The following is a 72,089-nucleotide window of genomic DNA, read 5'->3' on the forward strand; positions in this document are numbered from 1 at the left end:
TTTCTTTACAGAGAAAACTGTCAGGTTGTTGTTGGCATAAAATACAACCCTTCCTGGATTGTGGTTTGCTTGTTTGCTACAGAATGTCACCTGGGCACATGACATGTTTTGTTTTGCTCACAGCTGCTCTGTACTTAAGATATTCAAATGGTGTGGGGAGGAAGGCCAGCTCTGTGCTCAGGTCAGTCCTCTTCGCCATTACAGGCCCTCCACTTCCTACAGCAGAGAGGCCTGCAGGGGAGAGGACTCAGCCCACGGAGCCACTCCCTTGTTGAGGTGGGATGATTCTGCAAATACATGTCTACCTATTCGTGTGCTCTTTAAAAAACCTCTAGAACAAAGATAGGCAATCACTGAGCACTGCTGGTCATACTCTTTTAAAAGAAATAGAGAATAAAATGTGAATAACTTAAAAATACCACCACCACCCACCCGTAGGGTTGGCCAAGCCCGGCTGTGATTCCTGAAAGGGGACAGATTGCTCAGGTCACCTGGTCACCCGGGGAACATCACCCTACAACACATCAGTATAATCTTGGCCGTTAACCTTAATCTCCCATCCTGGATAATACTTATTTGTAAATTCCTTTTTTTTTCTTTTTTCCATTCCTGGGTATTTTTCTTAGAAGCCCACGGCAGGATTTATACTTAATAAATAGTGAGTGATTTAGGTGACATGAGAAAAAAGCTTGAGGAAATATAGTATCCATGTTATTTTTTTTCGTTTTGCTCCTTTGAAGACCTAAAATAAGAAAAATATGTCCGTATCAAGTCTTAGGTCTTGACAGACGGAGGTGCAGAGATTTAAATAATGTCTTTTTTTCTGTTGTGCATTTAACACAAGAAAGAAATGCAAAGGAAAAAAAAGCCAGCTAAAAAAGGGATACTGCAAAATTCAGTGGAATATCTAAAAGTGGTGTTGTCGATAAACAGAATTCCCCTCGAGGAGTTTCTCCGCAGCCCTAGAAGGCACTAAACTGTTCGGTTAAAGAAGCAAGTGAAATCCTCTCCTCGGGATGACAAACGCAAGCAACATCAAGCCCCAGCGACTCTCTGGTTTCCCAGTACTTTTGCAGTAGAGGTTGGAGTCAAGTGAAAACTAGAAATCAAACAATAGCACAACCACAGGGAGGCTTTGTCCCTCAGCCGTATCATCTGGGAGTGTTTCAGGCCACCGTGAAAAATACAATCTCATCTTGAGCTGACAACCTGGTTATTTAGCCCTTAGAATGCAGATTTAAGGATGGCGGCGAAAGCAGAGCACCAGACAGCACTGGCGGCAAAGGTGTTTTGTTTATTTTTAATGGTTTGTATGATTTGAAAAATCTGTTGTGCAAACCAAGAAGATTCCTTAATTGCCACCAAGCACACCCCTGTCTGCTGGGAATGCAGCTGGAAAGCTCTGTGACTCTGCGGTTAGGGCAGAATTCGAGAATTTCTTCCACTCTTTGTGCCAAATGCACTCCGAGAGTGAAAAATACAGACCCTGCTCTCATGCCTTGCCCAGGAAGAGGACACTAATTTCTTGCATTCATACACACACACATTGCAGCTCTGGACACTGGCCCTTCAAGATCCTGCCTCTGGAGTTTGAAAGCTGGCCCTTTCTGCCAGATTTCCATCAAATGCAAATCAGAAAGTACAAGGAAATATGACCTTAGTTTATTAGGACTTGCATTCAGTTTTTTTGTTCTTGATTTTTTTTTTTTTTAGTTTTGCCTTTCTTTTCCTCCATTGTTGCCCCAATAAAACTGCTTTATGCTACAGCTGCACAGTTTGGCCGGAGGTTGGCTGTACCCTTGGAAGACAAAACCCCTGACAAACGGTACGGAAAACAGTACCTATGACCTTCAGCCGGACTGCAGCAACATTGCCTGGCTCAATGTCATTAGGACCGTTCAGTTTGCGACTTCTTACTTCCAGTCATAAGAGAACAGTCGGGTAACTCCTTCCTGGCATCTGCTCATGGCCTGCCGGGTACTTTAAGAGGTTCTCTTTATGGCGATCGCCTGGAGGATATGGAGTACAAAATCCACTGCAGACACCTGACATAGGGCAAGGCATTTGCCACCCGACACAGATATTATTTCAAGAATGGATTCCATATTTAATCTCTTTTCTGAAGTCAGAAGTGATTTTAACAGGAAAGCTAAAAAAAAAAAAAAAAGAAACTGTATGCACAGATTCCTCTTAAAATGTAGAGCGTTTTCTGTATTTCATTTGGAATCGAACTGTGGACAGCCATTGGCAGCTTCATATAAAAAGATTCATGTTTTGTCCTCTTGGACGGTATCTTTGGTCAGTGGTGCTCAGAGCACAAGAACAGCTGCTGAGGGTCCTGCCCAGAAGATGTTTTTCATAAGGACAAATATACACATTAACCCAATTAGGTGTTTTCACTTAAAAATAGGAGCAATCCTTCCCTTTTGCATTAGAGCCACCTGAATATTTGTAATCCGGAGCAAGGGCAGTGTTTCATAGTTGTTTATATTATGCTCAGTTGGCTGTTCTGCTCACGTAACTCACTTCATACTTGAAAAAAAAGAATTGCAGGAAAAAATTAACATCTTTTTTTTTTCCCTTGAACGTTTTAAGGCAAACCCCTACCTTCTAATGGTAGAACTATTTTCTTCCTTATAGTAATATATAGTACTGAAATTCCAAAGGTTTCTGGTGCATTTCAGCTGTCACCTCAAGTCAAAACCATAGAGTTCAGCTATAAAAGAATATAATAAATTTAACCTGACCTAACTGGGGATTTTTAAGCAGCCTTTTTTTTTAATTGTCTATCTGTGAGCTCCCTATGCCCGCATATAAACGGTCTTTTTTTTTGGCTCGTTCTTTCTTGAGTTCAAACTTGTGTACCTTTGTGACATTAGCTCTGCTTACATGAAAGTGCTTTCAAAGATTTTAAGGGGAGATGCCATTTTGGAAGAAAATGCAATTCTAAAAGAAACTTTGAAAGGACTATTTTAACCTAGCCTCCAATCTCCTGAATTTTCGGTGGCATCCTGTCCTGGGCAACTATTGTAGGAGCCCGCCACGGGGCATCTCCCTCTCCAAGAAAAGTCTGCTGAATGCGCCCGGGGGAACACCAGACACCCTGGCCCCCAGCCCAGCCTGCTCGCTATTTAGCGCTCACGGGGCTGATATTTCATACACCGAAGTAAACTTCCGCGCTCCAGTTCATATGTAATCACTGTTTTGTTTTTGCAGCCTTTGTAGATTGAGTCTTTGTTAGGCGAGCACGTCTTGTTTCCCCAGCACCCGAGGAAATCCTCGGCATCAGAGTGCCCCCCAAAGGCGGCCCGGGAAATGAGCAGGGGCGCGCTGACCTTTAGCGAGACAGCTAAGGTTATGCACATAACATTTGCTTGTTTACTTTGCAAAATAAGCAACGAGTTGGAAACTCCGAGCATCGCCGGCGCCTCCGCGCACTTAAAAAACAACTGCAACCGAGGCAGCCGGTCTTCCTTGCTCCAGCGCGGAAGCCCGGCTCTGCTTTGCTCTGTATCTATCGTGATGCAACTTTAATAACGTTAGCCAAGGCTGCTCACAAAATCACAGCTGTAGCTGGAGGCAAAGGGGGGGGTGGGGAAAAGAGGAAAAACAAACGCCAAAACGAGGTGCTGCTTCCCAGCCTCACCTAGGAGCCCGGTGGCGCGGGGCGGTCGGAGAGGCAGGGGCCACCGGATCGATGTCTGCAGCAGGCTGATGGCCACTGGTCGTTTTGATGGATATGACTGTAAAAAAAAGGTCCAGATTGGTTCACCGTGGACCTCAAACCGTGTCAGCTAAAACCAAAGAGACAAAAAAGTGACAGCTGTGGAGAGTGCACTGCAGGCCGGCAACGGCGCCCGTGATTTATTGTTCCATCTGCCTCGCCGCTGTGAGGACAAGTTCCCCCTGATTTGGTTAAAATGAAAAGGACCTCAGAGAGCGCAACGTGGGTTTTGAAAATGTGCAGAAACTTTTTTTTTTTATTCCCTGATTTATGTCCCTTTCCCCCTCCAGAAAGTCTGCACCACCCCCTGGTCGGGCAGCTCAGCTGCCAGGAGGGTTCGCGCGCCCCCGACCCCCAGGGCGCAGGATTTTGGGGTCGGGGCCCAGCGCCCCGATCGATCCCGGCCCGGTGTGCTGCGCCGGGGTCGCAGGGGCCGCCAGGGACTCGCGGGGTGGGGGGCGGGAGGAACCCCGAAAGACTGGGCAGGGGCCGTGGAGCACCCCGTCCTGGCTGCGCCCTCGCCAAACCATCATTCCCTGGAAATTCAGCCTGCCTGTCCTCGGATTCTAATAAAAGTTTTATGCCGGTCAGCACATTTTCAGCCAATTTCCCATGAAGAGGCCAGTTGGTTTCGATGGTGCATGGAAAGTCCTGCTCCCGTCCCCCTGCCTTGGCCAGGGCCTCTGGAGCCCTGACCCAGTGGCTAGCACTTCCTGGCTGGAGGTTTCAGGCCTCACAGGTCCAACCTGGTGTCAGAAGCTGGCCTGTCTTCTGTCTCAGGATGTTGGTTTTACCTCTCAAGTGTTTCCTGAATTTGTGAAAATTCTGTTTCTAGCCGCTTGTCCATGGTGACTTCCTGCTCCAAAAAATATTTACCTTTTTTTTTTTTCTTTTTCTTTTTTGAGGGAGAGAAAGAAAAGAGGATGGAGGTGGGGCAGGGGACTGAGAAAGTGGCAGAAAGAGGGAGAAAGAAAGAGAGAGGAGGATTGGCAGCTACCGTGGAGCAGGGGCGGCCCCCAGGGGGCCAGTTCTACTTTGGGAACATGTTTCTGTCAGGCAGGGGTCAACGTCTTTTACCTCTTTTTTCCATTATTCAAAATAAGTATTGATGTTATGTTTTAGCTATTTAAAAGCCAGCTGTCTTGCTCATTTCAGATGCTTTTCCTGGTATGATTGTATGTGGTAATAGCTGGTCTGCGTATCGTCTTTCACAAAATCTAGGCTTTCAGAGCCTCGGTCTTCAAATGATATCAATCAAAATTTATGCAATTCAAAATCCATATGTATAGAGTCTCAGTTCACCTCATTTCATGACAATAGTAAACCACATGTTGTATCCATGTCTAAAACACTTTTCTCGTTCTTGACTGTGTTAACCCTAGAGGCACCCTGTTCTGTACGGCTAGCCCGTCGGAGCGGCATAAAACACTGATTAATGCCTGGCAACGACGACGGAAACCTTGAATAATAAAATGGTGAACAAGGTGAATGCAAACTCATGAAACACGGGGAGTGTCAATAATATTTGAAGATGTTTGTTAACATAAACAACCGAGGAAGACCTAAGGGGCGGTGGAAGCCAGTTAATCCTCACGTACAGGATCGTCTCTTACGAACTGTTCTTAAGGGCGATCTTCCTTCAAAATACATGTGGTGACCTGTGGAAAATAAGCCGTTTGGTCCTGCCAGGTCCTTTCCTGAGTTCCGGGGAGGAGACCTCTGCCCCTCATCCCAGCCTGGGCAGCTCTGAACTTGGGCCTGTTGCTTCTGCACTTGCGTGTGGAGCAGAGGGTGGGGAAGAAAGGGTAGGAACACCATGAAACTAGTCCATCGTTATACTACCTTAATCCTAGGTGGGGAAAATTAAAGTGGGATTTTTGAGAGTTCATTTGCATTCGCTTTGACACCTGGTCAACATAATACTTGAGGTTTTTTTTTTTTTTTTTTTGAAGAACTAGCTGATAAGTAGGTGGTTCAAAGAGATGTCATTAATTCACTGTACCTGGGTGGAACATTTTATAGGCGTGCTGGATTCCTGCGCAGACTACACGGATGTATGTGTTCTTTAAATGACACAATCCTTCATCTGATCTATTTTCATCAAAGGCAAAATTGGTAACTGTGACACAATAGCATTTGCCTCTGACAGGATGCATTATTTACTTCAGGTTTAATACACATTACAAATAAGACTTGCTTTCATGGAAGAGCATTAAAACATTTGGCAAGGGGAGAGCGGAACATCTTCCTTCATTTGTTTTGGCAACTCTGAGAAATAGAGGTCATTACCCACACTCCTCCATGCCAGAGACATAACAAGGAACAAATATTTTAAGAAAATCGAGATATAATTAAAAATACCGCCATGTCTTCGGAACCGAGGAGGCAGGAGGTGGTGAATGTAACTGACGCTGCGGTGTGATCCGGGGGCCCACGGAGTGGATTTCACAAGGAACGGAAAATTAGAGATGAAGACTGAAAGCATTTCTTTTGGAAATCCTTTCAAACACACAACATCATGTCAATTATTCAGCATCAAACTAAATCGGTTTCATTTTCCCCCCCTGAAAACAAGCCTTCTTGAAGCACCTACATGTCTATTCACATCTCTGTCCTGTGATATCAGATGTTTATATGAAAATTAATACTGAAAAATTAAGCCCGCCCTTGGTTTGACTGACTGCAGTCGGTTTCTCAAACCATGCGCTGCAAGAGCCGGGAAGGCTGCAAATGTGCCTTCCTTCTCTGCCCTCCAAACGAGTCAAGCCGGAGCAGGAAAGCTGTTGACAAATTAATACTTTAAGAAAATAAACTCTGGTCATGTTCAACCCAGAGCAACTTTATCCTGATTAATTTGTGTTGGAGGTTCTCCAGCCCCCATTGACAAAGCCCCGCAGTTTGTACAAATGTAATTTCCTAATATTTACATGAGGAAAGCCTCAGCAGTTAAGCTCTGCCTCCAGTGTGACTTTTGTGGTTTGTGAAAAGACAATAAAAATACAGAGAGGTAATTGTAAGCACATTTGAAAAAGAAAGGGGAAAGAAAAGAAAGGATTTTTTCCCTCCTCCTCCCGTAGTCCTACAAAAATGGGCTGTGTGTACAGATGCTTAGAAAGGGAAGCCGGCGTTCAGCCAGCGCAGTTTTAAGTAACACAACACCTAGTCCTAATCGTCTGCCTACGGCTAATGAGCTCCTACAGAACCCCCACCATCTTTCTTAACATGGATCTCTTGCATCCTGACATAATTCATCTTCGTCCATCTACATGGATGGTCTTGTCATTTTATGCCTTTACTTATATCGAACGTTAGACACTTGCATGACTGATTCAATAAAGAGGAAAAAAGAAAAATGCGGTGGTAATGTGTTGCTTTGTTCTGAGAATACTAAAAAACTAACCTTTCGTTTTAATGAGATTTTCCCCATCCGTTTACACAATTTTCCAGATGCAAAATGAGCTCTGGGCTGTAAACTATTTTATCACATTGTCTTACACGATAAAGATTAGATGTTGTCTCTCTCTCAACTGCACTGCAATTATTTTTTAGTGTTTGCAAATCATAATATCATTTAAAAACCATATTTTATACCTTATCTAAAATACTTTTAGAGCAGTAGGATGAAAAAAATAACATCTATCTAACATCTATAAGCGGCTGTTATGTGCTCTCGGATAATTTCCCAGGAAAAGGCAGAGCTAAAAAGCTTAGCTTTCCTTGAAAACATAGCTCTCTCAAGCAACATCTTTGCAAAAATCCCCAGAATTTAATTCCCCTGACTGGAAAGCCCAGAGTGCCTGAATGTAAAAATAGTAGCCCTGTCATTTCACATTCATTAAGTGTGAAACTCAGAAATTAATAATGTAAAAATATGCTTTTTAATTAGTCTTACATTCTGCCCAATGTACTTAAATGGGATCAGCGGCTCCCTAATGATTTTTTTCTTAATAAAGTGTTAGCCTGTGATGCACCGAGGTTGACAGGTATGATAAACTGGAAAGTTCTTTTGGAGGCGGATGAATGATACCAAAATAGTACTCGCCCATTTAAATGTAATTAACATCAGGGAGCAATATTACAGGAAGAGAAGCCTACACGATTTTTATTTCGGGTTTCTTTTTTTCATTTCTTATTTTATGAGTAGTTTGATGATTGCAGCAGTGATTTTATAATTTAATTACCTTTGCTGAAAGCTAAGCTTTCACTAATAGCAGGTCAACAGGACCACGAAGCAGTCTTCAAAAATGTTAAAAAGAAAGTCAATCCCTTTCGATGGGCTCTCCAAGTGTCATCTATGGGCATTACTTATTTATTTATTTATATGTGTATGTGCACATATATATGTGTTTGTACCCACATATATCTATATACAGAGAGATATACGGATATACAGATGTAGGCATAAGGTATGTCTGCTCGGGAAATATTTCTCTTGCGGTGATAAGGACCATTGGGAAGAAAATGCAGTTGTTTGTCCTCTGAAGAGAATTGATGACAGAAATTCTTAAACACCTCAGTTTGGGAAAAGGCAAGAGAAGATACCCCCCAAAATGTGGATTTGATCAACAGATAAATATTAAAAGTCACTGCGGAATAAGAGAGTCAGTCGATCGTCACCTGATTATCCTCTGGTGTGCAGCGTCCAAAACACAGCAGCGACTTTGCATGGTGCTACTATTTTAAGTCACCAGTAATAAATGAGAAATAGATTTCTGAACATATCATCATGCTGGCCGTCAGCGTTGTTTACTCAGAGACTTCCGCTCAGATCCCCGAGTTTCCAAGCTCCAAATGATGGTCCCTTTCAACTCGGTAAACAAGAAAAGAGTGACACGGCATGCAAGATATGACAAAATCCAAAAAGTCTTGAGTGTACCCTCTTAGAAAGAGGGTGGCCAAGACCAGGTTTCACGCCTATTTTGGGAGGACTCCTGGGTGCCCATGGGAGTCTGGGACCTTATGCGATAAGTGCCTGATGGACATTCATGGGTGACCATAGACCCGACACAGCGACTGAAAATCCGGGTAATACTTATGACATGAAGCCTGTCTGCCTGTGGAGCTGAGATAGCCCCAGCAGTTCCTTTTTTAAATTAACCTCCAGAACAAAACGATGAAACCTGGCATGCTGATAACCTCTGTTGAGCCCCGATAGCATCTATATTTTCATTTCTTCCAGAAACAAAATGGAGTATGAAGAATGCAAGGTCAGACCTTTGGCCAACTTTTATACAAACTCTATGAGAAAGACCTATTTTCTAATAAGGCAGGTGCAGTCCGGTTACTCTGAGTTTGCATTGAATTTTACTCATTGATACATTCCTTCCCATCCACTGATCTTCACACCAGCTTTCAATACCTAGTGGAAACCCTTAAAGAGAAGCCTTGTTGGGGAGATTGAATCCTTGATGATGGGATGTGATTTCTGTACTTTACACAACTTTATTATCAATCATTTCTCTATCGTATTTTTAGAAGGAATAAGGGGGGGTTTGTATAAAGTGCACAATTTTCATACTTCTTTAACATTCAGGGGAAGAAATTTTCAACCTGAAGCTCCACGAGGGCGGGTTAGGTGTTTTCGTGCTCACTTTGGGATTCCCAGCACCTGGCATTGTGCCAGTCCACGGCACGTGGAGAGCAAATGCTGGGGGAGTGAAGGATGCCAGGGATGCAGCCTCCTCTGTGTGCGGGGAGCCTCAGTGTCACCTCAGATCCAGTCCACACCTTGATTGGTGTTGTCTCCTTGGAGCTTTTCTAACATAAAATGGAAATGCATTTTTCTGCACAAAGTACTAAAGTGTCCCTGCCAAGATAAAACTGCAGAATTAGAAGATGAATAAGTCCCAGAGATCTAACACACAGCGCAGTGATTACAGTTGACAGCACTGTAATATATACCTCAAAGTTGTGAAGATAGATCTTAAATTGTCTCACCACCCTGGCACACACACACACAGACAAATATAATTATGTGAGGTGATAAAAGGGTTGCCAACGGTAAGGTGCTAATCGTATTGATTGAAATACACAAATGTATGAAATCAACACATTGTACACCTTACGTAATGTATATGTCAATCGCATCTCAATAAAAAAGAAAATTGCAAAAAGCCAAGTGTTTGAGGTATCATGGGATTAGAACCGTTTTTTTTTTTTTTAATCATTTTATTTTTTGGCCACACTGCACAGCAGGCAGGATTTTAGTTCCTCCACCAGGGATCAAACCCACGCCCCCTGCAGTGGAAGCACAGAGTGTTAACCACTGGACCCCCAGGGAAGCCCCTAGAACTGGTCTTTATAGCCCTTAACCACTCAGGTGTCATTGGTTCGTAAACCAGCCAGTGGAAATTCAGTCTTCATTTCTGATACTGTCTGCTGGGTGTTTCCTCATCAAGATGTTTATGAGGATTGGCAATAAATTTACCTAAAAATATGAATTATAACTAATACCACAGATTTCTTTTGCTGTAAACAAATTTTTTTTCTCTTGCTATGTTAGAGATTTTTGTCCTTGCTGTTGATTCATTCTACCTTGTTGGAGAAACCTCGAAATGTTAATTAACTTTTTGACCAGTGATACTTTTAATTAAGTTCATTGTTTCATAAAAAATTATGCCAAAATGAATTCATGCATTTATTTATATGCTCTTGAATCAGTCGCATAGAAAAAAATCATTAAAATTATTTTAATAATCTGGGACTTTTCTAGAATCTCACTGCACTTCAGTTTGTTTGGAAATTATTAGGAATGCCATATTATTTTAAGGCTTCTTAACAGCATCTCATACAAAAATAAAACCAATTAAAACTAAGTGAAGGGACTTCCCTGGTGGGATAGTGGTTAAGAATCTACCTGCCAATGCAGGGGACATGGGTTGGAGCCCTGATCCAAGAAGATTCCACATGCCATGGACCAAATAAGCCCGTGAGCCACAACTACTGAGACCCGCTCACCTTAGAGCCCATGCTCTGCAACAAGAGAAGCCACCGCAATGAGAAGCCTGTGCACTGCAACGAAGAGTAGCCCCCGCTCACCACAACTAGAGAAAGCCCGCGCGCAGTAAGGAAGACCCAACACGGCCAAAAATAAATTAAAAAAAAAAAAGAAAAAACTAAGTGAAAACCACCTGTGAACAAACCAGGGTAATATTTAAGAGCAGATCATCAATACATGTTGATGGCCAGCCAAATAGATTATATTTATTGAGCAGTTTTGTACGGTATCATTTGCAGATTAAAAAAACTGAAGTCTAGAGAGTTCAGTGACTTACCCAAGGCAAATCCTCATCTAGAGGATGCTCAGAAAAGGCAAAATCAAGAGGCTGTCAGAGCACAAGGGACCTGCTAAGTAGCCTCACAAAGGATGCTGGAGGTGGCCCAGGTACTAGGGGCCTTCACCTGGAAGAGTGCTGATAGCACACGTTTGGTACTGACTATCTGGGTCCCCCAATACAGAAACCATTGAGTGTTACGATTTGAGAAATATATGTAGCTGCCCCCTTTGCATCAAGTGTATTTCGATACCCTCACACATGAGGACTGTGTAATTTAGACAACGGAAGTCATGTCAAGTTCACCCCAGCTTGTTCTTATTAACTTAATTGCAAATTTAATTAAGGCACGAATCTAAAACATAGTGGCTATTACTAAAAATGGTGTGCACGTTTATTATATATAATATATACAATATTTATATATAAGTTATAATGTATTATATATAAAATTATTAATTAGCTCTAGTGAGTTTAGTTCATTTCGTCTCCCTATTTCCCACTTTCTTTCCTCCTCCCTCTCTTCCTTTTTTCCTCCCTTCCTTCCTTCTTTCTCTCTTTCTTTCCCTCCTTCTTTCCACCTTTCCTTCCTTTCTAATTCTCAAAGCCAGCTGTGAGGTAGATCTAGCTTTCCTTCTATCTGACTTCATTCTTCTCGGAAAACACAGTTTGGAAAATACAGGACCAGACAACAGTTTTCTGGAAACTTTAGTGTCAAGTTTGTGGTCAACCAGGGTCATGCAGGGCCAGACAGTCCACGCGTCACGGAGGCTGCTGAGTCGTCCATCTCCCCCCATGAGAGGCCCAGGAGGCCATGGGTCCCCTGCTCGCAGACCCACTAGGACAACAGCTCCAGGCAGACAGGACCTGCCCATCACCAGCCTGGCCTTGCCTTCAAGGCCGCTCCAGTTATCAAAGTGTGACAGTCCCAAAGCGTACCCCCTTCTTTTTGTGGATCCACCAAGGAGTCCGATTTGCTTGAGTGTGAAATGAAATCAGAGGCATTAATGGAGACTGAAAGCCAAATCATTGAACACAGTGGATGAAGCTGTAACACACACCACTAAAATCAAAAGGCCTGCTTCTCAGGGACAGGAGAGTCCCAACTCTGGGGCAGGGGAGCAGGGCACAACATCCTGGGGATGTGTTCCCTTCCCGGAAGGAGCGGTGACAGCTCCCATAACAGGCTCTCTTAATGGCCAATCCATGCACTGGCATTTGTGCAGGAGCCGGAGGGACTGCTTGTTTACCGACCGGATGAAAGAACATGCTGCAGGGTTAGGAACACAGGACCGAAAGAGACCTGGGAAATCTGATGGACACGAGGAAAATACAAACCACTGCAAACGGTCCGGGCACATGAATTCTAAGTATCCAATTACCCCAAAGTTTTTCTGCCATCTCAAGAGAACTGCAGAGACACAGGATAAAGACACAGCCCGGCTGCCTTGGGTCTTTATCCAGAGTTGCTCTTGGCTCCGGCCAGAGGGAGTCCCCAGCAGACCCACCATCAACACCTACCCCTGCACTCTCCCGGTCCGCCCCACCCTAGACAAGATGAGGGAGAAGTGTTCCTTGGCCCCAAACTTAGAAACAAACCTGAATTTCAAATGGAATGTCGGTCTGGATATGCAAGGTGGCATTTAGTTAAGAAAACAAATTCATTGTTAGGTTTCATAACTGTCCAAACAGTGCAGGAAGGATTGGGAGTTATACAGTTGGTTCATTCAGGGCGTATCTAGGAAGTCTTAATAAATATACACTTTTATCTGTGTGTGAAGTTTAAGTGTATCATTCTTTAACAATCAGTTGACACAGATGAAATGAAATAATTCCTCCCAGAGCTGTGTTTTGGCGATGAGCATTTCTAGTCCTGGACCCCCTCTCCAAAAGAGACCTCCACTCCAAGCCTAGAGTATGGCTTTAAGAATCCTTCTTAAGGCATGAGACTCAGGGCAGGCAGAGTTTCAGCTAAGGTTTTTTTCAGAACTGGCATTAGTCCTTACAATAGTGGTGCATATTGGACAAGAAAAGAGCAAATTGAGTGCTGGGTTTTCTCTTCATGACAGAGACCCAATGTTTATGTATATATTGAAGGATATATCAACTGCCTTCCAGCTCAGGAATTGCTATTACGCTCCAATTGATTTTAAAAAGCGGGGGTCACAGCTCTGCAGTATGAACACAAAATGACCAAGTTCTACGATGTCCAAGGAAGGTCATCTGCTTGGTAAAGTGCAACTCAGTGGTGAGAACAGCACAAGATGGGTTGGTAACATGAGGGCCAGAGGAAGGCTGTCCAAAGGATGTCGACCTAAACCTCAGTCTATTAAAATATTGCCAGAGGAAGAGACACTTGGCAATTCAGGCTGAATCATCTTGACTCAGGTGTTGGCCAAACTGGGGCACTGCATTCTTTGTTCAGAGGCCTGACGGGCCGGGCAATTCATGACGCTCTTGGAAGAACTCCTACACGACAACAGCAGGTGGTGATGAAAGGGTGCCAGGGGATGGAGCTCTGAGGCATTCTGGGGTTCCCCTTGGGAGCTCCCCACTCAGGAGGAGGGTCCAAATACTCAACTGAGAGCCTGATTCCCTCTGGGAGGGCACTGAGGCAAGCCTGCCAAAGCCTACCTTTGCATGGGGGAGGCAAGCATCGTTTTCTATCCAAATGAACTCTAAGATTAACCTAGAATCAGGACATCTTCGTGGGCTCAGGATTCATTCTGATGTCATAGCCTCTGGGAAAAAGAATTGTCTGCCCCTGGATCCATCGCCTGAAACCAAGAAGGGCTCTAATTCTTGTTGAGTGATACCAAATATGTGGCAGGCTTGGGTGACATCGAAGTTTCTCCTTCTTAAAAGCAGTTCTCTCATCCTATTTGCCATCATAGTTGCATATTTTTGAATAGTCATCAAAACACATAGTCACTGATTTCTCTAGGTCTGAATTTCTGCGGAATAAATCCAAAATGCTACTGGAATAAAGGAAGAAAAAATGTCAGGCTTTTCATAATCCTTAACAATTCCACTGATGAACAGCAGATGGGGCTACAAAAGTCACCCGATTAAAGACATGGGGGAAAAAAGAACCTTTTAACCTAAAAAACAATTCACTCAGAACCATGTCAAAATATACAAAGGGCTCTTCTTTGTGATTTAAAATGTCAGTGAGTCTGTGTCACACTGGAACTTTTGCAGAGCGGCCCAGATAGCCTCATGAGTTACAATTAACTTACTTTTTTAACGTCATAGATTTTGAACTCTTCCTCCCGGCTTCCCTTCATCCTGTTACAATGCAATTTGCTAGAAGACAAAATAATTATCTATAATTCATTTAATCACAGCAACGCCAGCACCCCCCAATATCTCAGAACCGGGGTAAAACATGTATTTGTATGTTCATGCATACCGCAGGCGGGCACACATTCACACATGCAAATTCTTTAAATACTCATTTTTCATTAGATTTCGTAGCCTGTGCCACCACTGGCGGAAGAAATTCACGTGTCAAGCTGCAGGCCATTCACAAACGTGAAATGTGAAAACAAAGGCAAAGATACAAAGGCTAGAGTGGAACCGGTCAAGTGCCCTGTTGGAAAATAGCACCAACCAAACCAGGAAATCAAGTTCTCCCACTTGACTCAGCAAGTCAAGCAAAAGGAGCCTCGGATTTCCTCGTGGAAACAGGAGAGAAGCGTCCTGGGCTGTGACAGCAGCGGGGGCCCTACTGCCCGAGGCTCACCTGGTTTCAAGACGTTCTCTCCGCCGCCAGCCAAGTCCATCTGGGGAGAGAGATGAGCAAAGAGCAGATGGACAGATGCCACTTCTGGACTAATTCTGTCCACAAGTATGTCATTGGATTGAAAGCGGCCAGATAGGGCTGTGCACTGGGGTCCACTCTTCACCAAGAGAAAGACTGAAAGGGCCACTTCCCCTGGCCAGGAGGAGCCGGCTGCCAAGTGAAAGCTGCAATTTTATGCTTGTGATATAGATTGGAGCAATTAACAAGTATAAGTTGTTTCAAAATCAGCTTAAATCTGCATTTTATGTGTGCAAGTTTCCAGCTGTAATGGGATTATGATGTCAGCAGAGGGAGGGGGGCACAGCTGCAGCAGGCTTCAGAGGTAGCAGGCAGCTGTTAAAATAGAGAACTAATTGTGATTAATTCTTACGATGTGTTTGAAGATTTCACGAAGAGTTCAAGACCCAGCCCTTCCCACGGGGGATGAAGTGAAGGAGGAGTATTCCTGGAAAAAGAGACTCCGCGGAGAGCTCTCTGTGCTCCCTGCCTGTCCGGGACTGTCACATTCTCCCACCCACTCATTTCATTGTTCGGTTTTTAATTCGATTGAGTGTTTTTACCAGCTCAGGTGCTCCGCGTGTCTGCTAGGTCACACTTAAATAAGTTGTATAGAGTAATTTTTTTGCTCTGTCTCCCACTGTGGCCAAGCTGGGCGTTCATCACATCCCCTCTTTGGGAAGCGTTGGCATCACTTCTGGAATGTAAGGCACCCTCCCAGGAGATGATAGCCCAGGCTGGGCTGGCCCAGCAGCCTGGAGCATTTCACCATTTCCTGGTAGGTAGCAGCTCTGTGCGTGGAAGCCAACATCTCTAATAGGCCCTTAGGAAACTCTTTCAGAAAAACGGTTTTAACTTTTATCTCCAACTATGAGTATATCTGGGGTCAGGTATCAGGATGGTTAGATGCTCATTCATTTCTGACATTTTACGTAACTTGGATTTCTATAAAAGGTGGCCTGCCTTCCCTGTGTTGAATACAAAATTATATGCCATATTCTCAAGGGGGGAAACAAAACAAAAACAAATAGGATGCTACAAAAAAAGAAAATTATATAAAACATAGCTAAAATAATATTTAAAGTAACAAGATAATTTTACCATAAAAACAATGAAAATAAGAAAAAAAAATCTTCCAGACTTTCTGCAAAGTATCTCTCGCAAAGCATTAGTCTTAAAGATATAAACTGAAGTTTAGGAGTAAGTAGCCCAGAAGTGAGAACAGTTGGTACTTCTGCACCTGGCGATTAACTAGCTGGAAGGTACTGGAAAAGTCAGTGTCTTTGTTTGTGAAGTGTCTTTATCGGTTCTATCATGGAGGGTACTTCCAGCCTTATGAAGAATGATCTTGTAATGGTCTTAACAAGATACCTGACTCAGAAACCACCGAGATGGTGCCAGGCAGCTCTCCAACATCTACAGCAGGACTTGATACCCAGGTCGAAGCTTCTCAGATCCCATTTCCTGCACGAGATGAAAGAATTTTTTTTCAGTGTGTACGTTGACCTACTAAATGGGGAAAGAGAAAGAAACACAACACAGGCAGTGACTCAAACTGCAGAGACAATGAACAGAGGCTCCGAAGTTATTCGAACGTAGCTGGAAATCATGAACATTGGATGGAGCGTGTCGTCAGGCTCTGCAGATGGCATCTGTTCTCTGACGGCATCTAGCGTTTGTCTATTTTTCTGCTCTCACATTTTCTACATGAGATGCATTCCTCTACACAGGTCAGAACGCAGACGGGCTGAAATGTAAATGAGGCAGAAGGATGACTGCATCGCTGTCAGCGTGGCCTTCTGGCATTGACATCAGTCCGAGGGCTTCAGGGATGGAAACAAAGAGCCCTTGTATCCCTGCTTCCTACCTTGGGAAGATCGTGTTGCTCAACGCCTCACTCTTCCTTTGCTTCATTTTTTAAAAGCTGAAAAGAGAAGAATTAAAGAGTGGAAACCAGAAAGAAAAGTTTGAAGCCCCCTAACAATACTTTGCAGGAGTGAGAGGGCCCAGAGGATTTAATTCCGGGGCTGCTGAGGCTGCGGGTCCCTGATCCATCAATGCCCCCATAACCCAGGTTGGGGTGTGGAGCCGTTCCCCCCAGTTTCCGTGTGAAGATGTTTTGAGCTCACCTAATTTTCCTCACAGCACTCCCGTGATCACTTGATTGTTACAAAGGGCAGACAGGTATTTGATTTAGGCTCTTTTATTTTATTAATTTATTTATTTATTTTGGCGGTACGCGGGCCTCTCACCGCTGTGGCCTCTCCCGTTGCGGAGCACAGGCTCCGGACGCGCAGGCTCAGCGGCCATGGCTCACGGGCCCAGCCGCTCCGCGGCATGTGGGATCTTCCCGGACCGGGGCACGAACCCGTGTCCCCTGCATCGGCAGGCGGACTCTCAACCACTGCGCCACCAGGGAAGCCCAATGCACTTTTTTTTTTTTTTTAAATGGAGCCAGAGCAAGGGAGCAATGGTCCTTCCCCCACTTCCTCCTCCACCCTTCCCTCCTCTGGGTACAACGATGGGACCAGTCGTGGCCAGTGCACATCCCAGAGCAGTGAGTCTGCAGCACCTTGAAGGTTACAACTTGGAAACGTTCATCAGAGGGAAAAAACGCAAACTGAGATACACTTAACCTTCAGCTTCAGTTGCTCGGACTTTGGTCTTCGAGGGCAGTGGTAACTTTGGTGAGTGGGCACTGAGGTAGGCTTCCCGTGTCCCTTTTAAGGACAAGTTCCCACCCGATGAGGGGCAGCTGGGTGCCAGAGCCCTGGTTCTGGCCCGAGAGCTCACCCAGCCTGCAGCGCGCGTGGGGGCGTTCCCCAGGGCTGCGCAAGCTGGAGCACCCGAGGTTTCCATTCAGCCCAGTGTCAGGGCCCAGCAGAGAAGCGGGTCACAGCTGCTGTGCTCTGAAACTCTAACAGCCAGAGGTAGGGGGTCCTGGAGGGGTGCCAGGAACTGCCTGAGAGGTCAGGGGGAGGGGGGGCGTGAGGAAGGAGGCTGTAATGGGATGGCAGGATGCCCGGGATTCATGGGGCATAACGATGGGGAGGCGGGGGCGGGGGGGGCGCGGGGGGCCAGTGAAGGATTGTGGAGAGGCAGCAACGAGGCTGGAGAAACACGGAGAAAACCGAGATGCGCCCCAGACAGTGGCCCAGAAAGACAGGTCAGATGGAATGGATTCCCCATTGAAATACGCTTTCCAATCTGGCTTTAAAGTGTCTACAAAAATCTAGCAACACACGTTAAATAATAAATTGCAAAATGCTGGCTGGCTCCTGAGGAAATGCATCTTTCTCTGCAAAACGGCAAGTATGTCTCTCATTTTCACACTTGGTCTGTGAAGACCTATACATTAAGGCATGACTGACTACACTGACCAAAAATGGAGATTCTTAACACAAATTCTATGGAATGTGTTTTAACAAAATCTGTTCAAATTTCTGGTTTACATAAAGATATCCAAATGTATTTCTAAAACCAATTATTTCTGATCTTTTCCAATGTTTTATTCCAATTTCCACTCCCCTGCTTCACTGAAAAGAGACTTTTCTCATAACAGAAATACAGCAGCACTTTACTGTTGGCCTTATTTAGAACATGCCTGAATTCTTTCTGCTTGTTGGACAAAAAAAGAGACTAAAATCCAAGAGGCCAAGGAGCAAAGGACGATCACGGAAGGGACCTCAGTGGGTGTCCAGAGACCAGAGAATAAAAGAGCAGAACCAGGGCAGAGGGGGCACCAGGAAGGGCTCAGAGGGAGGGGAAAGTGATGTGCAGAGCACAGGTGAAGAGAAGCAGGAGGTAGACAGGTTAGAACCGGAGGAGAGCAGACAGAATGTCAGCCAGGCCTACCTCAGAAAAACAGCAGGGGACCCACCCAGAGGCCACCACCGATCTTTTCATTCGTGCTCCCGTTCCGGCTTACTATCTTCTACCAAAACACCTGCTTCACCTACTTCTCCTAGTTACTCTGTTTGGTCTGTCTCACTCCTCTAGAAGGGAAGCCTCATGAGGGCAGGAACCATGTCTCTCTGTTCACTGATGGATCCCTAGTGACAAGAGCGGTGTTTGATAAATGGGAGACGCTCCTTAAATATAACCATGAAATGCTCAAGTAACAGACGAAAGAAGTAAAACACGAGGTCCTCCTAACCCTGGAAAACGCTGCACTGCTTTTGTTTCAGAGAAAAACAGAACGCTTAAACTTGAGAGAGCTCAGAAATGCTTAAAGCCACCCGGAAACATCCAAAGATGACTCAAGATAACTTAGGAAATTTGAGCTGGTCGACTTTATTGCAAGTTACCAGCAAGAACCTTTTGGTACTGAGGGAATTAGCAAACAAATTCCACAAACGCCTGGCAGTTATTCTTAGCGAGGTAGTGGGAAATGAGGGCCTAGAGGAAGAATGGCAAGAATGGATGTGAGAGTGAGTTTTTAACTTGAAAAGAAGATTGATCCTGATTTTTACCACCTGGGAGCTAACCTAAATCCCTAGGAAAATAAGGCTCCCTCAAGCCAAGGGAAAATTAAAGAGACATAGCAATCCATACTCATGAATAGTCCCGTAAAGCATGGAGAAGGGTTCCCTTTGATCCCGCTTTCTTGGCCGGTTGTACACTCACTGGTCTCGTAAAGGAACACAGTAGATATATTTACATTGTTTATGAACATGCCTTGATTGCAGTTAAACAATTGATGGACGTTAATCCCGCTGGGTTTGTATAAAAAACGGTTGTTCAGAGCCTGAAAACATATCTGAGTGATGACAAATTGGATTTACTGAATTGGAGAGAGCGCCTGTAGGGATGGGAACAGCTGAAAAATACACGGGCAGTTGGGATATTGAAGCAGGTACATGATTTAAAGCAGCTTTGGAAGTAGTTTGTTAAAAGTGAGTTGCCAGGAGAATTCCCCACCCCTCGCTGGCAGCGGCACCGCCCCACTTCAGTACAGTCAGAGCCCGGCAGGTGTGGTACCACCTCCAGATCTTCCCCCATCTCTGCTCCTCACTGTCATTCCTGGTCCCACACCTGGGGATCGTGTGCTACTAAGTTGCTAATGGTTGTGTCTTTGGCTCTGCCACCAGGTGCCCCGAGGACCACCGTGCCCAGGCAGGCAGGATCCTGAGAGGTCCACAGAGTACCGACCGCTCTTTTTAGCTACAGGAAAGGGGGGTGCTTCAGAGAGAGGAGAGCTCTTAGCATTCAGGTGGTGGCCCAACCGCCTCAATTTACAGGTGAGAATAAAGCCCCTGCAGGCCCTGACTCATGACTGATGGAGACAAAACCAAAACCTGGTTTCCCTGACCACCTGCCGCTGCCCTGGCCACTCTGCATGCCTCCTTCCTTCAAAGAGACCGGGGCCATTCTGACCCAATCCAGTTCTCTCACCGGTATCAGAAGAACACCTTCTCATCCATCATTTATTTTTAGTTCACCTTGGAAAGTTTCCAGTTGCCAAAGGCATAGAGGTGACCTGTTATTTTCTTCCACTGTGATAGAACATTCCAAGAAAAGAAAAAAAGACCAGAAAAGAAAGCATTCCACCGACCCGTAGGTGATCTCTAAGAACATCTTTTCATACATTTCAATTACCTAATAGTTGAAATGTTTATATGTATATTTTTTCCTTTTTTTAAACTTTCTGACCCCATGACAGGACTAGAATGGCCTGAAGATGCACGGGCTAGATGATGCTACTCCGGGTTGGTTGCCATCTGGTTGACCAGTTGGAACCAAAGACAGCATGGTGGATTTGAGACCCCCTGTGTATCCAGGTTGGGTGAGTACCCCACCTACTTGAGCATTTTTTTCTACTTATTACCAAGGTATTTGACAAGTTGAGTAAGGCTGAGCATAGGAGATCATTAAAATCATAACGCTAACAATAATAGTAATGACAGCACGAATGAACATCTTCATCAGGTGTTAAGTTTTCATAGGGCTCTTCTTCTCAGTGGCGCAAAGACTCCTTGTTGGATCTTACTGCATCTTTCTTATCAGAGGAAGTGGGACCACCGTTCCACCCTGGCCACTGGTCCGTCAGATCAAGGAGCAAGAATTTAACAGCAGTGCTCAGAGTTCTGGGTCCTGGGAGGACCCTCAGGAGGCAGGTAAATTGTTACATGCCTTCAAAAAGCCTTGATTTTAGTCAAGGAGATGGGCAGTACCCTGGCCATGATTGGAGGGTCATTAAGTGTCACCTCCAGCACTGTTCCTCCCCACCTCAGCTCCCAAGTCTACCTGGCCTTCAAAATTTAGCTCAGGAAGTCAACTCCTCTATAATAATCACTAATGTTTTTATTTGTTCCTTCCTTTGTGTCAAGTATCATGCCCTGTGCTTTACGTTCATTATCGTATTTTATCCTCTCACTTACTCTATGATGCTTTTATTTTTATCCTTTACTTATAAGGAAACAGAGGTACGGGAAAGATTGGGAACTCGCCCAGTGCCCCACAGCTAGGACAGTCCTTGACACATTGTAGATCTCGGTAGGTATTTGGTGAATGCTGAATGAAAGGACTGAGATTTGAACCTAGAGCTCCCTAGTATGGCTGACACAGCAGGGACCCGTGTGAAGGGAAAGGGTGAATCTGAAAGGGTGGAGACAGCATGGCAGGTCTCGGTGACTAGAGGCCTCTTTGTCTAGAGGGGATAAGTGAGGGACAAGAGTCTCAGGGCTTCCAGGCTCTGTGGAAGGCAAATCGCATGGTTGGGAATCCCAGTGGTTTGTCAAGCCCTGAGCCTCTTCTTGGAGGGCTTTACAACCATGCAGATGAATCAGCCTTTATCTTTCCAGTTTCCTTCCTGAGCTCTGTTTGCCTTGGTTTGTCTCTCCTTCCACTTTCAAAACTAGTTGTCTTACTGATTGTAAGCCACCGTTCAGTGAGTCTCCTACTCATCAACTGTAACGCAGGAAACTTCTGGAACCCTAAGACTTGCACCTGGGGGCAAGCTCCCGCACACCCCGGATTTGGTGGACTTCGTGTGAAAAATGCTTGTCCTGGGGTCTCCCACTTCCCATCAAAGGCCTCTTTGGTCTCTCCAGTGACTGGGAGCCATGTTTACCTGGGCTGGGCTTTGCTGCAGCTGGGGGTGGGGGGCGGGGGAGACCTGGATCTTGGCGTTATCCACAGGGGGGACCCTGTGCTCTGGCCCAGTTTCCTTGGAGAGGGGCTGATGGGGGCAGAGCCTAGGATGGCTACCTCTCCCAGCTCAGGGCCCATAAATTAAGGGAGTCCTGGGGTGAGCAGAAGATAGTTATTTCTTTTTCATATTCTGACAGCTCCCTTACTTCCAGCCCCAGTCCCCAAGCAGTGGCCCTTGCTGACCCCCACGTGGCAGTGACAGGGACGTCTTTGCACACATGGAGAGAAGCAGCACCAGGCTTAGGAATCATCAAGCACAACACAAAAATGGCCCGGTTCTGAGCTCTCTTACTGAGGCAAGGGGGCCCCCAGGCAGTCACCCCAAGGCTGCTTCAAGACTTTTTTATAAATTCTTGGTCTGTAAATAACAAAGTCAAACATAAAACTCAAACAGGAGACCAGAATTGCAAGCAGCTATATATTTTTTTTTATTGAAATATAGTTGATTTACAATGTTGTGTTAATTTCTGCTGTACAGCAAAGTGATTCAGTTATATATATATATGCATACATTCTTTTTACATACATATATATACACATACATACATATATATACATACATTCTTCTTACATACATATATATACATACATACATATATATATATACACACACTCTTTTTCATATTCTTTTCCATTATAGTTTATCACAGGATACTGAATATAGTTCCCTGTGCTCTACAGTAGGACCTTGTTGTTTATCCATTCTATATATAATGGTTTGCATCTGCAAACCCCAAACTCCCAATCCATCCCTCCCCGACCCACCCTCCCTCTTGGCAACTGCAAGTCTGTTCTCTATGTCTGTGAGTCTGTTTCTGTTTCGTAGATAAGTTCTTTTGTGTCATATTTTAGATTTCACATGTAAGTAATATCATATGGTATTTGTCTTTCTCTTTCTGACTTATTTCACTTAGTGTGATAATCTCTGGGTTCATCCACGTTGTTGCAAATGACATTATTTCATTCTTTTTTATGGCTGAGTAGTATTCCATTGTGTATATATACCCCATCTTCTTTATCCATTCCTCTGTCAATTGACATTGAGGTTGTTTCCATGCATTGGCTATTGTGAATAGTGCTGCTATGAACATAGGGGTGCGTGTATCTCTTTGAATTATAGGTTTTTTTTTTACATCTTTATTGGAGTATAATTGCTTTACAATGGTGTGTTAGTTTCTGCTTTATAACAAAGTGAATCAGTTATACATATACATATGTTCCCATATCTCTTCCCTCTTGCGTCTCCCTCCCTCCCACCCTCCCTATTCCACCCCTCTAGGTGGTCACAAAGCACCGAGCTGATCTCCCTGTGCTATGCAGCTGCTTCCCACTTGCTATCTATTTTACATTTGGTAGTGTATATATGTCCATGCCACTCTCTCACTTCGTCCCAGCTTACCCTTCCCCCTCCCCATGTCCTCAAGTCCATTCAGCTATATTTTTGACTTCATGCGAGAAAGAGAATACACACTGACTGTGCTGAGGGTTTTGTGACAAATCCCACTTTGGCCGTATGACACTGGCAGGAAGGCATCTCGAGCCAGCTGTGGGAATCTCATTCTGTGTCTGCAGGTGATGTCCTGGTGTGGGGAGGAGAATCTCTCAAAGGAGAAAGACAGACGAGGTGTGTCTGAGCGCTGGGATCAGGGAAGAAACCCAGAAGGAGAGACGGACAAAGGGACCCAGTGCTCTATCTGGAGATGGCTTTTGGATGAAAAAACAAAAACTATGTTCTTGGGAGCGATGGGAGACAGTTAAAGTAATCATTTAAAATTATTTAAAATGGAAGTGTCACCTCTACAGGGGCAGGGTGTGGGGGTGGGATGAATAGGGAGATTCGGACTGACATATATACACTGACATGTATAAAATAGATAACTAATAAGAACCTGCTGTATAAAATAAATAATAAAATAAAATTTTTAAAAAACAACAACAAAAAAATGAAAGTGTCACGTCTAGTCTGCAGAAATAGAAAGGAACCCAGGTTGGAGAGTTGGCCCACTTTTCTTCAACCAGTACAACGAGTCACCATTCTCAGTTAGTGGCAAGAGGAGGAAACACGGAGGCAACCCTGCACTTCCCTGAGTGTCCTCAGGTGGCGGAGAGGTCACATCGGAGCAGGTGGCGAAGGGGAGAAGGAGGTGCTTTGGGCTTGGCCTCATCCTCGTTCTCTACTCATTCACCCTCCCCTTCATTTATTCCTTCATGGGTGCATTCACTCGGTTACTCACTTATCCTACCTTTTCTCGAACTCACCTCTTGGAGCACCCAGTTTTCCCCCTCCCACCCCCATATCCCCCTGCATGCAAACCATAATAGACAACATTCCCACTAGGCTGCAGCCCCTCGTGGGCTGTAAGCTGCCTCGTGAAGCAGGTGTCCACTCTGGTGTGAAGCCCGTGCTGACACAGTGCCCGGCACCCTGAGGAGCTCATGGAAGGATGGGGAGCAGGATGCCTTGTAATGCTTGGGTGCTGCATTCCTTTTTGTGAATATCACAACGGCACAGGCACTGCTATGACTGTTATGGCACAAGGATGCCGTTGATAAGAGCTACACAGGGGGACCAATGAAGCCCAACGGTTTCTGTGAAGACCAAGTGAGGGTGGCTGCCGGGGCTAATGGGAAAAAGCTCCTTGGAGATGGTCTCCATCCACCGCTTTCTCATCGAGGAGATATTTGTGGAGTGCCAGCGCCTGGTGAGTACCGGCGGTTAGGAAGCTGCCCAAGGCAGAGGCAGCCCTACCGCATGAAGTTCACTGAAAGGCTGGCCAGCAACAGGAGGTTATAGCCCAGGGTCTAGGGACAGTGATGGGGAAGAAAGCAGGATGTGGGGCGTGTGGGTGAGGGCCACCCTAGCACGGCTGCGTAAGTCCAGAGGCAGGAGAGGGGCTTTGAGGGTGAAGATGCACTATATAAAACTGCACGAGCCTGGCGGAATGCCTGCCTCATAACTCACGTTTGTGGTCATAAGCGGAGGTCCTCAGCAAGGGTTACCCATCCTTCCTTCTCTCGGGAGAACTCCCCTCCGTCTTCAAACTGGGTGCGGCCACATAACTTGCTTTGGCCAGTGAAGTGGGGATGGAAGGCTTCCCTTTCACTCCTAATGAAGCTTTAAGAGCCAGATGTGAGCTGCCATTTCCCTTCCCTGAAGCTCTGGAAATGTTGGAAGCAGAAGCTGTGTAAAGCCCCAGCTATCGTGTGTCTCCGGTAACTTCAGTGAGTGGAGACGCGCCCCCCCCCCCCCCCACACCGCAACACCATCCTGAGCTGGACCTATAGGAGAGCAGGAGAAAATCTTTTCCTGCATGAAGACACTGAGACTTGGGGCTTGCTACAGCGGTATAATCCAGTGTATTCTGACCAGTACTGTGTTTACTAATATTTGTTCCTTTTCTGATTAAGTCTCATTACCTGCACATTTCCTTGCTGCATTTTTTCCTTAGAAATTGGTATAATCACTCTGACATGAATAAAATGTTTATGCTTGTTTTCCTAATGAAAAAAAAAAAAACCCTGCATGGAAGGTTTTGGCAGACAAGAGTGGACCGCAAGTGTCGGTGAGTAGAGCAACGAGGGTACAACAGGGACACGAGTAAAGGTAGGTGGAACAGGCCACAGTGCACAGAGCCTGGGTTTTGAACTTAATTCTGACGTGGGGAAGCCACAGCATGTGTCCACGCAGGTAAGTCACACATACGGAGCCCACCTCAATGATGGAATGAAGGCAGGAAGACAAGATTCTTGTACCACGGCCTTTGAAAGAAAGAACTGCCCTGTTGGATGATGTCACAGCCAAGGCGGCCCCAGAAGGAAGCTGCCCCTCCCCCATGAAATGCCTTGATTCCAGGGATCAGACCCCAACCACAGGTGGGCGGTAATCAACCTTGGCCACACCTGGCTCCCAAATTCAGGAAATTTTCCCTTTTCTGAACCTCAGTTTCTCCATCTTCAAATTAAAAGGACAAAGTGTTCTGCAAGGTCCTTCTCAGCCCCCATGCTGTGACGGAGGTAATTTCTCCACAGGAAGCAGAGAGAGAAAGTAGAGGTTGCAGGGTCTTTGTGTGGTTTTAACAGAATGTGTGTCACCTGAGCAGTGGGCCCATCCATGTGGAAGGCCAGCCCTGCAGGGGAAGACATGGCGGTGGGACATCCCCCTCTGCAGGGTCTGGTGGGGCATTGCTACCAGCTGCCGCGGAGCCCCTGGCATGGGGCGGGGAGGGGGAGGAAGGGCGGGGCGCCGTTGCTGCAGTTGCAGAAATGCCTCTGGGTTGGTGACACTGATGCTGCTGAGAGCCTGCAGGGCAAAAATCAGTTTACAGTGGAAAAGAGTCCAGAGAAGCCTGGCGCCCACAGTAGTTCAGCCAGACAGGGAATGAATCATTGGCCGATGCTCAGAGACGGCTCAGGTGTCTTAGGCAACTGGCCCTCCTGGGATGGGGGCACCGCACCCTTGGGTTGTCTTTGAGCATCACTATATGGCAGTGGTCCTTTCTATTTGCTGTGATGGGGCTTAAAGTTTCTCTGGGTAGCTGGGAAGAGGAGAGCCTCACACCCTGGCTTCCTGAATCCACATTATTTGGCTGGATGGAGGCCAAAGGGGACGGGGGTAGTGGGGGAAGAGGTGACCGGGGCAGGTGAACGTGCTCTGAGGGTCGGCCCTCTGGGTGGCTGAGAAACGAAAATCAAATGAAAGAAGGCCAAGCACAGGGGAGAGGGATTGTGTTCAAGCCCAAGAAATTTCAAGAAAGAGCAGTTGTTTCTGTAATCTAGCGACCAGGGACTCCGGTGTTAGCACATATAAACAGCACACTGCTCAGTGCGTTTGGTCACGTTCCTGCACGTCAACGAACAACTTTGTGCGACTGGTGCCCATCCTTCACTTCCGTCTCCCACGGCAGAGAAAAAAGTCCACTACTGTTACTCCTGCCCTCTTTTTAGAATGTTTTTCTTGGTCAAATAACCATTCAAGAAATAATGAATTTTCATTCAATCCTTAAATGAAGCCTCTGTGAAAGCGATTGTGCAGAGAAATTCCTTGAAAATAAAGCATGAAGTTTGATGGTGTGGATTCCACTTCTTTCTTTCCTTTCCTGTAAAGGTCAGTATTCTGGATTCTGCCTGCACAGACTTCAAATGCCAGACAAAAACCCACCCTCCCAGCCCAGCATCTCTGGAGTAGCTCCTGACGCGCCGACGGGCTGAGCCTTCTTGAGTCACATCTGTATCTTAAACCGATGGGAGCCGCACAGCGGGACACTCTGGCACCCGGTTAATCTGAGCCGGCATCTCCCAGGCGGAGGCAACCCAGGCCCTCATGTTGGGAGTAGACAACACAGGAAGCCTCCTGGAGAAAGTGGAGACACAGATTCCGAAGACAGACCCTGAAAGGTTTGAACAGAGGCCAGTCAACCCCTCACCCAAGACGTATCCCCCAGCTCGCCCACGCTCTGGCCCTCTGGTTTGCATCATTTTCAAATATCAAAAGCGGCCACGAGCTTACATGGAGCAGGGAGAAAGCCTTCTGCCTCGCCGACACTCCCCAGATGGCTGCAGCCACTACAGTTCTCCCCGTTGTGACTTTTCACCGAAACGAAATCATCTTGTCTAGGGCTGCCTCTGTCTGCGTTTTGTTAGGGTTCAAATGCTCCTTGAGAGGGAAGTGTGAAGCAGCTAAAAGCATTCCTTTGGAGATGCTATCGAATCAGCCAGGGAGTTCCAGAGACCCGGGGGCAGAAGAGGGCCTTGTGTGTGTGTGTGTGTGTGTGTGTCTGTGTGTGTACACACCCGTGTGGGGTCCTGTTTTGCTCCCCTTCTAGTGCAGGGCTGTCAGGTAGCAGTGCAATTTCTTAGTTTGGCGATGTGGTTTTTACGAACGGCAGTCCTGAATGTGTGACCGTGTTGCATTTTTCATTATGATGCTGTTAAAAGGACTTAATGGGTGACACCCTCCTGATTCACAGAGCATTTTTATAATATTTATTTTAAAAGGCCAAAGTTTATTTTACAGTTGGTAATAAAAAGGAACACAAAAATGCAGCCATTGGCACAATGGCCCTAACACGTTCGTTGCGTCCACAAACTGTGTATTTTTCTAGCTCGATAAGGGACGGGGAAAACAAAATTGAAGTCCTCTACAGCATTTGAGCGTCTTACTCAATAACGACAGATGCTCTGAGCGGTGGCATTTTGGAAAGAACTCTGTCTGCTGTGCGTTATGAAATGGCAGGGCATTTGGCATCCCCTCGCCTCACACCATTTGAAAACCGTGGGGTCACATAATGGCCAATGAGAGGTGGGGAAATGTAGCTCCTGCCTGCACGGCCCAAGTCATTGTATTCCAGGGATGCAAAACAGCAGAGCTGCCTTTCAAAAGAAAAGTCTGTGAAACTTGCCAGACTCTCTGTAGCCGTAGAGGAAACACACACACACACACACACACACGCACACACACACGCGCGCGCACACACACACACGCACACGCACGCACGCACACGCGCACACACGCACACACACGCACGCACACACACACGCACACGGAGCGCCACTACACATTGGTGAAAAACAGACTTCATAAAGCAGTTTTAATAAAGAAATGCTATTTCCCATCCAGTGCTGTGTCATGACTCGAATGTTATTAGAAGTGGGTAGCTATACATCCCCAAGCAGAGTAAGGCTGGACCAGCCCTGGAGGAAATGCCTTCTCCCCAGCACAGCCGACGCGCAGACCCTCGACGGGGAAGCAGGACAGAGGGGAAGTAGCAAGAGGGGACCCACAAGGCACAGCCATGTTTGCATCAAAAGCCACCGAGGATTTGGGCATCCCCATAGCCCAAAGAGCTCATCTCCCATCCGGACCCTTAGGAAGGGACACATGCAGTCGGACTGCTGACCCCAGCTGGTGGTTTCCTTGTTTAAGATTTGGCATCCTTCTGCAAGGTCAGTGCTTAGAGGAGACATACCTAAGCCTCTCTCCCATGCCTTGTCCTTCCTTCCCTATGGGACGGATCACATGTGAGCTGGATGGAAATGTCCAAACCCCACAAAAGCAATGTTTTTTTTTACTGTCCCCTTGCAGACGACAGTTCCAACTCCCGTGTGGGACCTCTCGGCCAGCTGAAGCTCTCTCACTCAGTTGTGTGGTGGAGAGCCCACTGCCGAAGTTAACATGGATTCTGTCCATTTCTTAAGGAAAAACAGAGAGATGTGATTATTTAGGTTATCCAAGCTCAAAATTGCTTGAACTCCAGCTGCTTATGCATTGGAGGCAACAGATTAGAACAAGACTCACAGGGCCCTTCGGTCTGCTCTGCCTCTGCTCCTTCCCCCCTTCTTGCATCTGGAAGGGGGCCGTGTGGAACTGCTCAGCAGCACGGCTTCAAGGCTCTGGGGGGCTTCAAGGCTTTGGGTTCTCCTGGGGCGCCTGTGACGCACTGAGCAGAGTAGAAAGACGTCAGAACCAAAATCCCGAAGGAAAGGATCTCAGCTTTGGAAAAAGGAAGTGAATTATCTGCTAAAAATCACAGAAAAAGGCTACTTGGAGACCGAGTGGCTTTGGATTGATTTGACCCATGGAAGGGCCTTGGCCCAGTGGGATCTTACAAGTGTGGTGAGTGACCCTCACGGTGATGGCGAGAATCAGACGTCAGGGCCATTGGGACCGAGGCTCTAGCAGGCCCGGCAAGGCCCAGTCAACTGGTCCAGAGCTCGAGGCAACACGTGCAAGAATCTCAACAATTTCACAGTTTTGGCCCCTGAATGATGGAAAAATACAAGTACCGTCAGATCCCTCACTGCTGTTTTGTTCTCAGAATTCACGTCAAAGAGAAAACTCACATATGTCTGAGTAAGTTTCTTCTCGCTCTATAACCACCCTCCTGGAACGGGGCCAGCATCCACCTTCCTTGGGTGAACACAGGGTCCACACCCAGTAGTTGCAGGGGACCCCCTCCTCCCATCGACACAAACGTGCAGCACAAACTCAGGAGTCTAAGCAACGATGAGTGATACCTGCCCGGCCAGGTAAGTCTAGTCCTGGAGAACACTTCCTTCTCTCCAGAGCATGAACATTTATCTGTCACTCAACATAAAATTGCGCTTGCGTTTGATTCAGGGAATCCGGGGAAAGGGAGTGAACAGCCCAAACTTGGGGCGCTGGCCACATGTTTTTTCCGAGTGTCATTGAACATAAACCCTCCTGGCGGCGAGCTGATTGGTTGGGTTTTATTCCAGCCCAGAGTGATTTTTTTTTTAAATGACTAATTTATAAAATCTTTGAAAATAAGAGTTTCTAATGGAAGTGCTTACACGACCATCACTCTGGCGGCGTGGCAAATGGCACCGTGGCCGTTAAGGAGGTGCTGTTGTGGGTTTATGCTAATCTGCCTTCAGTGTGACAGACTGTCACCTGCGCAGGGGGTACCGTTCAGTGCTATATTAGCCCATATGGCACAAGCTAAATTGTAGCGGAGCTATGGGCTAATTAAGGATGAGTTAATAAAGCCAGGCAGAGTGAGGCCGGCCAGCCCGCCCAGCCCTTGGGGGACCTCCCCCGCCCAAAGTGATCTACCCTGTTTGAGCTTTTCCGTGCTCCACCATTTGGTCTCTGAGAACAAATCCATAGCTCCATTTCAGATACGTTTCATGCTCCCCACACCCCACCATGTTGTTTTGGTTTTTGTTTTCTGGCCGCGCCACGCAGCACGTGGGATCTTAGCCGCCCGACCAGGGATTGAACCCGTGCCGCCTGTGTTGGAAGCGCGGAGTACTGACCCCTGGACCGCCAGGCAAGTCCCCTCCCTACAATTTTGATGTTAGACTTAAAAACAACTTCAGTGACCCCTGACACTTTCTCAAAGAGCTGATTTTCTTATGAACTGTTTAGATTTCAGGCCAAAAGGAGTAAATGAAGCTGGAGGTAGGTGCACAGATACATGAGTTCCCAGGTTACTGGGGGTTTGTTTTTGATAAAGAAAAATAGATCTATTTTACCCATTAAGGCTCCAGGGAAATGCCCTAAGCAGACACACTTTGGAGCCATTAATTCTGGTTTCGAAGGGGCAAGCACGAGCTAATCGCGATGATACGTCCATCAGGTTTTTAACCGGAAGAAGCGAACATTTAACTTAGGTGGAATTCATTATCGAGTTTGAAAACACTTCTTTGAAAACTTCGTCTGGTTTTCTGGCGAGCTCCCCTCCAGCTCTTCACCCAGGAACTGGCAGGCGGTGCCTCTCTAGGTGGGGATGGCCACAGGTCATCTGTCACTTCTCCCGGGCCCACCTCTGCGCTCCACTCCCCGCCGCCAGGGGAGCAGATTTCCTTCGAGCCGGGAGGTGGGCCCCGCAGGCCTGTCCTTGGAGACCCACGTTGATGCTGCTCTGTTAACCAACTGGCACGAGGAACACGAGACCCACTTGGCTCCTTCCTCCCAAATCAAGCCCAGGCTGCTTGTGCCACGCCAGCCTGGAGAGACACGTTTCTTGGGCGACACCCTCGGCTTCTCTCCATGTAATCTGTAGATGCCTCAATTAACCGGGACAGTGACTCGAAAAACATGATAATCTGCCACTTTACTAATTTTTGCAAATAACTGCACTTTACATCCCCTGGAAAAGTTCAAACCAGGAGATGCTAAGCCAGCGAGCCTCCCATGACATCTTGACACCTGAAACAAATGTTTTGAGTACCAGCCAATCCCTCTCGCTGTGCTATTTTTAATCGAACACATTTACTTTCATTCTCTTTCTCTATGCTCAATGAGGTCATGGCATCTAGACTAAAAAACCATGAAGGCCAGAAAAAAAAGAGAAAGAAACAGGCAAGCAAGCCAGTCTGATTTGCACACAAGGAAGGGGGCAGGTCCGAGCTCTCCCTGTCACTGAGCAGATGGTGTGCGGCCAGCTGGTTATCCTCCTTTTGCTTCTACTTTCCTGTCTCTAAAAAGGGGCAGAACCTGCTTCCCAAGTTTTATGACGCTTAATCAAATGGTACCGTACAATGCTACTTCCACAGTTTCTGCGACATCATAAGAATTCATCAAAGAGTGGAAAACTAAACAGACGTATATACGCACAGTCACTTGACAAGTGACCTGGGAATGTCAAAACACCACAAACCTTGACTCCGCAGTATCTGCAGAGACAAAGGACCAGACAGAGCTGGACCGGAAATGGGGGGTGTTCTTGAAATAGCTGATGGCCCTGCCCTGCCGCCCCCAGGCTGGAGCAGCCAGGGGAAGAGGTGTCCCATTCTGCTCAGAAGCCTGAATCAGAATGTTTCCTGGCCTAAAAAGGATGTCTGCCAACATGTGTTCTTGCCCATATGACTCAAGCTCTGATGTAGGGGTATAAATAACAAAGAATTTACTAAAGGCATTTGTCCTTCCTTAAGTGGATGTGGGGCTAGATACTCCGTCTAGGCGGGCCTGACACTTCTGCGTCTGATGCTGGAGCCAGAAGGCCCTGGGACCCGTCATCAAGGAGGGAGGATGGTCGTCACAGGGGGGTCAGGCCTTGCGGCCCCTGTGCAGCTGAGCTGGACCCCCAGGATGGACTGGAACCCGGGTGCTTCCCGCCCACCTCTCAGTCCCCAGCCTTGCAGCTGGGTATGACCTGCAGGAGAAGCAGGCGGATGCCCTCATCAGAGCCAGAACCAGCACGGGGCCCAGGATCGGACAAGCAGAGGAGAAGATCCAGAAGGAGCTCGAAGGGGCCTGGCCGCTGCCTAGGGGCACCCCACTCATCTCCAGCCGCTCCCCCACTGGCACCTCCTGGCCCCTCAGAGCCCCTGTGTGGCCGCACCAGCCAGAGCTCTGTTGAGAAGCGAACTCTATATCGACTGCTACACACCCAGCCCGGCACCGGCGGGGACAGAGTTGAATTTAATGACATTTGAATCTCTCAATTTACATAAAAGCAAATGTTATGAGAGTCCATCAAGCATGTCCGTGCTGAGCATGGCCTCCAAGTCCAGCATGTCCTTGGCCCGTGTTCTTGACCTTCGGAACCACAGCGGGCTTGGTGCAGAGGGGCTTTGAGGGAGAGTGTGGCTCGGAGGGAAATGCATGCTGGACGTCTTTGCACCCCAGGGTGGACCGCAGTCAGGCAACCCCAAAGGAGGTCGAGAGATACCCGTTTCCTCTCAAGTCCTCCCTCGGGATGATGACATGGCACTGGCCTCACTTGAAGAATGAAAAGTGCCTCACTCTGGTTTCCTGCCAGGTAACCTATGATTCAGTCCAGGGATTACCAACCGTCCTGCTGCGGTGGCTGCCCCAGGTGAGGCACTGCTTCCTGGAGCCCAGCATCCCCCTGGTCCCATGTGTACCCATGGCCTGGTTCCCCATCAACGCAAGAGTTTTTCCTACTCCCTCTGTTGAAAGGCAGGCCCTTTTGGGGCAGGACACCTGCACCATCCTCGCCTCCGCCTCCTGCACCTGGCTCCTGCCCGACGCCTACACCTCCTCCGGACCCTCTCCTCTCAGGGCAGCAAACCACCTCTCACACCCAGGTGGGTCCCAGGAGGCAGGCTGGGCACCTGCTGTGAGAGCCGGATTTGCAAGGATGCTGCAGATAAAGCTGGCTCTTTCCATCTCAGCGTCTGCAGTCAGGACAAAAACCCCTCCTGACATCAGAAGATGCATGGTTTTTCGGTAGCACAACTTTTGGTGGGGTCCTGCTGGCATCTAGTGGGTCGAGGCCACGGATGCTCTTAAGTACCCCCCAGTGCCCAGCCCGCCCCACCACAGAGCCCCGCCCGGCCCCCAGTATCAATAGTTTTAAGGTTGAGAAGCCCTGGTTCATGGGGAGAGGTCGGTACCTCTACCTAATTCCAAGTCTTTACTTTTCCAGCCGAGGACCTGTCGTCTTCTCCCAGAGAGGCATCATGGGGCCTTGAGATGGAAGAGGAGTGAGCTTTGCAAGTCGTTCAGAAAAGAGCATGGAACGTTTTACTGGACCGGCCCCAAAAAACGCAACAAAAGGAAATAAAAAGATGATAACCACTCTCCTCTCCAGTAACCAGAGAAGTTGAATAAAACTCAGTCTCCCGTTTCACATATATCCACACGCCTTCCTACAAAGGGAGCAGTGGGCATGTCACTGCTCCGCGCTTACCCCAGGGTGTGCGGGCTGGCAAGAGGACCAGTACTTTAAACACAGAGGCCGCCTGCACGGTCATCCTGAGCTCTGTAAAGATGTCCAAGGCATAGACACATGGAGGCTGAAAGAGCCCACGCAGGAGGAGAGCCGAAGGAGACCTGGCTTCAGAGGCTGCCGCTCACCCAGCAGGAGGCAGAGGCCCGACTTCCTGGCTGGCGAGAGGGGTGGTGGCCCGCCAGGGTGGCCGTGGAATCTCTGAGACCACACCGACGGCTCCCCTAACAAACGCCTGGCTGCCTCTGGCTCGCCACGCGGCCAGCCGCCAGTCACGGAAGATGTCAGCAGTGGTGGTGCCAGTACCTCCGCCAACGGGACCGAGTGGACAGGATCCAAGGAAAACCCCACGAGCCAGCCGGGAAGTCACGAGGACACCAATTAGTGTCCTGCCTGGTCTGGCTGCAGCAAACCTTCTAAAACATCATGGTTCATGCTCACGACGTCCTCCCTGCGTAGGCGCATTTTCGGCCTTTCCCATTCACAATTTAGTTAGCCCTGGTGAAGTTGGAACTACGATCATCCCTGATTTACCCATGAGAACACAGAGGTACCAAGAGGCGAGGTGGCCTGTCCCAGGCCACACAGCTAGTATGCGGCAATCTGGATTCAAACCCAGGGAACCTGACTTCAAAGTCCCCCCGCCATTAACTGTGACACCAGCCCAGACGCTCTACCATCTGGCAAGAGGCAGCCGGGCACCTTGCTTTCCGAGGTTCTGTGTTCTCACAGGCAGGATGGCCTTCCTCCTCTCCACGGCACCTAGACTGTTGTCCCAAGGCAACATCTGGGCATCAGTCCCACCCATCTGAGGGCTTGGGTCCTCGTGGGGGGCGTGAGAGGATTTTGTCAGGTGCCCCCCCCACCCCCCCGTCTACGCCTGGCATCTGAGATTCTCTGTTGTGGTCCTGAGCTTGGTTCTGCCCAAAGCTCCTTGGAGCAGGCGGACCCTTGACTGAAGCTGGCCCATCTCCTTCTAAATGAGATTCCCTTGCGTTTATCTCCGCAGGGTGTCAGCCAGGCAGCAAACATCCTGTAACTTCCTTCAGAGACCTTTGTTCATAGAGATAAGTATTTCAGCTGGTTACTTCCGGCTAGGTATCCTTACCCCTTCCCCTTCTCTTCAAAGACATCTGAAGACTGGACCATTTAAGAGCACACTGTGTCTGCGATACAAAGTATCGATTGTCTGTTTTTAGCCCATTTTCTCACACAGCCTCCTGTAGTGAGTTGAGAATGGAGTTGCACTAGTAAATGCACCCTTTTCTCAACTTCAACCACCAAAACACTTCTGCGTTACAAGACTTACAGGATGTTCTTATCTTTATTTTATTTCTTTCTGCCGATGCTTCCAGTCAGGAACAGAGTACCTGCATCAGTTTGTTGATGCTTTTATACAGTGGGCAGAGGTGCCCAGGTGACAGACCGTGGGAGTTTAGTGCTCCGAACATACAGGGTGGACTCTTACCTGTTAAACAATTGTGATCCAGAACCAGAGGAAATTTACTTGCTTTTCCCTATCAGGAAAGCAGTCCTTGCGGCCTGATGGCTGGCAATCGACAGAGGACAAATTTGTGGTTGGGTTTGGAAAATTCTCACAAACATCTTTTAGTGTCCTGAGCTGAGGCAGGGAATTTCCCCGAGGGCTCATCAGTGACGACAGATTGATTTATATTTGCAATTGTAAAGGTGAAAAGGAGGTTAGACATCCCCAGCCAGGTCCAGCACCAGGAGCCTTGGGGATGGTGTGAGTGTGTATGCGGCAGGGAGTGTGTCACAGGCGACAGTGGGGCTGGGGATGGAGATCGTGGCTGTTTTCTCCAAGCATTTGGAAGTTTACAAATATCCGGATGTTGTGAGTCATAAAACGAGCTGACTGCCCCAAAGCCAGACTGCGGTGGCTGCAGAAGTCGGGGTCCTGGGGCCCCAGCCAGAGCCTCAGGTGCCTGAGACAAACACGTCTGCCTGGGATACCTGGGTAACGCCGGCTAATCTAATCTGACCGTGAATGTTATCATACCAAAAACATTACAGTTGGTGTTTTGCAAAGAAAAATAATGTTTTCAAATCTACTGGCTTTCCTAAGGTGTGTGTCCATCAAACCCCGTCAACTGTTTCACAACCTACTAATTAGATTAAGGCAATTTAATGACTCAGGCATATAAAATGCCTTACCTCGCCCGTCCCCCGCCCCCCTCCACTAATGCACACACAGACAGAGAATTAGGCAGGATAATTTCAAGGCCAGACCCATATAAGCTGGGAGATTCAAATCAAGGTTTAATTAACCTGCTTAGCACGAGAATCTCCGAACAGCGGGAGACTTTACACACTGTTACGTGTGATCTGTAATAACCAGGCACAACCGGCTTTCCCACAACCATGATGTGTTCTGGGATGTCTGCCTTGGCCTGTGTACTTGGTCCGAAGTCTGGAACCTGTCGATTCCAGGAGAAAAATGCTTGGAGATATACTCCCAGACCCTTCGGCGGTATGCACACACAGAAGAGGCTGGGAAAGGAGGGATGCGTTCAGTCAAGCCACCTGTGATGTTGTCAGTGGTGGGTTGGATTCGTCAAACAACTGACTGGTAAATACATGAGTTATTGATTGGACGCTCAGACCGTTTCTCACATAACAGCCTGTGGTGTTTTGAGGGCAAAGCCTGCAACCTGTACCCTTTATTCAGTTTTAACCAGTTGAGCCCTCATGGGGTAAGCCAGATCATTTGCTTGTATCCCTGGGTTAAAATCTGGTTGGGCTCAGTCACTGGTGTCTCTGTGTTACCACCTTTCTGGAGCAGAGGGCCATGTTGGAGGGGTAACTTTTACTACAAATTGCTATGCTGTTCCCTTCTTATCTCAGCCTAATTCCATGTATAAGCGAGTACCAAGAGTTTGGGACCAACTGATAGTCAAGATGTTTTCTCTTATGCAGCCAACATCTCACTTTCCACAGCTACGTGGTCGGTCTTCAGATGCTGTGTCTTATAAGGAAATCATGGAAAGATTGGCATGCCATCTAAACCATGGCTTTGTGTGGGAGTGGGTTGACTAGGATGAAAAGAATCCCTCATACAGTCAGACGAATGACAAGTGGAAGCAGGAAGTGCCCCTCCATGGAGTGGATCAAAGCCTCCTTCCAAGAATCATTGACGAGCTCATGGTGAGAACCTCCACCTCTGTAGCTGTTCCCTCCTGCATCTGTGTCCGACCATGAATTCCTTTCTCCTCCCTCCATTCTGCAAATCTAACATGGTTAGAGAACTTACTGGGAAAATTCTCCCTACTAGAGATACCAAATCCTGCAGTGGGGTTTTCTGTAGGAGAGGGTGTGGCCATGGACCGTTACCGAGACTGGGTTCAGAAATGCCAAAGTTTCCTGGACCTGCCTGGAGAAAACCACACAAGTTAGCTGCGCTACTGACACTCTAACCTCTTGGGAGAGGAAGCAACTCTGTTAGTCTTAAGTCAGCCAACAAACCCTTGGCTCTTCCTTTTGACCCTAAAGATGCAGTGAGACATAGATGGCAACCTCCTTGGGATGAATCATTCCAGGTTTATAATATGAATATCTCTATAAAGAATATACCACTACTTATCTCTGTTCACTGAGCAGAAAAAAATCCAAACAATTGAAATCACATAGTGTATAATGGCTCCTATATGAACTATATTTTTCCGAAGACAAATAAACCTAGTTGATGAGGTAAAGTCTCCTTTACAGAAGAATTCTGGCTGATGAAATGGAAAGGATGATAGAATTAATAATCACCATTTTGCAAACCCCAAGGAAACAGCTTATTCAGGAAATGATGATCCATCCATGGAACCTTTGAATGAAAGGTTGACGAGGAACTTTGCAATGTGGGTGTCATGCAGCCCTATGAACTCGCCAATCGATTTCAGTTATCATTAAAAGTGGACAACCAGACAGTATGGGCCTCATGATGTGCTACTCGGTGCAGTACTTGAAGGATCTTTGTCCACAACAATGAACCAAAACAATAATCAAGTCTTTAGAAGTAGCTTCCAGTTCACAGGAAATATGGGGCAGTCTAAGGTGCTAAACAACACAGCAAGGAAACAACAGAGATATTCACTCTAAAGGACAGCTGAGCTGGCTTCCCCAGCACATCATAGGCCCAAACGAAATAAAAGGGGGGTCCTTTAAAGTTAGAGACAAAACATAAAGTGTGGACCTTGTTGGAATCTGGATTTATGTAAATGCTTTCATCAGACCCGAGAGTACTGAGGACATTTGACTCGGGGTTGGGTATTGGATGATTCCAAGTGCATATTCCTCTTTGTTTTATGATAATGGCATTGTACTGATATAAGAAAGTGTTTATGTTTTTTAGAGTTTCACAATGAGATATGTAGAAGCAAAATGAGATTGTATCTGGAATTTGCTTTTAAATATTTCAGGCAAAAAACAAATCCAAGGAAGGCAGAATCCTGATAACTATTGAGTCTTGCTGATGGGTAGTTGGGAGTTCATTATATTGATACAATTTTCTCCATTTGCAGGTATGTAATAGGGAAGAACCTTTTGTATTCTATTACAAGCTCATCACTAAAGGGATGTTGCCTATAAGCTTAAAATATACATCTCTGGGAACCCTACCTACCAGGTAATGAGCTTTAAGCTAAAATACCTTTGTTTAGCTCACAGAAAACATCCTGAGCAGGCCCGCCTGTGAATGGCTGCAGGAAGGGAGAAATTAACACATCCCCTCCAGAAGCTGACTGGAACCCCAGGAAATGTTTGGCTTTATTACCAGCCCCCCGCCCCGGCTTTTAGTATAAAAGATGCTTGACTTCTAACTCAGGGAAGATGGTTCTTTGGGACACAAGTCCACCATCTTCTCAGTCTCCTGACTTCCAAATAAAGTCACTATTCCTTGCCCCAAAAACTTGTCTCTTGACTTATTGGCCTGTTGTGTGATGAGCAGTACAAGCTAGGACCTGGTAACAGGTATGTTTGAAATTTTTTTCAATAAAAAAATGATGCTGTTGTGATGGATGGATGAATGAATGGATGGACCAGGGTTGGGTTACACCCTACATTTCATGTGCCCACCTTGTCCATCAGGGTTATTGCCTATATTTACCAAAGTGTTGTATCAAGTCACACACAAACAACCCCATTGCCAAGGCACACCGTACTGGTCGTGGTGCAGGTGAGAGCTTCATCCTTCTCAGAGAGTTCAAACAGTGCCGATGCTGCAGTGCTGGAGGGCTCAGCACGGCATCATGCACCCAAGTTCCTTCGGGTGCTCAGCCTTTGTTAATCTGGGAAAAAAGAAACACATCAAAGGTTACCATTTAATCAGTTTCAATTTGCCTTACGAATATCCACTAGAGAGCCATAGTGCTCAGGGTGTATTCAATTATACGTTTAACTTATACAAAGCATACTGGAAACTTCCTCTTTTGTATCCCTTTAGTCTCGATGGTGAGCTTTGAGAAATACTTGCAAGGAGAAACTTGTCAAAATGGTGAATGTTTTGATGACTCTAGAACAATGTTTTTCAAGTCTATGAACTACTAGTGGGCTATGAAATCAATTTAAAGGGCCATGACAAGCATTAAAAAAAAAGGAGAGAATAGAATTGATGAGAATCAAAATGCATTTCATATAAGCATTGTCTTCCCAAATTTTAGCTTCAACTACATAAGCATGAGTGCTGGATTATGATGGAAAATGTATTTCTTACTCTGGGTTGGCCTTAAACTGTTTGAGAAGCACGGTACTAGAAATAGCATGATTTTGTGGAAATTCCTTTCACACAGTTTTTACTCTTTCAACTTCATATGGACAAAGCATGCTTATTCATTATTAAACATTATTTCCGAAGACTGTGTAAGTAAGGTTTGGATAAGTTAACAGAATGTCTATAACACAACGGTGGATTTCTTTGAGATTATGGTCACCTGTTCTGATGTGGACATCTGGAGTGAATTACTATCCTTGTCAGATGTAATTGAGAGGAACAAGAAAATTTAGTGCCATACAGAGCGAGAAAGTAGAGTTTAAAATATCTGGCATTTCTCAGCTAACACTAGGCAACCCATAGTCATTACAACAGTGCAAGAAAACATATGTCCAGACGATGGCCTCAAACCCTCCCTGGAGAGGTGTGCTCAAGAGAGAGATGGCCAAGCTCAGAATGAACAAGAGAGCATGTTTCTTTGATCGGCTCTTGTATGGGACGTCATCAGGCACTTTTCTGACCCCTGAGCTTTCTGCCATCCTACCTGGTTTCCTGTTGCCTTTCCTCAGCAGGACCTCCTCACCTGACTGGCCTGAGAGAGTCTCCTCACTGGTGTCGGCACTCCTCACTCACTGCTCATCTAGAGTAAGACTTGCTGCTTCTTCCAAGAGCAAATCCACGAGGCAGAAGCATTCCAGCTACTGGGCAGGAATTCCCAGGAGGGCAACGGCCCCCGTGCACCCTCAGGAAAGGAGCCCGAGAGTGCAGACGGCCACAGTTGCCCCTCCCACTGTGGACGAAGCAGGAGGTGGCCTGGGCACAGCTGCCTGGAGACGAGCCACCACCTCGCTGTTGGAAGCCGCCCTACTTTGGACACTTCTCAGCCCTTGCTTTTCATACAATCTGTCAGTCGCCAGGGGGATCTTGAGTCCCCAGGGAATCCTGCCCTGTCTTCTGACTGCTTGCATAGCATCTCACTTTTCAAAGCTTATTCTCTGCCCAGGCACTGGGTTGAATAGTGTCCCCTAAACATGCATCCACCGGGAACCTGCCAACGTGACCGTATTTGGAAATAGAGTCTTTGCTGATGTGATCAAGTTAAGATGAGGTCATCCTAGAATAGGGTGGGCCCTGATCCAGTATGACTGGAGTCCCTGTAAGGAGAGGGTGGTGTGGACACAGAGACACATACAGGAATGATACCACATGAAGACGGAGGCAGAGCCTGAAATAATACATCTGGAAATGAAGGGATGCCCAGGGCTGCTAGCAGTCACCAGACACTAGCGCGAGGCAAGGGAAGACCCTGCCCTAGAGCCGTCAGAGAGAGCACAGCCCCGCCGACACTTCGTTTTCAGACTTTTGGCCTCTGGGAAGGTGAGAGAATAACTCCTATTGCTTTAAGCCATCCTGTTTGTGGTAATTTGTTATGGCAGCCTTAGAAAACTAATACAACCTGCAGAATTCCAGATTTAGCAAGATAGGGTGAGTAACATACCCTAATAAGTGCAAAATTAGCACTTGTACAAAAGAAGCCCTGCTGCCCATTTGCTGTGAGTCAGGGTGTACAGTGAGGGAAACATACAAATATGCCTTGGGCAGGTGGGCCTGATCACGTGAAAAGTGGCCAAGCATGGGTGGGCCACCAAATGCTTTTCTTAATCCACCTGCCATAGTTATAGGGAATGAAATTTCTCCCAAGATGATGATCTTGTTGGCTGGCTGTCCTGGGTCTCTGGGGATTCCTAAGTCCCCACAGCAGGAGTTGCAGCTCCTTGTTTTGGTCTCCATTGCTAACCTGGTGCACAGACAATGAGAGAAAAAGGCCAGTGACCTAGCCCCGTGGAGGACAGCTAAGTGATGATTTCCCAGGAACAATCCCTTTATCTCAATTCATCTTGTTGAACCAGAGGACTCGGATGGGCAGGAAACCTGGATATCTCTGGGTCAAGTGTCTATCCCAAGAAAAGCCGCGATGAGCAGTGTGACGGGCCCCCACGGCATGGTCACAGCTGCTTGGAGGGGCGAGGGTGACAGGCAGGGTCTGCTGCAGAAGGTCACAAGTGCAGGCAGTCCCACCCATAGGTCTACGGCTAATGCAGATTCAGGGTTAGAAGAAGCCCACACCTCAGCTTACTTCTCCTGTAGTAAATCGCATTTCCCCGAGCCAGCAGGTGCGTATACATGCACACCCACGTGTGTAGATATGCACACCACACACGGCAACACACACACACAGTCTACTCAAGCGCTCAGGCACATACGCCCCATCTACGCTCAGACCCAGGACAAACTCAGACGCATGGGTCCACACTGCACACACATGCACTCCCCCCCCCCCACACACACACCTGTTGCTGTAGACCTTCATTTCACACACAGGCACACACACTCAAATCTCCAGTTCTGCACACAGCTCTCTCAGGAGATAGAAACGTATATGCACCGCGGCACACAGCCATCTGTCTGCTCTTGTATGAAGAAACAAACTGCACAGACATCCAGGGAGGACGTGCACACGCACACGCGCAGGCGCACACGCGCAGGCGCACACGCGGGCAGGTCGAAACTGCAGGAGATTTCATTAGCTCGCGTATCTTTCGCCTCTCCCCACAGGAGGCTCTGCCTGGAAGACAGTTGGCTGAGAAGGCAGCTTCTGGGCCTTGTGGGCACAGGGAGCCCCGATGTCACTATTGATTTCTGCCTTTCTCGCAGCATCAGGACGGGCTCATCAGAGAGGGAGTCTGTGCGCTCTAGGGGCGGTCCTGCACGCGGGAAGCCCGGAGCTGACGGTGGGGGAGAGAGCAGAGGCTGCTCCGGACAAGGGGCTGCTGGAGCAGACATCCCTCCAGCCAGAATCCAGCCCCAAAGGTGGGGGGAGGAGGGGACTGCGCACGGCCAGGGGTGGGCGGAAGCCTCTGGGCATGAGCCTGATATCCGAGGCAGCATCCTGCCGTGGTCACGGGCTGGTCTCCAGCCTCCCGCTGCCTGGTTTGAATCCCGACCCACTTTCCCACTCAGGGCAGCAGTGTGTCCTTCCTCAGGCTGCCCACCCTTCCCTCCAAAAAGGGGGCAGCAGTAGGGTTGCAGGAGAGTGACTGGAGCTCATGCATGCACAGCCCAGGAGGCCAGAGAAAAGACAGGGAAGGCCGCTGAGGCTGCCCTCCAGCAGGCCCGACCCTTTCCAAATCACCTCCCACCCCCTGCTCCCTGCTTCAAATCTAAACCGCTGCTTGCCCTTCCAAACGGAATTTTTTAAAGTGAAAATCAATGCGCTCTAACAGAAAGCACAAATGTTCAATTACAAGATAAATGGAGCATTAAAGAACACATTACGTAACACGACTGGTTAATTGCGCAGGCGTTAAATATCTAGAAACGCCAGTGGACCTTCAGCTATGCAATGAGCACGGCTGCCTCAGACAGAAGCAAACCCGTGAGACGACTCAGGGAATCTGGAAAAGCAAATGCCTGCCTCTTATCCCTCCGGTTTGCAGGAAGGGAAATGAATCCCCACGCTCCAGTACGGAAGCATCCCCAGCACTGCGCTCCGATCACCGCTTATCCGGGTATCTGCTGCCCCATCACAGGCAGGGCCACGCGGCCCCATCAGTTATAGGGAAGGTCTGGATGCCCTCACCCCAACCCCTCAGGGGATGCCTGCCTGCAGAGCAGGTGGGAAGTTGGGGGTCTCAGACTGGCAAGGTCCTGGTGGAAAGGCGGGGCTGCTTGGAGCCAAGACCCGTCTCACTCAGCCTTGCACGCCGGACCCCGCCCGCCTCGCGCCACAGCAGAGGCCATGGTCTTCTTCCTCCTCAGCTTTCAGTCGGAACCTCCGGGCATCTTACAACCTTGATTTAGTGCCTGCAGCGTGTGAAGCCAGTTCACAAAGAGTCTGGGGAACCAAGGCCAAGGCTGGCTGCATCTTAGCCGCTCCAGCCCCCTGGCTCAGGGGCCTCACAAGAGGAGAAGCACCGCTGTGACGTCCCAGGCCACTCCCATACTGGAGGAAGTTTCTCGTTCTCGGGTTGCCCGAGGGATATTGCACAGTGGATCCCCAGGGCACTGGGACCAGAGTCCGGCTGCCTATCATGTTGGTTGTTGCAAGACTGTACCCTTGGGGCTCCTCCGTATGTGCTCACGGCATCCTCTCTCCTCATATGTCGCTGGACCAGGTAGCAAGGCTCGGGGTGCACGTCACTCACACAGGACCTCGCCTGGTCGGGAGAGAGAGGGGACCACCTTTGCAGGAAGCAGGAGGGTGCAGGGGTCGGTTGCCCTGATTTGGGAGCCAGCCTGCATGGATTCGCACCCCAGCAATCTGAGTTTGCTAGCCGAGTGACCCCTCCAAGCCTCAGTTCAGTGACTCTTTGATGGAGGTCAATGGAAGGAGTCAACAAGGTCAAGTGTGAGCTCTCTACCCACTAAGGGGACGAGATGACCTCCACAAACGTTCCCCGTTGTTGTTATTATTGCCGGCATGTTCATCTACTCTGGCCTGGAGCCCCAGTGGAAACAGGAAAGTTGGGGCCCTGCCCTGGGGAGCGCTGGGGCCAGTGTCTCGTATCTTGTCACCACATACATGATGGAGACGAGACCCTGGAGAACATAGCTCAGACCCCAGGACCCCACCTCTCCTGGAATAAAGCAGGGGCGCCCACTGCCATTGAGCCAACCCTTGTCCAGAGAGGGCTTCAGTTCCCTTCCTGGGGGCTCCCTCCCGCACCTGCCCTCCTGCCAGCCAGCCTGGGGCCTTCAGGTCCGCCGCACACGCCTTCTGGCAAAGCGGGGGTGGCAGTGCAGAGCAGTACTTCTGGTAATGCAGCTCCCACGTGCCAGGTCCACGAGAGCCCAGCTGGGGATCTGAAAACTTCCTGGAAAGAAACGAACGACTGGGTTTCATCAACAAGCATAGATACCCATTTGAAAGCAATGATTCCCACTTTACACCTTACTGTAATTTTCCGATTAATTGTGATTTAAATATGTTAATGAGGCTAAAACTACATTGAGCATCAGCTTAAAGACTTTCTAAATAATGAAGCAGGAACTCCTGGTGCACACACAGGAGAAACTCTCCACTAAATGCAGCAGGAAGGAGACGGACTCGCAGTCCCAAGATGGGACCAGCTCAGCTGGGCAGCCAGGCCCAGAACAATAGTACGGTCAGGCCTGGGGTTCCTGCAGACCCCAGGTGCCGGGCCTCAGGAGCTAGGCTGGGCCCTCCCTTTGGTTCCTTCTGGCAGTTCCCTGTGTTTAGGGGCTCTGGGGAGACTGCTGACTCCAAAATTTCCCCCGAGTAGCCTGCTGTGGCTATCTAGTCTCTCTCCTAGTCTCCTCTCTCTCTCTCTCTCTCTAGTCTCTCTCCATTCATGTTTCATCACTTCTTAATTTTGCCTCTAGAAGTCCTGACCCAGGACACGAAGCACCCAGCCGGGTCCTTGGGGATGTGTTGGAGGGTACCGCTCCCTCCCTGGATGGCCCAGGACAGGCAAAGATGCTGGTGAGCTGGTGGGCACAGCTAATCCACACTGGCCCGCGCTGCCTGGGGTTTGAGTGCTTTCTCCCCACTCCAGGAGAAAAGAGCCACAGGGGCCTGGGATGGAGAGCAGGGGGAGCTCTAGGTGGGAGCAATCCACCCACAGCCCTGTCCCCCGTCTCCCAGCCCGGGACATCCTCTGTAACAGCCGCCCATCCCTGGAGCCTCATCTGAAGGCGGAGCCTCATCTGAGCTGTGGCTCTGCCCCTCCCCCGGATTACATCCAGCTCAGCACCCTCCTCCAGACCTCTCCTGCGTCCCTATTACCCAGGGCTGATCAAGAGGCTGACCTCAGGGGCTGTTGTAAAGATTAAATGGGATCAAAGACATGAAAGCAAACACGAGCGGTAAAGCCCCGCGCGCCACGAGGTGGACGCGCTAACCCAAGGTCGACAGGAAGGAGCAGGTGCATCTCCCAGCACGCCCCACCCCCAGTCTTCATGGGTGACAGAAAGCTCGTACCTGGCTGGCAGGTGGGCGGGAAAGCCCTGGCATCAGAGTCACCAAAACCCTCCAGTGCTAGCTGTAGGACGAGATGCCTATACACACTTTGACACCACCGCCTGGCATGGCTCTTGGTATGATACAGGGTTGTTCTCCAAGCCAAATTTACTTTTTATTCGTTCATTCATTTAATGTATATCTATGGGGCACCTATAATATACCTGAACATGTTCTAAGCGATGGGAATACAAGAATGGACAAAAAAGACACAGTCCTACCCCCGAGGAGTCTGTGTTTTAACGGAGGTTACTATGGACTGAATTGTATCCCCCCCAAATCCGTATGTTGAAGGCTTAACTCCACATGTGACTCTACTGGAAAGGGGGCCTTTAAGGCAGTGATTACGGCTGCATGAGGTCATATGGGTGGAGCCTATAGAAACGGTGTCCTTATCGAAAAAGAAGCAACACAGGAATCTCTCTCCACCACGTGACGACCTGACCAGAAAGCAGCCCATGTATAAGCCAGGAGAAGAGCCCTTTCCCAGAAACTGAATCTTGCTGCAACCTTGGTCTTGGACTTAAGCGCCCAGAACCGTGAGAAAATTAATTTCTGTTGTTTAAACCACCCAGTCTGGGGTATTTTGCTACGGCAGCCTGAGCAAACCATGACGGGGAAGCGGGGAGACTGACAAAAACTAAATAAACAAATATATGTCAGGTAATGTTAAGTGCTACAAAAAAATAAATAAATTTCAGTCAAGGAGACAGGAGGCCCAGCTCACTGCAGAAGGACACGTGGAACAGACAGGCCGAGAGGAGTGGAGAGACCTGCATTTGGGTGTCCAGATGCAGCCGGGCATGGCCTCACCTCCAGGAGCGCCAGCTCTGCCCTGCCCAGCGCTGACCATTCTGTAACGATTCTTTCACGTCATCAGGCATTAACGCTTCACTTACCTGAATTTTACCTTCCGGTTTTCAACTGGAGACTTACTTTAGACTTTGCCAGTCGCTGTCGATTTACGAAGGCAACTATGATAAGTGTGCAGACCAACAGGGAAGATTTACTCACTGACACGGCGCTCGGCAGTCTTTGAGGGCCCTAATTACGTCAGGGGCGCAGGAAGAGCTCTGTCTGTCAATACAAACAGAGGAAGAGTTTAGACGAGAGGCAGCAGAGAGGGAGCCACCGTGGCTCGGGGCAAAGATGACAGAAGCACAAGAGCACCTCTGCAGCAGGCACAGGCCGGGAGTTTCCAGAAGTAAAGAATCACAGAGGTAGAACTCTCAGGCCCGAGCCCACACTCAGGAAGAGGCTTCCATCAACCTAAAACGCGTCCGGGACCTGCTTCCATGGCTGGAAACCCGCAGGGCTGATGAGACCGCCGTGAAGTCAGGAGTCCTGAACCCTCGAACTTCAGATCCAAACCCGACTTTTTCAACCTGCCCCAGTGTTCCCGCTCTGGCTTCGCTTCACGTAGCAGAGGAGGAGGGAGGTGCCTCCCAGACGAGCGGCGGCCTGCTCAGGGCTGCCTCCTCAGGGACCTCCAGCACGAGGGAGCGATTCCATGCTGGCCCTTCAGGCGGTGAAACGCTTACTTCTCCTCCAGCCTGTGGCCCCTTCACACACAGGCTGGTCCCCGGTAGCTGGATCAACAGCTGGCCCTTGTCTTGCAGAAGAGGCAAATATCTGCTCTCTCCAGCGGCTGGCGCTGCAGCGGGTTTGGGTTCCAGGCTGGGTGTGAAGCTGGGCCCTTCCTTCTTGTTCAGAGAACGTCATCGCCCCAGCCACAGAGGGACAAGCAACTAAGCCCGTTCATGGGGCTCCACCCTCAGTGACCTAAGCACCTCCCAAGGCCTCACCTACAGTTCCATCACCCTGGGAGTTAGGATTTCATGTAGGAATTTAGGGGGACACAAACATTCAGACCACGGCAGACACACTCCCAGGAATCCACAGGGACTCTCCCTGCGCCAGTTCCAATGTTGCAGCTGCTCATCCTACTTTCCAAACTTCTGGAATGTGGCCTTCCCTTCCCTCTGCACCTCTGTGATCTTCCCTTCTAGCCCCGAAGCTGTTTGTCTTCTTAGTCAGGCTCTTACCTCCTGGCTCCCCAGCCTCCAGGCCTTTGTTCAGGCTGCCGTCCTTGCTGGAAGCCTACCCAGGTATCTCCATCCTGCAGGCATAAGTTGAAACCCCTGCCTGATGCGCCTTGGACTCTGCCGTGGTAACGAGTGGAGCTTGGCACGAAGTGGAGCCCTATGACGACTGATTCACTGATCCCCTCATTGCGTTGTCAGTTACTCAGCAAAGACAGTCTCTACTTCAACCCCTCTGCCTGACAGTCCCAAATTCTTTGTGTCACTTGATCCAGACAACTGAAAAAGAGGTGTCACACACCAAACCCCATCCCTTTCAGTCAGTGGCTTGGCAAGCCGTCTAGGAACAAAATGAGAGCTGATAGAATCCTCCTGATGTGTGACTGTTCGCCTGATGGGACCAGAGAACCCCACTACAGAGAGGTGGAGTATGCGGGTCCCTGAAGACACATCTCCCCAACTTATCAGCTGACTTAATGTCCCGGAGACACAAACCAAGGCCACAAAGCAGGTGGAAAGCAGTGGCTTCTCCTGACGTCACAGGCAATGCCCTGTCTCGGGGCAACGTAAAGACCTACTTTGCCGGAGAAGGTTGATTTTTCACTCATCCAAATACCTGCTTTCCATGTATGAATCCCTCATTGCCCGTGTCCTGTCCGCCTTCTGGTGTGACACCGTCTTCCTCCAGCTACCATTTTAGTCCACTTGTGACGTCTGCAGTGTGTGGAAGAATTAATCAGATGCCTGACCACCTTTTGGTTCTTTACGATGGCCCCACCCCCTCACCTCAGAACCTGCCAGTCCCTTTGCCACTTTCTTTGCGTGGCCAGCTCCCACTGTCCCTTAAAGGTCCCCTCCTCATGGGCCTCCTTCACCCCGCCCTGCAGCCTGGGTTCTGTTCTCTCATCACCTCGCGAGGTGTCCCCCTCTTCACACGACTTACAACACGGGTCCTTGTCTGCTCAGTGGCTTCCTCAGCTGATGTTAGGCTCCATAAGGGCAGAACCCTCTCTCTCCGGCCTGTGACATGGTGTCAGCTCGGAGAAAACACTAGTATTTCTTCAACCAGTGATTAAATGTTCAAATGAACACCATTAATTCCATGCGCAGATGCCAACAGCTCCCACTTAATCATCTGTCTGAAGGCCTTTCCTTCGATATTTTCCAAGAGGGAAACCTGAAGAGGCTCTCAGGGAGGTGACAGCCACATGCACGGCAAGCCATGTTAAAGAGGCCCCAACTTATAAAAACAACCAATTCTGGTGTTATCTTTCTTCCTTTTTCTCCACAGAACAAAAGTCGTGTGGCGAGAGGTCCCATGGTCTCCTCTATAAACATGCCTGGATGTTTCCCACTTAGGTCAACATTGACAGTCATTGGAAGTGGCACATGGAAACACAAAAAGCACGAGGCATTAACAGATCTGGCCACTAAGGGCCCTGCACCCTTTACAGAAAAGCCCTGAAATAAACATAACAGGCCTAAATTGTGTAAATGTCAGGGCTTTCGAAGTCACTTGCCGCCGTGCCCTTGACGGGCTTGTCCCCAGCATCCTGCCTCCGAGTCCACAGAGGACACGGGCCAGGCTTCCTGGCACTCACCCTGCCTCACTCCCGCCGAAGCCAGAGGGACCGGGCCGGCGATCCCACGCTGCCTTTGTGTGAACAGCACCTGCTAAAAGGCTGTCCTCGCACACTTGTTGGCTCTGGGTCCCACCAGCAGCTACATCCACTGGGCCAGTGCACATCTTGGGTGTTTTTCCCCAGGAAGGTGCTCTATCACGTTGCAGTCCCTCTGGGTGTGTGAGCATCACACCGGCCAGCCGTTGAACTTTCTATCCTTCTGAAGCTCTTCTGTAGCTCTGTCTAGGTGTGAACCTCCCAGCACACCTGTCGGAGGTTGAATAGGTAAGGACACTGGGACGAAGAGCAGTTGCCCGACTGACCAGGTGTCCTGACCTGGGACTGCCCTCCGGACGACCTGCACCACCCCACTCCCACTGGCGCGGGGTCAGTCCCGCATCCCCCCAGTGAAGGTCCCAAGCCACTGGGACCACTCTTGAAGCCCCTGAGTCTCGCTGGAGCGTCATGTCTCAAAGACCCAGCTCATGGCTGAGAGAGGCTGGCACAGGGAGCCCTGGGGCTCCGGGCTTGAGCTCCCCTGGTCACCTGGCTGCTGGGTGAGGGGCCTTACTTCCAGGCACAGCTCTGGGAGGCTGGACACACTGAGCGAGGTTGGGCCCAGCAGGACGGGTGAATGGCCCCTTTTAGGACAAAGAGCTTCTAATTCTAACCATCGTCCTCAAGCCGAGAGTGACTTTGCTTGCAGAAGCCTGGGCACCTCCACTGCGAAAATTACCAAAGAGGAGGAAAGGTGCCTTTAAAGTTCAAGTTGAGTCACCTGAACAGAAACAACGTCAGGTGAAATAATAACCACGGGGGCTTCCGTGCTTTGAGGACCATACGCAATGTTTTGGCTTGGGGTGAAGGCAATGGACACGTCCTCCCCAGAGTCTTCGGAACAAGCGTCTCTCTCTCTCCCCTTTGCCATCCCCAGCTCTTTGGCATCTCCCAGCCTCCCTGCTGTCTGCCTCTCCACCAGAAGCCTGGCCTTGATTTTTCCAGGTCCCAGCCTGGGGAGCTGGAAAGGGTTCAGCCAGGGTGGCAGGACCATCATGAGGTGGGGTGTCACCTGAATTTCTCAGGCCTTGGAGAGGGGGTTCAGTCACTCCATGAGTCACCAAGACAAAGCTGAGGAGCCCCAGGAGACATAGTGCCATCAGAATCTCTACTGGCTTGACCAGTGTCCCCCCCAGATTCATGTATATGTGACCTTATTTGGATATAGGGTCTTTGCAGATGTAATCGAGTTCAGATAAGGTCACACCTTAAGGTCACACCCGAAGGTTAAGGTGGGTCCTGAATCCAATGACCAGTGTCCTTATAAGAAGACGGAGGGCTTCCCTGGTGGTGCAGTGGTTGAGAGTCCGCCTGCCCATGCAGGGGACACGGGTTCGTGCCCCGGTCCGGGAAGATCCCACATGCCGCGGAGTGGCTGGGCCCGTGAGCCATGGCCACTGAGCCTGCGCATCTGGAGCCCGTGCTCCGCAGCGGGAGAGGACGTGACAGTGAGAGGCCCGCGTACCGCAAAAAAAAAAAAAAAAAAGAAAAGGGAAAATTGGACTCAGAGACACAAACACAAAAGGAGCCTGCAATCCGAGGGCAGAGACAGAGATGGGAGTGATACACCTACCAGCCAAGGACAGCAAGGCACACCTGGGGCCACCAGGACCTGGAGGGGGCAAGGAAGGATGCCCCGAGCCTCCCAAGTCACACCACAGCCCTCCCAATGCCTTAATTTCAGACTTCAGGCCTCTAGAATCGTCAGAGAATAAACTTCCGTTGTTTCAGCCACGCGGTTTGTGATAGTTTTGCTGCGGCAGCTACAGGAAAGTGACATGGGGTGCTTGGCACTCCGCCTCCTCTAGGACCAAGAAAGGGGACATTGTCCAGGAACACAGAGTGGACGGTCACGTGCGTGCACGTGTGTGTGTGTGTGGGGGTGCACATGCAGGTCACCCGTGGCATCACACAGAGGACCCAGTGGCCAGGAAGCCAGTTGCCCATCTCTTTCCTCCACGTCAACCCCCCATCCTGTCCTCGATCTGACAGGCCAGCAGACAAGGCTGCAGAGACAGGCACGGTCCTTCAGAGCAGCTCCAGCCACTTGCACCAGGCACCTGGCTCACCACCTGCCCTCCAGGTGTACCCTCAGAGGCTCCGTGCCCTGCAGCTGCCTGAGGCTGGCACACAGTGCTTGTGGGGGATCCAGGGACCTGCACAGGGTTCAGGGGCCAGACGTCGCTCACAGTTACTTCGCAGAGGTGGTCCGGGCGGCCCGAGTTAGCATAATGGTCTGTGTCCAGAAGGGGAGAGGAAAGGGGAGAAGACCAGCCACTGCCCTCCTACCCAGCCTGCCCTCCAGGCAGCCTGACGCCGTCCGTCATAAGGGGCTGACCACTATTCCAAGGGGACCAGGGGCTCCAGAAATCAGGAGAGAGATGGATGTCAGGAGGCAATTTCCCTTTCAGAGAGAACTCTGGGAGGTCACCACCTCCGCTTGTTGAGATTTCTTGCCATGTGTGTGGAGGCTGGAAGGGTCTGAGGCTGTCCTCAGGTGCTGGCTCACCTGGAAGATGCCAGAAGGGCCCACTTGTCTTTAGAGCGTGACCACAGGCTGCCTTGTTGGACGCAGAAGGTGTCTTAATTTTGCTTAATCGCCCAGCCTGAGAGCCGACCATTTGGTGGCGTCTCCCTGTGCCAATCTCCAGGGAGGAGGCCGTCTGTCCCCAAGGAGCTCGGATGGAGGAGTCTACGACCTGGAATATGGGCATAAATATGGAGCAGAGGAGGATTTCCTTGGGGGAGCCCACCCTACCCGCCCCCACCACCTGAGAGTACCAGCCTCCCCCCCACCAGCTCCCGTGTGGTCCTGAGCAGGCTCTGCAGAAGCCCCTCCAGTCACGGGGCATCGGGGATGTTGGGAGCACGAGGGACACAGGGGCAGGGACAAGGTCTGTGATGAGAGATGATGTCCCGAGCAGCGAGAAGGAGGTGAACTCTAGACAGTACCCCTGCTCGTCCCCCTCTTTCCATCCCAGGCATCACACTGGTCCCAGTCAACTCCCTAGAGGGCTGGCTTGAGCTCAGTGCCCTGCCATGGGCCAGTCACCCCTGGGCCCTCGGGGGCACTCATGGAGGGCAGGACCGAGCCCCACCCGGGCCCCTTCCACCAGGACCCTGAGCGTCAGCCCAGCCCAGGCTCGTGGTCTCAGGGCGGGACCCCCCAGCTGTGCTCAGAGACAGACTCTGCTTCAGGCTTCGTAAACATATGATACGTTTTAAAATCTGGTATTATGGACCGTATATCTTTGTCCCCCGCCCAAAATTCATGTGTTGAAATCAAAGCCCTAATGTAATGGTAAGTGGAGGCAAGACCTCTGGGAGGTGATGAAGCCATGGAGAGGAGCCATCAGGATGGGATTAGTGGCCTTATGAGAACAGCCGGAGAGCTGCTTCCTCCCCCTGTGCTCAGCAGGTGGGTACGCAGCCCAAAGACGGCGTCTCCAGCCAGGAAGGGGCCCTCACCCGGATCTGGGCTTTCCAACCTCCCCAGCTGTGAGAAATACATGTTGTTGCAGCCCCCGGTCTGTGGTATTTGTGACTGCAGCCCGAGTGGACCATGACAGCTGGCCCAGCTGCTGGAGCAGAGAGCACGGGATTTGGACCCAGGAATCACCGAGGCCAAAGGTAGGCTCCTGCTGAGAGGACACAAGACCGAGCCTTCCTGCTGGGAGGTCAGGACAACTCTCCTCCCTCCGCTGAGCCTCAGGGTCCCCACCTGGACATGGTAACAGCCACCTGGGAGCTGTCGGGGACAGACAGCGCTCTGTTACAGGCAAGTGCCCTGGAAATATCCCCACCATTCCCCCTGCCAGACCTGCCTCTGGGACGCACGGGAGTTGGACGTTCAGCTTCTTCCTGGGCCTGCGGGTCCTGCACCTGCGCTTTGCCCTGCACTGCAACTTTGGACAGGCCTCCTGTGACGGATTCTTCATCCAGTGAACCCCACGTCCTTCCTTTGTTTCCCAAGACTGCTGGCACCATGTTTGCTTAAACAGAGATTTAATAAAAAGCAGTAGAAAGTTGGCTTCCACCTGGCGGCTCTTCCACTCTCTCTTTAATCCAGAACAAATTCGACTCCCTAGCGTATCTTCCAAAGTGGAGGCAGCTTGGGAAACCCTCACTTCCCTCTTGGGCCACAGACCCATTCTGGGGGCCTGTGCCCTGCCCTCTACATTCATATGTTGAAGCCCTAACCCTCAAGGTGTTGGTATTTGAAGGTGGGACCTTTGGGAGGTGATTAGGGTTAGATGAGGTCATGAGGGTGGGACCATGATATGATGGGATTGGTGCCCTCGTAAGAGACACTAGCACTCTCTCTCCACCCCCCCCCCACCCCAGGTAAGGATGTGGAGAAGTGTGGCCACTACAGGCCAAGAGAAGGGGCCTCAGAGTGACACCTGCTTTGGCAGCACCTTGACCTTGGACTTCCAGCCTCCAGAAGAGTGAGATATACAAGTCTGCCGGTGAAGCCCCCCAGTCCGTGGTACTTGGTTATGGTGCCTGAGCTCACTAAGGCCAGGCTGTTACCTGAACGCCTGCCACCCAACTACTCAATACAGGGCATCTCCCTCCCTGTCTGTGAGCCAGTCAGCCTGGTCCTGAGCACAGTCAGAAGCCGGGTCTGCTCCCGAGTTCTCTGGCAGTTGTGGCTTATTCAGGCCTGGGCAGCTCTGGTGGGCCGGCCCTCCCCAGGCACATGCAGGCATCCCTCCCCACCCTGGATTCACAGGAGGCGCCCCTGTGGGGTGACGGCGCCAAGACCCCTGCTTCCCGCTGCAGGCCCTCGACACGGCCGGCCAGGCTGCCTCCCCCAGCTGCAGCCCCGTGGAGGTGAGCCGTGTGCCCCGGGGGAGGACCGAGTGCATCCAGGCGTGCGGCCACGCGCCCTGCCCCTGGCACGAGCTGCCGTGCCAGCTGCAGCCGTGACAACTGTCATCTGACATCCTGATGTGGACCAGAGCCGGGAGCCAGGCGGCCCGGGCAGCTCCTGCTGTCTCCCCACCACGCCCGGACCCCCGGGCCCGGCCTCCAGCCAAACAGGTGTACGGCAGCCTGTCGCAGCCCCTCGGAGGAGGCTGGGGGCTCGGAGAGGCCTCCGAGGGGGAGAACAGATGAAAAGAACAAAGGAGGTTAGGCCTTGGGTTGACAAGCTCATTGAAAACAGTTTAGGGGGAGCAGGCCTGCCTGGGGACAACAAATTGTTCCTAATGGCTTTTGCCGCCTGCAGGCCCCAGTCAGAGAGAACAAGCTGTCAGGCTGGTCCAAGGGAGGCAACATGCCCCTAAGAAGAGGAGTCCCCTGCCCACTCCCTGCTGGTTCTCAGGGCCTGCCCTTGCGTGGCCTTTAAGTGATGGGTAGGGGTAGTAAGGGACCCAGCCCTGGGCAAGCGGTCACAGTTATAACACACATTACCATGTCAGGTTCCAAGTGTCCGCCTTGCCTGGGTGTGCTGGGGGCATCCAATTAGGCCGTGCACCTGTGGGGCAAGTGGTACTTTTTAAAACCCCATTTTGCCTCAGGGACTTGGATGCAGAAAGGTTCCGAGGTCACATAGACGGAGAAGACAGCAGAGCCCAGATCTGAACTCGGACATTCCAACTCTAATCTCTATGCCTTTTGTCGCTGTGCAGCTCTGTCTGGCTGGTGGGTGGGGGCGGTCCTGGGATACGTTTTCCCACCTCCACCCTCGGGGGAGTTCAGAAACGGGGCAGTGAGCCACAGAGAGGAATGGCATACCCCAAACCAAAAGTATTCTTTAAGGAAAATGATGCAGCGTAGCCAAACAGGACTTGAAGTGAGTCCAAAGACAGAGCGATCTTTCCACCAGTCACCCTGACCCTCATCGTGCGAACTGGGACAGTGTGGTCAGGCCATTCTTGCACATGTGCTCCAAGGAGCGCCTGCCCAGACTCTTCTCCTTGATCCAGAAAAGGACATTCAGAACAAAGTCATGTCCACATAAAAGATGCCCATATCTCCCTGTTGGAAGCTCAGGTCAGCACCTTTCATCTTCTGGTGAGCAATGGCAATTAGACTCGTCTCCATGGTGAGCGGGAGGTACTTGTTTGTGGGCAGGTGTGGCAAGGCGTGGCTGGAGGACGCACATCCCGCAGCTCTGCCCCCCACCCGGCAAGCACTGGAAGTGGACGACCCTCATTAGCTGGCCACGCCAGGGAAGAGCTGAACCGTCACTGATTTCCTTGTGAGGAGGGGCTGAAAGGATGTGTACCTGATGGCTCCAGTTCACCTGCTGTAAAATAAATAAATATACTGAGGATCTGTAATATAATTGCCAAGGGTAACTGTTTTTGTATCGTGTGAATTAAAATAAAAACGGAGGCTTCCTTATTTCTAACTTAACCACAGTGCATTGATTCATTCATCATTTGCCTCTCATGTCGCCAGCTTAGTAAATGCCCCATTCTGCACCTCTGCTGAGAGTGGACGAATAAATCCATTCACCTACTGCAGCAGCTTCCTGTGGCTGTGTTGGCTTAACACATCTGAAATGCATCCTCTCCCAGTGGAGGGCACAACTGTGAAATCGGTTTCACTGGACTCAAGTCAAAGTGTCGGCGGGGCCTTGCTTTCCGGGAGCTGGAGGCGAGCTCTGCTCCTTGGCCCTCCCGGCTTCTGGTGGCGGCCGGCGTTCCCTGGCTTGTGGCCGCACCCTTCCCGTCTCTGCCTCTGTCCTCACATGACCTCCTCCTCTGTAACTGTCAAATCTCCCTCTGCCTCCCTCTTATAAGGACACTTGTGATGGCATTTCGGTCCCACCGGATAATCCAGAATGATCTCCCCTCCTGGAGATGGTTAATTTAGTCACATCTACAAACTCTTTGCTGTGTAAGGTAATGCACGGATCCCAGAAATTAAGAAGGTGTCTTTGGGAGCCATTATTCAGTCCACTACACCCACTACTGTAGGGTCAGTTTATTGTGCTACATATAACGGGATAAGATGCACCTACCAGGTATAATGCTTTTGAAGATTACATTATGTGTGTTTTCCTGGTCCTTAAGGTTCAGGGAAGCTAGCAGGAGATGACTCTCTGAGTCCAGATACATTTACTGATACCTGAATCGGGACTGCCTCTGGGTGCTAGGATAATACATACCTTTATTTTCCTGTGTGTTCTTTTTCTGTTTTCCAAATGCCCACTCAGAGAGGGCATGTCTGCCTGTTCGCTGTGGTCTGGTCGCTGTGTATCCAGCACCCATGCCAGGGACTGGCCCAGAGCAGATGCCCTACATGTGTGCCGACGGAACGCATCTTTATGGTCAGGAAGGAATGAAGTGTTGTAAAAAGTAACCAGAACACGTGTGTGGCTTGCTGTGTGGCCCCAGCCTCCCTGCTGCACGCTGACCCACTTGTTCAGCCCCCTCGGCAGCATCTGGTGGGTTTGGGTTCTGTTGCTTCGTTCCGCACCACTTTTTCCTGTTCCCAGGCCCCTTTTAGGAAGGTGCTGCACTGAGTCAGGTCCAGAGCTCAGCCACTGCAGCTCAGGCACCCAGGGTACCCCTGGGATTTGTAGGAATAACGATAATCGCAGCAAAGCCACACCCTTAGCAGCAGCTGCTGTTTGTCGCACGTGAGCTCACATCACCACGTTTCCAAAGCTCGCATCAGTTTTGTTTTGCTTTTTTTGCGGTACGCGGGCCTCTCACTGCCGTGGCCTCTCCTGTTGCAGAGCACAGGCTCCGGACGCGCAGGCTCAGCGGCCATGGCTCACGGGCCCAGCCGCTCCGCGGCATGTGGGATCCTCCCGGACCGGGGCACGAACCTGTGTCCCCTGCATCGGCAGGCGGACTCTCAACCACTGCGCCACCAGGGAAGCCCTCGCATCAGTTTTTTTTACGCCCCTTTTGCAGTGGAGGAAATTGAGGCTTGGAAAATTAAGTGACTGGCTCAAGGTCACACCACAGATAAGTGGCCCGGCTGGGATTTGAACCTGGGCCTGTGCAGTTTCGAAACCTGGATTTTTCAAGAAAACCAGGACAAGCGGAATAGCCTGAGAAGGCTGACCAAATTGGGCTGTGAACCACATTTTCTTAGAGTGCTGTGCTCATTCTTTTTATCTATTGATATAACCATCAAACAAGGGAAAGGGGAAAATTATGGTTCTGCACTGCAGACTCTTTCCTTGGCTCTGCTGGATGTTGGCTTCTCCAGATGTTCAGCTGACAAACTTCCAGCCATGTCGGCAGCACCCACCCCAGGGCAGGGCTGCCCATCCTCTTACTGTCCTCCTTCAAATGCTTCTGGGTTTACTTTAAGCTTCTTTATTTAACTGGATGCCAGGTCCTCGGTTCCAGCCATCCTCTGGGCTCTGAGAATCCCGGTCGGGGCAGAGACAGCACCAGCGTCTGCTCGCTGCACAGGCAGGGCAGTGGGAACCTCCTTCCCAGACCTCCCTCGGCCTCCGCTGCAGCGGCCCCATCCGCCGGGCCCACTCCTGGCTGGTCCCGTTCCAGATGCTGCCATTTGGCACCTCCGCCGATGCTCGCGAGGGCAGTGCGTGGAGTGGCGCCCTTGCAGGCTCCTGCCAAGCAGGACAGAGCATCTGCCCAGCCAGCCTGGCGTGGCCCCGACTCCTGGATGAAAGAGGACTGTTTCCCTCTCATGGTCTTTCACTCAAACCTTTTAATTCACCCCGAAAGTGAAGTGGGTTATTTATGAACCCCGCCGTCGCGTGGTGGCAAGGATGCCAATGCATAGATGATTGTCCTGGCATCGTCGTTTGTCGGTGATGTTTGTTCAACAGCATTAAGCTGAAATATCGTTTGCTGGGGATCGCTGCCCGTCAGGCACTTAATTACATACGAAATTAGATTTCCTGTGGTTTCACTGAAAGCCCAGGGTGTTGGGATAATTACTAAGAGAAAAGATAAAAATGCAAGTTAATCCCCCAAACTGCCCCCCCAAATAGCAAAGGGTAGGAGCGTGAACTGAGCTCCCCGAAATGCCCATCATTTCTAAAGTCAGGGCACTTGGCGGTTGGCCCTTCACCTTGGTTCTCCCAGGTGAGAAGGCTCCCGTGCCCCAAGGAGCTATGACTCTTCTCAAAAGCCAGCGTGGTGGCTTGCCAGGGCTGGGGGTGGGGTTGGTCTCAAAGAGGCCACTGCAGCTCCTAGCATATTTTTTAATGGGTAAAAGGAGATTAAGCAGAGACCTGGAACTTTGGAAGGACCTGGCTCTGAACCATGGTTCCCCTGGCTAAGTGACCCTGGGCGTGGCACTCACCACTCTGACTCCCAGGTGCCTCAGCTGGAAGATGGGTAACGTGACGCACCTCCTCACATCGCTGAGGCGTCCTGTGGACCAGCTCGGCCATGCGGGCTCAGTGTCTGGCACACAGCAGATGCACGGGAAATGGGAACTGTTGTGACGACTGTTTTTGCAGGATTTTCCCAGAGGGAAGGACTCCTGGGCACGCCTGCACCCTGGGGGCCCAGACGCTCGTGCTTCGATGGACAGCCCAGCACCCAGATCCCCTCCTGCTCTGTGCAGGGCTGCTGGGCTTTGGCTCCCGCCTCCTTCCGTGCAATGGGAGGGAGGTTGGGGCCTGGGAAGGTTTTCCAGCCTTGAGACTCCAGGTCAGGGCACCTCTGGTCCTGCCTGCAGCAGTCCCCCTTCCAGGAAAGCACCAAGCAGTCGATTCCCTGCCTCACTGGCAGGCGATGCCATGGCGAGGGAGGGAACATGCTTGATGTGAAACAGCGGGCAAGCCCTCCTGTCCTCAGACCTTGCTCCCTGTGTCTCTCCATCACCTCCTAGGAGCTTCCCCAGACCGAGCGGGCACCTCCCGCACAGCGGCCGGGCCGCCCTGCCCTGTCCGGGCCCTGAGGGCCATGGGGGGGGGATGAGGTCAGTGCTGGGCTGCTGCTGATTTTCGGGGCGCGGGGCCAGGTTCCCGAGGTGCATGCATCCCGCACTCCCGGCTGAGGCCAGATGAAGATGTACGCTGTTTAAGGGCCAATCTGGGTGAGCGAGAGAGCGCGAAAAACATGATACCTCTCGAAGGCTGGAGGCCAGATTCATTTAAACAGCTTCCACTGTCATCGGTGTCACCAGGCTGAAGCTTGTCTTGTTTACTGGATGAAGGTTTCACGCTGTGTCAACGTTCTGCCAGAACCCGGCATTAAAATGAGCAGTTAGTACAAGTCAGTCATAAACGTGGCAGACCCGTGAGCTGGGCAGAAGCCTCTCTCCCATCCCCGGTGCAGCTTTTAAGCACTTGGCACGCTGCTTGCTCAAACTGGAGAGGGGCTGAGCGCATCATTTGGGCCCGACTGTGATGCACTTGAAATAATTACTTTAATCAGCAAAAGTTAATTACTTTAAATCATAAATTAATGGCAGAGCATTTGGCAAAGTCTGACGTGTGTGCTGAGGCTGTCACCCGAAAACCCAGGTGAAGCTGCGACCCGGCCTCCGCATCGGGCAGGAGCCAGAGCCCCCCTACCGCGCGTGCCACTTCTGCTCCATTAGGAAGAACTCTTTGTAACCAGAGAAGAGCCACCTTAAACTGTCACCTATAAAAAAAAGGGGCCGTAAACAAGCAGACGGCTGCTAAGCAGGTGCTGCTGGAGAAGCTGACCCTTGACAATAATAAGATCTTAAAATGACATCTGCCTTTATTTTATAGCACAATTGGAAAGATGGTTAAAAGTAATAAACCCAGCTGATATGTTTTATGAGTTGGTAGTTAGCAGTGTTTACTGTGGATGAAGATTTTGGAGAAGATACTGTCACCCCCCGAAACCCACCCCCAGCATCCGGAGAGCCGAGCAGCTGGGAGGACGGGGCTCCTGCGTGGAGGCAGGTGGCAGCCACGTCTAGCGTTTCTTGCTCTCGTCCTGCACTGGCTCCTCGAAGAAGCGCCGGGGTGATTTGGAAGGAAAAGAGGAGGCTCTTTCGAAGGAACTGGGGGCCTCTGTGACCACATCCTCCACCCGAGTCAGCCCGGAGTGACTGCACTTTGGGCGCCTGGGTGCCTTTCAGAGCCTTGGAGATGCTGCAGTGGGCTGTTAGGACACCTGCAGCCTTGCCCATGATGTCTGTAAGATTTACGCAAGGAGAGAAAGGGCCAGCTGGGGAACGGGGTCCCCGGGGTGGCGGTGGGACCCTCGTCCAACCTGAGAGCCACATGAGGAGCCGGTCAGATGAGCCCAGGACACACGGGGCCGGGGGCACAGATTCACACAGTGCCCTCGCCCTGCGGGAGCCCCCATGCACAGGGCTCCATCCAGGCACCGAAAGCAGAGAGGAGAGCAAGCCAGACCCAGGCCTGATGGCACTGATGGCCCAGCAGCGGAAGCAGACAGCTTAACAATGACAAGAGAGGGCCGTCAGGCTGTGATAAGAGGAGAACAAGGTCTGCTCATGTGGGTGCATATTCGTGGGTCTGCCCTGACTTGGGAGGGCCGGCAGCAAACTCACTGGGAGGAAGTACAAGGAGCGCTCGCTTTGTAACCACAACGTCTATAGATTGTCAACAGCAGTTTGCTTTCAATATTCTCCAATCACTAGGGCTGGATTAAGAACCCCAGAGGCCTCGGCAGACTGCTCAGCAGACTCCTTCCCTCCACCTGCAGTTCAAATGCAGCTACAGGGAAAGTACAGACCAAGCTCACCCATGCTGCCCCCGGGGGCCTTGTCTGTGTGTTTTCCTGAGGGTAAAAGCGAAGCCTTCCGAGCATGTGCAGAGCTTGCCATTGGGTGACCCAGGGCTCGGGGCACCGAAATCTCACCAGATTCTGGAGGACTACGGACCAAAGTCCCTACCCCTCACACTTGCAGGTATAGCCCTGCCTGGTTCCCGCCATCCCCTCTCCCCTGAGTGTCGCCTGCAGGGTGAGGCAGGCACTCAGACTTCTGCTCTACAGTGAAAAGTCCACCTGAAGGGGCTGGCATGTCTGGGCTGGAAGGTAATGGCTCCCAGGGAAACCCCAGCAAAAACTGAGGTGCTGACTGCAGACAAAGAGAAGCACAGTGTCTTGGTCCTGGGGCTGGGCCTCCGTGGGCTCTTGGGTGGAATAACGGCAGGAAACCAGGGTTTTCCTTCTAGCTCCTGTGTGATTCCAGACACGTGTGCTCTGGCTGGTCTCAGGCGGCCCTTCTGTCAAGGGGATTGGATGGGAGGGTCACAGAGGCTGTCTCACGGGCTTTGGCTATGAAGACAGGCTCTTCAACCCAGGGAGAAGCAGCCCCTCTTTATGTACCAAAGTGGGCCCAGGGCTGGTGACTCCATTTCCAGAGAACGCTCAGCGGAATCCTGTGGCTAACCCGGGGCCCCAGGCTCGCACCTTAGGTGATGTCCGTCACTCATCCCAGGTCTGGGAAAGCCCGGTCCTCTCGCAATTCCCCAGGCAACCGTACCCATGATTGGAGACGGCATGCCACCACTGCATGGGACCTGGCCTTGGTGTCAAGGAGACTTGGCTTCAGGGCTGAGTTTGGCAGGTCTTGAGCTGCGTGGCCTGGGGCTAGTTATTTAACCTGCAGCGTGAATGTCGTCATCTGCGGTTGGAGACGGCAGCACTAAAGCCAAGGTTTCTCGCAACAGGTGCGAGAAACAAGCATAAGGAGGTTCCTAGGACAACTTCAGGAATGTGGCAAGTGTTCACTGGCAGCTAACAAAGTAATTGATGGTCAAGGCTCAGCTCAGCGCTTCCCTGATTGTTCCCACCCTCCCTTCAACACTCGGCCTCCTCAGAACCCCACTGTTCTAGACAGTACCATGGACCACTAGGTTGGCACATCCCAGGAAACGGCGCCCACACTCCTATTGCTTTGCCAGTCACTTGGCTCAGCTGGGCTGGACGTGTACTGACAGTGTAACCTGCTCCAGGCAGGTGACCAGAGAAGACAGGTCCCTAGACGCTTGAGCCACAGAGAAAGCCATTGCCCAGGGCCAATTTGGACACTGGGTCTGCCTTATAACAAACCCTCATCATGCTTGTTGGCCTTTGAAGAAAGAGCAGGGAGGCTGGCGTTGCCTCTCGGTGCCATTTGCAGTGTGTAAGACATAACGTCTCAGCAGGAGCCCGTGCCTTGAAAGTGTTGCCCACTGGAAATAAAGCCTTCTCCAGCTGAGAGCAAGGATTGAGTGCTGTCGGGGGCGAGCTCGGGGGACCATCTCCCTGCCTTGATCCCAGGGTGCTCAGAACCTGCAGAGGGACAGTCGCCCAGACATCTAAGAGTTACTAAATAAAAAATAATGTTGCAGAAAATGAGAAGCATTTCTCCAGTGTCATTAACGTCAGCGACGTGAGCACTTGAGGACCTGGGATATTGCAACTGCTCAGAATTCCATCCTGTTCCTATCCATCACCCGTATTTTGGCAGAACCATCGTTAACAAAGTTCATCTTCAAAATACTCTGGGTCAGATTTACTCTTTGATGCCACATGGGAAATTTCCACTTTCATCAAAGTTTGTCCACAGCTCATAGGTTCCCACTCACACGGCAGGTTTTCAATGAAATGTGGCGTGGAAGCAGAGCTCGTCTTCCTCGTGATTTTCTTAGGATCATGATAAACTCCAACTCTAACAGAACCTTCTGCAAAGATGAAAACGGGTTCTATCTGAGCTCTCAATACGGTTGTCACTCGCCATCCACGGAGCACTTGAAATGTGTCTGGTGTGACCGAGGAATTGGATTTTTAATTTCATTTAATTTTTATTAATTTACATTTAAAGAGCTGCATGTGGCTGCGGTATTGCACTAATACCACCATAATTCACATCAGGAATGGTGACCAGAGAGTCTTAAATTCTAAAGGGCATGTGGAGGGTCAGGGTTGCCAATGAAGTCCCAGTCTCCACCTAGCTGGGTGGTCACCATCATAGGTAACTTCCTACAAAGTCAGACATTACTGCTACTGTCCACTCACATGACTTCTTTTTGGTTGGCTCAAGAGCAGACAGCTGGTGACCAGGAAAACATCTTTAATTCCAACACGTGAGCGTGCCTTGTCCGTCATGTCAAGAAATGGCATTTCTCTTAGACAAACTCAGCAATGTGCATTCCACATCCTCAGACGTTTGACACCAGAACACAGGCCATTGAGTCTTCCTCAGAGGAAAAGCAGCAGACACCACAAAATTTCATTCCAAGTTAAATGCATGAAAACTCTTTTCATAATTTTCAACAAGATCAGAGGAAATTAAATGTGAATTTTGCATATAAAAAAGGCAACGTTCGCAATCCCACAAAAACCTTTCCAAATGAATTCGTGCCTCCCAGCGGTGCCCAGTGTCCCAAGAGTTTAGGTCCATTTTCCCCCACTGAAAATCCCATAATAGCTTTGGATAGAAAAACATTGGGGGAGGCAAGGTGAGACCACCCCCCTGCCCAAATTTTCCTCCCTGCCATCGAAAACTGGGAGAACTCTGGAGCAGAAATGGAAGGAAAAGGGCTCATCCACCTTGTGCAGTAAATCTCAGAAAAGTCAGATGGAAAAAGCACCTGTGGCCCATTAGCCCAGTGGTTACAGAGCAAGGGGTGAGGGGGCTTTGTGGAGGGTGTGTTGGAAGAATCAACCAATTAACCTTCCTCTTTTTGGTGGCACTCTGAGCTCTTAATCTTGGAGAGCCCTCTTATGACTGCGCCCTGAGGGCCTGGAGGGCAGGGAGAGCTGGGGAGCTACAGCTGCCTGGGCACAATCCTACCCGCTGCCGGGGAAGCCCAGCTCAAGGCCAGCTCGCAGCATATGGCTGACCTAGAGGAGGACCTCCCTGGGGAGGAAGGAAGCAGAACCCAGAGCCCCACAGTGGCTGCAGTTACAGACACAAGCTGCAAGCAAAAAGCCCAGAAACCGGTGCACCCAGAATGATCCCACACCAAGTACACATCCCGCCTTGCACCAAACTTTAATCTTTTCCCCCAGGCATCTACTCAAGGAGCATTATTTTATTTAATTTTTTTTTACTATTAATATTCCACCCTCGGCGTTCCCACCGAGCAACATCACGCAAAGAAAGAATGGACTTTCCAGGAGGACTCATTTGTCTTCAGCACCTGGGCTGTTTTAAATTAGAAAGCACCCAGCATGGGGAGCCAGTGCTATTTTAATCATTCCAATGTGTCCAGTGCTGGAGATGAACTCAAAAGGTGAATATTAAAAGTAGTTGTGGAATTCAGTCACTTCACGAATGAGCACGTAATAGCCAAAGGCAAAACCGGAAGGCAACTTCACTTCCAATCAGTGTTCCCATTTTATTGAAACCAGATTGGAATTCCTGGAAGGAAGCCTACAGATCACATCTTTAATACTCATTTTCATATACTCCAGTAAAACTGTCAGGCTGAATCAGTTGTGGAAGAAGGCTTCCTGTATAATTTACAGATGTATCTCCCATAGCCCATTATTTAGACCTGCAACAGAAATATGTTTTTGATCACGCTCAGAGCCTTCCTCTCACCTGCCCAGGTTGGCGTTGGCTTTAATTTGTCCATTAATACTGGCCTTTGCACGCTGCACTGACCCTCCACGCCGGGGACATTAATCCCCACACACACAGCACACACGGCTCACCAGCGACTCGGCTGCTCAGGGGAGACTGCTGAGAGTCTGGGACTAAGAAATGTGAACCTGGGCTGTCCGCTCCCCCTGAACCCGTCAGCAGGCTCTCATGGAATTCTGGGACAAAGTGGCCAGTTGCACAAAGGGGCCACGTGCCCTCAGCTCCCAGACAAGGGGAGGAACGCCTGAGTTCAAGTGCAGACAGATGATGCTGGAGTCCCACCTGCCCCCCTTCCTTAGGAACAGGTCAGAAAAAGCTGCAGTTTGAACCCATCACTGTGATCTCCTCCCTCCTTTTAAAAAAAAATTCTCAGAAAGTCCAGGGTGTACCATGGGCTGGTCCGCCAGACTGCCTGCCAGGTCCCCCCTGTGAAAACGCTTAGCGGAGTGAGGGGCAAGCCTGTGCCCAACTTCTGTGGTGTCTTCCTTTTCATCTTAGGTTCTGGCATTGTAAGAAACGCCAGGCTGGAGGAAGGGGGCTGGCAGGGGTTGTGACAGGAAGGCAGATTTCCAGGGTGAGCTCGCGGGCTGGCGTGACATCGCGGGGGCCATGTGACAACGGTGCCCCGGCCCTGTCTAAGCTCAGGCCACCTGCCCCATGGCCCTCCTTCCAGGGCTCTGAACTACTCATCAGGCAATTTACTCAGCTGGAGGATTCTGGCTTCCGCAGAGCAGAGGCATCTCGTGGTTCCCAGACCATGGCTTTTAAAGGAGGGGAGATGCCAAATTAAATGAAAATGCATCTGAAACAGTGCAGCCCGGGAGGTAATTGCTGGGACCTGCTCTCCCTCCTTCTGCGACAGCCCTGCCGAATGATGGGGGGGGGGGGGGTCCGAAGCCCATCCCGCGGCGCTCCAGTCCCAGCTCTGTGATACACAGCTGTGCCACCTCAGGCAAGGTCCTGCTCAAGTGCCTCAGTTTACTGATCTAGCAAATGGGAGTGAACGCGGAGACACCTTGCACGACTCCGGCGGGGATAACAAGAGACAGTGGTGTGCAGCGCTTGGTACCGCAGTGAATAAGCAGTTGTTGTCACTATTGCAGCTGTGTCCTTCTCAGAGAAGTGTCCGGACCTCTCGCAGAACCTCGGCTGCCCACCCAGGGGGAGGCCTGTTGGGGCAGAAGAAGGGGGCTCCACGGCCAGGCTGGTCCCGCAGCTCATCTCCAGGCTGGCTTCAGCCTGGGTGACAGCCAGTGAGAAGCCCCCAAGGCCGCTTTTGCTGGGGATGAACCGGCTGCAATATTGTCCAATAGGAAACTCGGTGAAAAGTAGAGAGACCTGGGCCTGGTCTTGACCCTCTGCCTCTGAAGCTCCAGCTTGTCATCTACAAGGTGGAACTTACCGTGACCCCTTCCCCACCCGTGTGCCATCGTGGACATGAGAACATGCAGGACCAGGCAGAGAGCAGAGTACGGGCTGGACACGCGCAAGGCAGAGGCAGGAAAGGAGGCCGGCTGTGGGTCCAGGGGCGCTTCTTCCCCTACCTCCTCTTTACAGATGCACGGCTGCATTTTCTTTCTTTTCTTTTGTTACTGTCTTTTATTTCTTTCTTATTCATTCATTCATTTTTCTATATGAATTTTTTAACTTTTTATTTTATATTGGACTACAGTTGATGTACAATGTTATGTTAGTCTCAGGTGGACAGCAAAGTGATTCAGTTATACATATACGTGTATCAATTCTTTTTCAAACGCTTTTCCCACTGAGGTTATTACAGAATATTGAGCAGAGTTCCCTGTGCTGTACAGGAGGTCCTTGCTGGTTATCTGCTTCAAGTATAGTAGTGTGTATATCTTACTACCACTTTAAGAGTCTTCACTACACACATGAATACTTATACACACACACACACACACACACACACACACACACACTGACAACAAGATGGTACACCAGGAAAACAGCTAATAGTACAGCAAATACTAAAAGACAAAATCCTGAGTCTAAACAAAACTTCACTGCCTTCTTTATATAACCAATAGAGTGGAGTTTCCATCATCACACACCTATTAACGGGACCCGGCGATGCAAGTGGCCTTTTCCTGTGAAAACAGCCTGGGAAAGCCAGTCAAATCCCCATACCCAGGTGGGTCCTGCACAGAGTTCTGGGGGACTATTGCCCACATAAGGTATGTTCAAGTTTGGACTTGAAAAGCACAGGTCTGGGAGGTTGGTGCTACGTTTTCCCATCTTCCTTGATAGTCTCTGGAAACTGGGCCCTGTGCTCAGTGCAGGGGAAGCGCCCCAGCTTTTGCTAGAGGACCTGGGCAGGGCATAGGTAAGGACGTGCTCCTGAGGTGCACCAGCAGGGGAGGGCTTGTGTACGACTCTCGCTCCAGACATCAGGAGGAGTCGGGCTCTTCCCTACCAAGTCAAGACGTCCAGGAACCAGCCACACGTCTAAACATCCAAAGGTTGATGGTGAATCAAAGTTCTCTTTGCATTTCACCTTCCTCATCTCCACACTGAGCTTAGGGCTGACGTGAGACCATCTCATGGAAAACACACTGACGTCATACTCTTTACCTTAGGACGAAAGCGTCTCTTCCCCAACCCAAGCACCCAGTACCTAATTGGGTGGCTAGGACAGAGGAAAGGAAATGACCTGCTCTCCAAGCAAAATGCCTAAAGAACAATGAAAGGAACACAGTCTTTCTTTAAATACTTGACAATATGCCTGGAAAGTCAAAGAAAGGCTTTAGTCATTGGTGGAAAACCTCACTGGAGTCTTGGCACGTCTTTCTAGTGCACGCGCGCACACACACATACACACACACACACACACTTGCACACTCGCAGTCAGGACCATTGCGGTCATGCCATGCCTCATTTAATATTTAACTGCTGGTTTTCAAAAGGTTATAAAGTTTTACTCTTAGAATGAATCTGATCTTTTCCAGGTCCAAACAAGAAATGGGAACTAAATGATGGAGCTAACTGGGACAGACAACACTGGGGACAGAGGGGAGGGGACCCCACAGGGAAGTGTGCATGGGTGCTCAGCAGGAAGCCCGGAGAAGGACCCTGGAAGCTGCTTCCTTAAAGACCCGTCCCCTCTGAGACTCTTCCTGCAAGTTCCCCAGTCATCATCCCCAGACTTCTGTAAGTTTCCCTTTAAGCCTCAGTCACCCCTTGAAATTCATTGAAACATTAAGCCACTCCCTTCACCCTAGAAGGCAAATGCCTACAAGGTCACAGACAGAACAATCTTGTATTCTCAGCTATGCAATCTCAAACTTCAAACTCCCGTTCAGGATACGCCCCCCTCTTAAATTTATGCTAAAGTGTAAATGACTGATATCAGATTGTTTCCTGAGAACAGCCCTAATGAGCAGGGGCAGCAAGAGGCAGCTCACCTTTAAAGGAACAGAAGAGAGGAGTGCCTGTTCATTGAGCATTTCCATGACCTGTTCAATCCTCACAATGTCCTTAAGAGGAAGATTATCAGTGCCTCCACTTACGAGTGGAGAAACCCAAGCCCAGAGAGGTGTAGTAAGTCACCTGAAGACACACAGCCAGGAAAATACAGTCAAAACTGCAACTCAGCTGAGGTCTGCTGATACCCAAACCCGGGCTCGGTGCCCTGCCTGGTCTGAAGCCTCCATGTCAAAATTGCATTTACCACCACCAAGCCCCTGAGTGTGTCTGTGAAAGGGGCTGGGAAGCCCAGGTTGCCAGACATGGTCCAGATCTCCAAGGGGGGGAGGTGTGTTTGGGGAGTAAGAGGGAGCAGACAGAAGTGCCCAAGAGGCAAACTACAGCCCAGGGCGCTCTGCCTGCTGGAAGTCAGCCCAGCAGGAAAGGGTCATCTCAGGGCCTGGCCAGGAAGGTGGGGTGGGTAGCCCTCCCCAGAGGCATTGTCTGGAAGAGGCAGGAAGGGCAAGCCTTGGCTTCAGTCTCAGGCAGCTAAGTTCCCCTTGACCCGAACATTCTTTCTTTCTGGATCCCCAATCTCTCCACGCCCAGCCAGAGGAGAGCTGGCCTCCTTCCCTCCACAGGTTTTTTTGGGAAACTTCCAGAGCTGTCAGAAAGGGTCCCAGTCCCCAGACGCCAGCCAGGGCCAAGGTCAGAAACCAGGTAAGACACAATAAACTCCACAGGAGCTTGGGGGTTTCAAGCTCGCAGGGACAAAGACACAAAGACTCTTCAACTAGAAGAAAAAAATAGACGTGCGTGTGTGTGTGTGTGTGTGTGTGTGTGTGGTTTTGAGGTTTCCACACACATGGGCAGAAACAGGCCAGGGAAGCCCAAAGGGCTCCCTGGTGATGGTACTGATGGTGTGTGAGGTCAGCGCCCGCCGAGGCCGCCCGACTCCTGAGAGCCAGGCCCGGGGCTGGGACGGGGCCAGGCACTGTCTCAGGATGCTGGCCTTTGTCTAGGAAATGTGAGCCCCTCTAAGATCTAGGGGCATCATGTGTGCCCCGGAAGAGAAAAGGTTCCTGGCTGCCCCCAACCAGAAGCTGGTCCTCCAATCCCCGTTCTCCGCCCCCAGATCCCGAGAAAACACCTGTCAACACGGTGTGGCGGAGGTTGGGTGCCATTCGTAGACAATGAATATTGCGGGACCCCATCTTAATTGCCAAAAAATTTTATTTTCGAGGCAAAGTTTTCGTTTTAATCTTCCTTTTTAAACCCTTAACATAATGACTGAATGGTTAATCTGCAACGAATACATTTTTAAAAGGCTTCTTTGAAAAGCCATTCAAAGCCGAACTTGAGCAGAGGGCCACGGGGAAGGCGGGGCCTGGGCAGAGCTGGCAGAAGGCTGCTCCCACCGCGCCGGCCCCATGCTCCGATGGAACAAGTGTTGCATGAGACGTGAAGGATGACGGCGGCAGCCGCCAGCCCTGGAGCAGGTGTCCCTCACCCTCATCTGCAGCGGAGCGTGGCCCCGGCTCAGCGAGCCGCAGCCAGCACCTGACAGCCCCTCATGTACCTGTGTGCGGAGAGGCGCTAATGATAATAGATGCAGGCCCATTAGCCAGCCCATTTGGAATGGCACACGGTGGTGGCCTGACTCAGGGCGAGCAGGCAGCCCTCACAGGGGGCGCAGGGATGCTGGGGTCCTTTGGGCTCTGGACTGGCTGTCCCTGGGGTCCTCGTGCCCAGGGCTATGGGGTTTGGGCAGGAAGCAGGATGCTTGCCTCCAAGTCCCTTCTAGACTCACCAGGGCTACAGTGACACGACTCCCTATTTAATAACACCAAAGGACACGTGGCCAGCTGCCGGCTCTGGCCCTCAGGAAACCCCACTGAGCAGGGCAGTCTTGCTGGGCTGCGGCCTCTGGGGCCCAGAGTGTGTCCCTCTTTGCTGCATTCCTGGCCGACCGCATCCTTCTGTCCACTCGTTCCTGTGCTGGGGGCTCCCCCCACACCCACTGGGTGCTCTCCCATTGATTTAGGACACACCTGGCTGGCAGTCAGATTCCAGGGTTCTAACTCCAGCTCCATCCCTCCCTCGCTCTGCCCCCTGGGTACTGTTGTTCTGGAGCTCTCTGTGCCTCTGCTTCTGCAGTGTAAGAGGAAGGATCACGGGGACTTCAGGACGATGAAGTTCTTGTGGAGGCGCGGAGATAAACGACGCGTCAGATGTTAAATTCTTAGCCCAGCGCCTTTCACTTCAATGACTGATAGATGCCAATAGGGTGCTAACATGAGAAACTCCTGGAATTTCCATCATGCTGCTGGGGGTCAGGCCGTGGGGATACAGTAGGGAACAAGACAGGCAGGTCATCCTCTTCCAGAAACCCCTTTCTAGGGATGGAGGTAGTCACGTAGCCAGTCAGGTGCTCAAGAGAGGCAGGTGTGGCGGCAGCAGCAGAAGACAGAGCCTCAGGAGGTCCTGAAGGGCTTCACAGAGGAGGGTCTCTGGGAGAGTGTCTGCGGGGACCCGCTGCGCTCACTCCGAGAGGAGGCAAGGATGCAGCCTCATGGAGACCGCAGCCAAGCCTGGAATGTCCAGCACGCTGGGGCCTCCAAAGGGATGAGCCAGGCAGGGGAGGGGCCTCTCACCATGCCCAAACCAAACAGACCCATTCCCACTCTCAGTGCCACTCGGTCCCCAGCCCAGGAGGCTGAGCAAGGGGGGGGTCCAAGCACCCCTAGTTCATTATTATTTCATCTGAAGCTGCCTTGCCAGGGAGCAGGAAGCTGCAGTCAAGCCTCTCTGCAGAATTGGATGCTGGTTTACCCAGAGTTGGGTGAATTACGTGAATAACCAACCCTCCAGCCGGGTGCACGGGAATTCGACCTGACTTAGAAACCACTCTCCTGGGTGGAAGCTCTTACTAGGTTGCCGGCTAGGCATGTGCCCTTGGAAATAATAGTTGATTTTCCAAAAGGGATTCACTCTCTAGACTCCTTAGGAAGGCCGCTTCCTGTTCCATACGATTCCTGTTTCTAAATCACAGAGATGTTGATGGGCAGGTTGGAGGCCTGTTGAAGGTCATCCAGGAAAGCAATGAGGCAGCTCAGAAGTGGACAGTGGGCCGGAAATGAGTTCAGGTGTCCAGAGCCACCCTGGCCCAGGCCCCCTGGGGGCCAAGCTACTGTACTGAGCTGGGCACCCAGAGCACCCCAGCCGGAGAAACACTTCCCACCCTGGGACATCCACAAGGCTCTGAGAATCCAGGTGACCAGAAACTCTACCCTCTGTGAAGACGACACTCACATCCCTTTCCTGCCCACTTCCCATCATCTTCAGGCTCCCGGTCGAGGGCTGCCCTCAGCCCCAGCTCTCTCCATCTGACCATCCCTCCACCGTGGTCCTCAGGCCTGGCACCACTCCAACTGCCAAGGAATGCATTTCAGATGAACGCTTCTGCCGTGCAAAAGGTATCAATACCCAATATGGGAGCAAGTTCACTTCCTAATTTAGAGCTGCAGCAACATTTTCACACTGGTCATAAAATCTCCCCCTCCCCCTCTAGCCTGGGGTCGCGGCGTTCTACACTGGGAGCTCTA

This window comes from Pseudorca crassidens, chromosome 16 (genome assembly GCF_039906515.1).
Source record: "Pseudorca crassidens isolate mPseCra1 chromosome 16, mPseCra1.hap1, whole genome shotgun sequence".
Taxonomy (NCBI): domain Eukaryota; kingdom Metazoa; phylum Chordata; class Mammalia; order Artiodactyla; family Delphinidae; genus Pseudorca; species Pseudorca crassidens.